The 72089-nt window shown below is 33.9% G+C and overlaps 2 protein-coding genes across 2 annotated transcripts; one reads left to right on the top strand and one right to left on the bottom strand.

Annotated features, from left to right (window-relative positions):
- Nucleotides 1-17189: 17189 nt before the first annotated feature.
- LOC115456416 (chymotrypsin-1) lies at nt 17190-21008 on the top strand. The gene is made up of 5 exons (XM_030185470.1): nt 17190-17252; nt 17879-18062; nt 18437-18704; nt 19593-19724; nt 20727-21008. Exons 1-5 carry the CDS (start codon nt 17195-17197, stop codon nt 20889-20891), a joined length of 807 nt encoding a protein of 268 aa, XP_030041330.1. The 5' UTR covers nt 17190-17194; the 3' UTR covers nt 20892-21008.
- Nucleotides 21009-29679: 8671 nt separating this feature from the next.
- Nucleotides 29680-52006, bottom strand: LOC115456404 (cytochrome b5-related protein). Its single transcript, XM_030185451.2, has 6 exons — nt 51902-52006; nt 44281-44501; nt 37514-37923; nt 33871-34059; nt 33244-33468; nt 29680-30908 (listed from the first exon to the last, which is right to left on the bottom strand). The coding sequence occupies exons 2-6, from the start codon at nt 44494-44496 to the stop codon at nt 30584-30586; spliced, it is 1365 nt and encodes a 454-aa protein (XP_030041311.1). The 5' UTR covers nt 44497-44501; nt 51902-52006; the 3' UTR covers nt 29680-30583.
- Between the last annotated feature and the right edge of the window lie 20083 nt (nt 52007-72089).

Raw genomic sequence — 72089 nt, 5'->3', positions numbered from 1 at the left:
TCGAGCACGCACCCTCGAAACTTGCCACGTTAACCTCTAGTGGATTTTAAATATGGACAAGGGGGTCATGGCCCACGATGTTTTTTTTCTTATAGTGGCTCGGCAAAGTGGCTTCACTGCACCTGATGTTAAGCGAAGTAAAGTCTCTAGAAAGTTAAAATGCCAATGTCTTTACCCCGTTGCCTAGGTTACAAATGAAGGCTTTTCCATGGAATAAAATCTTTGGGCCAGGAAATCTTTATATTGAGTACATATTATATAGTTTATTTAGCTTTTTATAGTTTGTAAATTATTATGGGGGAAGGTGGTTAATACTATGATGCTAACTATATGTCATTTACCTTAAAAATAAAAAAAAATTAACAGTTGTGTTAATAGTATAAAAGAAATGTTACTTTAAGACCCTTTTCGAAGGTCTAGATCCGCTCGACATATTGGCCTTTTATTTAGCTTGGTAGTGGTGCTTGTCCGTCGGAAACTACAGGATATTACTCTTCCGGGCCCCAACTAAGTTGGGTTTTAAGTGAACAGTCCAGAAGGTTTATGAACTAAAACTTTCGTGGAGGTATTGGTATTAATTAACATGTTAATTTATAGACCAGGAAAGTAAAAATACTGCTTAGGGAGCGCCTCTTTTGCTTTTCCGTTTTTAAGTTGACGTAATCAGTATACGAAATTATTATATATGTATATTTACATTATACCAACTTTTTAGGTATTTCAATATTTTGCTGTTCTAAAATTTTATATATAAAATAAACTTGTCTCACTTCGAAGGAAGCGAACCTTGACTGTAATTGACCTTTCACCATGGCTTTTATTTCGTGAACACAATAGAGGAATAACGACCTGACGGAGGTCACAGAGGAACGACACTTAGGACTAAAATCAAAAGCGGAGCGGAGTGGATGACTGAACAAGTGTTATATCCTTGCTATATGAGTTAAAAATATTATGATTCAGATCATATTTAGAAATAATTTATGTAGACAGTAAGGCTTAGTGTAGATGGCATAATAATATACTCTTTGATATGCGTATTTCATATGCATTGGCCTGAATATATTCAGTAAAATAATTAGCTTCAGTATTTTTTGTTTTATGATATCCATATAAATATATTGATTTAAGGCGATACCTCAAGGTCCATTTTCATACATTTTGTTTCACCTTTAATCTGGGTAACTAAACAAGTATTGGCAAGTAAAGAATTTAAATTCACGTATAGTTAGTGATTAGTTCTCGCAGTTGAAAGAAAAATGTAAAAATAATTAATAATCATGGATATTTCTGCCTTTAAAATTTCGTCATATTAAATTTTAAAGGCCGAAATATCCATGATTATTAATTATTTTACGTTTTCTTCAACTGCGAGAACTAATCACTAACTAGACGTGAATTTAAATTCTTTACTTGCCAATACTTGTTTAGTTACCCAGATTAAAGGTGAAACAAAATGTATGAAAATGGACCTTGAGGTATCGCCTTAATTATTCATCGTGTGATTCTTCAGATACACGATGCCTTTTAAATATTCGCGTTTTATTTTATTTATTAAGAATGTTTGTTTTCCCTGTTGAAAATCATAATTCTTATTTTAAAGAACGGTGCTTTGAAATACAATTTCTCTGAAACTGAACACATTAATATGAGATCGCAGATAATTTGTAGTAGTGCAATGTCGTACGATATCGCATTGGGCCCTTAGCGGAAAACTTAATTTGCTTTGCGTCGCCCCGAACAGACGATATCAGTTCTATTTTCAAATATAACTTAGAAAGCTGGTTAATAGTAGTCGCTGTTAGTATCTTGACTACGACTACTAACAAACACATATAAGCCATTATCCCCGTAAGGTTAGGCAGAGATGATACTAAAACACTCACTTTTCGTTGTCTATTCTGGTGCATGATGCCATAGGTCGCCAGCCTATCGTCATATCGGACACAATTTCCATACCTCGGGTTGAGACGGTGAGGCAAAACCCAATATCACTTTGATCGGCCCTGGATATATAATAAACAGAACTTTACTTTGTAAATATGTACATATATATGTATCTTTAGTGAGTACAATAAGTGAATTTCGTGTCTACTTTATAATAATCATGTACTGAGATTAAGTTTTACCTTATAATAACTTCCTAGGTTTATTATAAATGTAATAATATATGACTAATATTAGACCTAATAAATAAATAAAGATGTATAATTACTGTGTTACAAATAGGTGTCGTAACGGGAGAAGGTAGCTACACTTCCTTCGTACGAATTAAGCGGTACTGACCTTCGTGCGCGTTCCGTTATCATTTGCGATTCAAAACGTGTTGATTTGTATGTAGGATCCTACTTTTCTTACTCTAACCAGAAAGTAATTGATTGGAAAAATAAAATGTTTAACACTTATCTCTATCCTTTAGGCCGTGCTTAGTTTTATACTGTTCTTATAGTTACATATTTTAAATTTATTATAAGATTTAATTTTTTTTATACACTTTTAAAAAGTGTGTTGCGTAAATAATAAGATTATTTATATGTAAAGGCATAAAAACATCGAATTACGAGAGCGTACGAAGCTTTTAATTATAAACTTTACTATAAAATCTGTTCTATTTGGAGTTTTGTGTACATTTCAATTTTAGTTAACAATGCAAATTCACCGAATAGACTTTAATAATTGTTTTTATAATTAAAATAATAGATTGACATATTTATAAATGAAATATTTAATTAAAATTTATATTCTGTTTTCAAAGTTTAGTGCCTTATCGATAGGATTGATTATTTACATAATTTATTCATCGCGTACACAAATATGTAATTAGTTTTAGTTAAATAAAATAATTCAATTACTTTAATCTATATACTGTATAATATTGCGTTTTCTAACTTTAATTACATATAGGTAATGTTATTGTTAAATTTAGATTTTATTGAAGGGTAATCCTAAACTTATTTATTATTACCATGTACGTATTACCACGTGGACGCATAAATTCATCATGGCAAGGTATTTATTAAATCAAGGCGCGATTTTTAAATTATCGTTGTATAAAAAACCGCCTCAGAATTCCAAATACGCTCTTATTTCGGGCTACCTACCTACCTCCCAACAACAATTTGTTCCTAACTTAACTTTTTTATATTTAAGCGCTTGCGTTGTGCAATAGTTGTTTTGGCTAATACTAATTAGGTTGGTTTTGCTGTAATGGTATATCCAGGAACGTACGGTAGCAATCCGCGAGTTTGTTTCAAACAACAAATTAGTTAATTTGGAATTGCGATTATGTAACCGGTAGCGATGTAACTTTTAATTATGTTTGTTGGAATGTTTGACGCAATTAAAAACTTCGATTTGTTTTGTAATGTTAACTGCGTTACTTCAATATAAATATTCAATAAGTTAATGAGGCTTAATCGTGTTGACATGTTTAGGTGTTAGTTTGGTAAATATAATATTGCCTAAATATTATGAATTAATCGGTTTTTTAAGAAGTTCATAAATGGTAATTTTGATTTCATATTTATATATAGAAATAGTATTAATATGTTAAGATAATTATAGATCCAAATACGCTATACGTAGACGCGTGGCTTCTTTATACAACTAACTTAGAAATATTGTTTAGTTTTAGAGAATTTAGATTTCTTAGTTTTGAAAGTACCGTCCAAACGAAATACAAAGGCGAAATAAATTAGCGTTACTAAACAAACGGGACAGTGTCATGTAGAAGATACTTATTAATATTGACTGGCTCGGTGGTATAGTTGTAATACGTAAGCGATACGAGTTGGAAGTCCTGGGTTGGAATCTCGGGTTGGGAGAAAAACAATGGTGACTGAGTTTGTCCATCCTAAAAATTACTCAGGCGCAGCTTGCAGTCAGGAAGTTAGCGGCGTGATACGTCCGTGTCTATAAAAACACGTAAAGCCGTTGTTCCCGCTCCTGATCTCTGTCTGATCATGACGGATTGCCGTCTCACTGGACTATGAGAGTGAAGGAACAGAGATCACACCTGTGTATTGCGCACACACTTGCGCACTATAATATTTCCATCTTACCTGGTTGATCTCTGTCAAAAAATGTCACCGTAGCCGAAATTCGGTTCCAAGAAATTCATTCACTTCTTAATAAATCAACGTTTTTAACAAAAACTTGCATTTCAAATATGACTCAGCACTTCAATAAATACAATAGCATTACACAAGTATTAATTAACTGCTTATTTCATGGGAATTTTTGTTGAGGAAACAATATTTTTGCGTGTTTATTTCCTATATTGTTCCTAATGCGATTGTTAATTTTACTTCCTTATACATCTTAGAACAATTTGGCTATTTGTGTTTTAATAAGAATATATCTTCATATAATATTAACATACTTTACAGATTTATTAATCAAAATTTTAAACACAGCATCACTTAAGTGTCTATGAAAGTGAATTGGAAAGATGTCTAATGAAGGCGGTGGTACGTATTTAGGCTTTCCAAGTAGTTTTTTCACATCAAACTTAATCAAAACAAAATGTATTTAATAAAAGAGTTGTACTAACAAAATCTTACTTCCCCCTGAGGCAAGACAAGAATATATCTCTAAAGAAATGATTAAGACTATACAGAAATTATAAAAAAAACTGGATTAACTATATTTGATCATTTTGTCTTCTATACATCACGTATACTGTAAACATAAATAATACAAATTAATCCAATAGAATTTCAGTTACTTTATAACATAACTAAATTGGGTATTATCGCAGGCTCCCAACATAGGAATACGCCAAACTTTTTTATCCATTATGAAAAACCTTCATCCTTTCTGGTCGAAAGTGGGTTATTTATTGTAATGTTTACGAACGTTTGGAGTATTCGAATGCGGGACCGCGGTCAGCCCGGGGACGGTATGATGATGACCCAATTACACGCGCCCTTCGTCGCTCGCAATTTTTTTGCCGCGAAAAATGTCATAAAAACGCTATGGTAAAATCTGTGAGTTTTTCTGAATATGTTTTGTATATTTTTATTTTGGGTTTACTTTATACATACATGGATTGAAAAAGCTCAAATATAACGTATTAGGCATATAGTTTTGATATATACATACAAAGTTTTTATCCCTAAAGGGAGAGGCGGAGATTTAACGAGTGCATCGATATTACGAATTTATATATTCTATTCTATGATGTGATTGAATTACAGATAGAAGGTTAAAAGACATCAGAAAAATCACACATCACATTGCCCAACCCCGAATTCAAATCCGAGACATCAGCACAGTAGTTGTTCCGTGCAAGTAATTCAACTACGCCACCAACTAGGAGAGAGGTATTCCAAACTTGAATGCTCTATCATATTATTATTCTTGTAACATATATGAATTACCAATATATGTCATAATGCCTTTTCTAAAACTAGGACTCAGTGTCTGGAAAAAGTAAAAAGCACCTTAAAGCTGAGAACTTAAAATGGTTTATGATAATATCTATAAAACTTCATCGGTACATCTTCCTTACAAGTAAATTGAAGGTATGAAAGCGCATTAAACTTGCACAATCCTATTATCGCCGTGAATCCCGGGGGCACAATGAGATATGATTAAAGATTTATTTTAACAATGGGATGGCTATAACGGCCAACGAAGGGGATAAATGCAAGAATGGCAATGTATGACGTTAGTCATTTAGGCATTTTTTATATACTTAAAGGCGATATAAGTTGCTCGCCGACATTATTACTAGCAATATCTTTCATAAATTGTTGAATTATAAAACAATAACCAACTTGACTGCGCTGGTCTTTGGGTAATGCTTTTAGGCACTCCAATCCTTACTTTAAAATGAACCATTATTTTAAACCCCTGCTTAAATGTTGCACTGTCTTTTTAAAGAGCTGTCACTTCAATCTAGCTTGACTTCCTCTCTAACTGTTTTGCATCACTAATATTTCAAAGTACTTAGGTACTTAGGTTTTAGGTTGAGATAATAACGTTAGCGTTATTATCTCAACCTAAAACCTAAGCTAAAAAATAACTTTTTAAAATATTCTCTAACAGCATGTACAAATTTGATTATAATTCTAAAGAACCAAAACATAATTTTTTCTGGGGCATAGCGTATATAGCGTATATTCCCCAAAGACCTCAATCACGCTAAATTGAATAAAATTGGACTTTTCTCACAGGTAATTTATTTAACTCCCAGTGATATATTAGTTGGTTTTATTCTACAATCGACCACTTCAAGTAAATAATGATCACAATTTTCATTACAGTTGCTTGCTTATCTGAAACTTAAGTAAGTCATTTTATTTACTGAGTTTTGCTGATAATGGACAAATATAATTTTTGAAGAAGATTAACGACACGACAATATGTTAGCATAGCGTTATAACAAAGAGTTCATATAGAGCGGACATTGGGAAGATGACAACAAAAAATTTTACGGTCATGCAAATGGTACTCAATCTACCGTCATTTAGCAAAACACCAATGTAAAATACTTCATATTTACCGTATTGTGATTTGCTCATTTTCAATGCGTATATTAAAATATTTTCTGTAAAAATGTTATTATCGTATTAATATCTAAGGACGCTGTGACATTTTGTCACATGGATACTTCAAATAAGACGACTTATTACCAATTGGTAATAACTTTTGGACCACAAATTTGGGCCTGACGTCCGATCTTTAATTAACTATACTGTTTAATGTTTGCATAATATTAACTATAATCTGTTAAGTTGTAGCTCCCTGGCCGCCAAGCTTTGTGTAGGCACTGGTTTGGGTTTATGAACATTATACCTAGAGTAATTACTAGGCATTAGGAGAGGACAGACGCCTCTCAGTGCAATACAGAGCTATGTAATTTAAAGTTCTAGGTAAGATTACAACTGTTTTTGGGCCGTTGTGTTGCTCAACAAAAAAGCAATTTCCTCGGTTCGGAAATAAGTTGCATAAAAATTATAAGAATTATTGAATTATATAACACTTTATTGGAGACTACATTCAGTAAAATAAATACAGAAATGATTTGTTTTAAAATAAGTAAGTGCCATAATACGCGGTGTTATCGCCAAAAACAAATTCCAGACATCCAACACTAATTGTTAGAGACTAATTATTATAAACGAAATTATTGATGTCTACTTAGCGGCTTTTCCAAGAATTAGAAAAACACATGGTTACTAACCTACATTTACTCCGGTACATGTAGTTTTGTAATCATAAATCATAAATTTTTGTATGATCATGATGATGTAACCATCTGTTCATGTGGGCTTGATATGTTAAAGTCGGAACTTTAACATATCAAGCCAGGTTTAAACTAACCTGGGACATTGCAAGATTTAGCCAGACTTGCACTTTATAACCGGGAGCATAGAGCTATAATTTAATCAGTTCAAAGGATATGAGTTCAAGATCTTAGCCGGGGAATGTGCTTCATAACCGGAGAATGTTCTTTATTCACTTCAGCGGATGCGAATCTACTCTGTTATAACACAGAACTTTAAGAAATAATGAACAAATATACATCGCACATTTATCCTCACAGGGGTATGCAGAGGCGCAACTAGGGCACCCACTTTTCGCCAAGTGAGTTCCGTCCCATGATGTGATAGGGGGCGAACATATCGCCATATCGGGCACAAATTCCAGACTCCAGGCTGATACCGAGCAGAAAAACTCAAATATCACTGCCCGACCTGGCATTCGAACCTAGGACATCAGAGCGCTGCCATACCGCGCGGTGCGCATGCGATGAGACTATTAAAGAAAGGAAGTTAGGAGGAGAGGACTTATTCTACGATCTGAGTGTTGTGATTGCATTACACAAATCACAGCAAATTCTATCTGGAACCTATTCCACTTATCATCAGATGCATTTGATGACGAACCTAAATAGAAGAAAATCTATCGGTATTTATAGATTTTCTTTCAGACATTGGTCCCATAATGTTGCAATTATTAAGGAATATTATGCTTAGTATGCATACCGTGAAATTCTTTTAGATAACTTTGGGAGGTGATATTTTTATTACCGTTAAAGATGCAATAATTAAAAATAAATACTTGTAAGGCCACGTCTCTGCAAGCCGTGTCAAACGTTTACATATTGGTGCTTATATTTTAATATCCGCGCATATAAAGTAACAATGTTGATGTCCACTTTGGGTTTCCAAAAGGGATAATTGTATATTCCCTCGATTATTATTTCTTATTTCCCTCTACGAGCTCCTTTATCTAGCCAAATTGTGTTCTGAACTCCACGTTTATTAAATCTAAAAGGAATATCATTATTTAAAGATGTATAATGTGTGCTGCTTGCAAGTAAGATGGAGAAAGTGTATGGGTAATGTAGGAACATAGCCGTTTGGTATTGTCAAATATTGATTGTATGTGATTCGCAAAAATCCATGTTTTAACTTTTTTCGGTTCGTTAGTTGATTAGTATATTCGATGCTCTTCGATTCATGCTCACTTATACCGATGTGTTAGTTATTATTTACTTATTGTTATTGATTGATTTGTTTATCCTACTATTCATGACACTACTTTTTTAGCCCTGTAACTGAAAAAAACCGTTGTCGACTGTAAAACCATAGATCAGTTTTCAATTTATAAATCAGTTATGTTTAAAGTTTTATTATTTACTTTGTTCACATATTAAGCATAGCTACTTAGTGTATATAGTTAATTATGCACAACAACCTGCGTTTATTACCAATTATAATAGCAAAGCTGTTGTGTCGTCTCTGTTCAGTATGCGGCCTGAACAAACAATCTAATACCGCAGGCCATAGCGTCTCCATTAGGACAGCTAACCGTGACGTCAAAACCGAGTATTAGATAGTATAGTAGTATATAGTAGGTCTAACTGTGATTATGATTCCGACTTATTAGGTTATGTTATAGAAACCTTACTTATATTATGTCTCACTGGCGCTTGCTCCAGGAAAGTACTTACCGTAAAAGAATTAAACACAATATTGCAATATGTTATCTTTGCTTTGGTTGTAATTTCTTTATCATGTGGATATTGTTTCATTAATTTCATAATGAAATGCCAAGAAATTGTTGATTCCGTTCATCTTCTCGTAAGTACACATAATAATTAATTGCGGTCAGCACTGTTAGACAATTTAATAAAGAACACATTGGTACTTTAAAATTTCCTAATGAACCTAAAATTGTTTTAAACGAATTGGTAAATCTGCATATTATCGCACGTACCTCATTTATCGAAAATGTATGGAATGGATGATCAAGGAAGTTTGCCCGATGGAGGAGTTTAACAATAATATAGTCTTACTAATATTATAATTACGAATATTTGAATGTTGATTAAATATTACGCGAATACCGATTTTGGATGAAATTATGCATATAGAATTTAGAGTAATTCATAGGCGAATTTTTACCAAACAGTGGAACATTCATTGCGGTAAAAGTCGTTCACAAAGGGCAAGCTGTGGGCAATACCAGATTATCAATAAGGATTTCTCAGTCAGTCAAAGGGTAGTTTGTTTATAAATAATATATAAATAATATCAGCCCTGTATTATATACTTGCCCACTGCTGAGCACGGGCCTCCTCTACTACTGAGAGGGATTAGGCCTTAGTCCACCTCGCTGGCCTAGTGCGGATTGGTAGACTTCACACACCTTCGAAATTCCTATAAAGAACTTCTCAGATGTGCAGGTTTCCTCACGATGTTTTCCTTCACCGTTAAAGCGAACGATAAATTCACAAAGAATACACACATGATTTTTTAGAAAAGTCAGAGGTGTGTGCCCTTGGGATTTGAACCTGCGGACATTCGTCTCAGCAGTCCGTTCCACACCCAACTAGGCTATCGCCGCAATTAGTAGTAGTTTGTTTAATAATACTAAATTAATGTATGTTGCCTAAAATTTTAAATAAATAAAGGAAAATATACTATTTTTTTAAACGAACCACGATAAAATAGCTTCTCGTGGCATCTAAAGTGATTTAAAGATTTGAGAATATTTTAAGACATTAGTGTATTTTTCTATCTATTAATTGCCCACAGCAATTGCCCCTCGTCGCTGATAAGTAACGGCACTTTTCTTCCACACATTAATACAGAAAAAACGGTTTTATGTTTCACCTCATAAAGCAGAAAGTTGCCTTTATGGCGGCTGATAACCACTATTTTTATAGTCTGCGTGTTCACGATAAGCCTGTATATCCGTTGTATTTTGACTAGCTTTATAGCGTGTTACGTTCCTTCATTCTATTAAGATAATATTTTGCTACGAATAGTCTGAATAGGTTTCTTCCATCATTATTTTCAGCTCTAGATTAATGCCACAGATTACTTCTTCACCTCCTTTTATTTATTTATTTGAACATCTAACAAAACACATACCATACATTTCTCTTTATTACATGAAACATTAGGTAATTGTTGCAATGCTGTTTTTTTACAATACAAACATATACATATACTTTAGTTCTATGTTAGTCGGTTATTCTTTCCTCAGGTATTTGTAATGGTGTTTAATGGTATTTTCTGCCTACCATCGGAACTGTCTGTATATTTTGTGTTGTACCCAAAACGTCTTTAAATTTTTCGTTTCATTTGTTAGCTCCATAACGTTATTCAACTTGTTTAGCAATTTAGTTTAGCAATATATTAACTGCCCCAAAAATTTAAACGATTTATGTTAATCGGAAAGATTTAAAAACATCTATAGTATGTTTATGTCTGCAAATCCCGATTTCATAATTAATAAAAACAGTCGGCATGTAAAAACATTGCCTGCACGTAATTGAGCTATGATTTACATTGCATCGTGTACATATGCTTGTATAAAATACAATGCACATTTTCCCGTATTATCGTCCATATCATTTAAACATACATAATAATATTTTTTATCTTTACCATATCATTGTTACGGTGCTATTTTTTAACTAAATCCGAAAATATGTAATTAGTAATTTTACATTGATTATAATATGTGGCATGAAGCGGCGATAGCCTAGTTGGGTGGGGAACGGACTGCCAAGACGAATGTCCGCAGCTTCAAATTCCAAGGGCACACACCTCTGACTTTTCTAAAAATCAAGTATGTATTCTTTGTGAATTTATCGTTCGCTTCAACGGTGAAGGATAACATCGTGAGGAAACCTGCACATCTGAGGTTCTCTATAGTAATTTCGAAGGTGTGTGAAGTCTACCAACCCACTCTAGGCCAGCGTGGTGGACTAAGGCCTAATTAATCCCTCTCAGTAGTAGAGGAGGCCCGTGCTCCGCAGTGGGCAAGTATATAATACAGGGCTGATATTATATTATTTATTTATATAATTTATGGAGTTATTTAGAAGTGTTGACCTTATCACAGGCAAGGCAAGCAATTATAAGCCATATCCAGAACATTTTAGGAGCACAGTTCTACTAGTATAACAAAATACGAATAGTAATCTATACATATTATGTATAAAGGTGAAGAGTTTGTTCGTTCGAATGTGTTAATTTCGGGACATACGAAATGGATTTTTTTCCATTAATAAGAAGCTATTTTATGCCTGAGCACTATAATAATATTACTATAATTTTAATCCCGTATTTTTTCTTTACGCAGATGAAGCCGCAGGAAAAAGCTATAATTTAAAATTTACTTTGAATAATAAAAAAGTGACATTATACGGTGTTGCATTAATATAGATTGATTAGGATTTAATTTTATTTATCCATATTCCGTCTTTTTTCTACACTTATTTCAAACTAATTTTACTTTTCATAAAGTATAACTACATCGATCACATCGAACAATTTATCTTGATTGAATAGCCGGTGTCTGATAAACTTTGATCAAGTCGATTCTTGTTCGAACTAAGACACCGCTGCGGTTTTTGGAATTAGAATGTGAATAATTTATTATGTCAATAAGTAGTCTTAAATAATTTAATATTTTTTTTTTATGTGAAATTCGTGTAGTTGCTTGTAAATCTTTACTGCTCTAGTGAAATTATTTTATAGCCCGCGAAAAAAAAAGGTAATAATTACTAACTTAACCTCAAATTACGTGCCGCTTTGAATGTATTCTGTACTGTGTCTTAAATACATAAAAAATAAATTAAATATACTTAAGTATGTTCAGAGTTTTTTTTTTTATTAGTCTTAAGTAATGTTGTGTATATCTTTAACTGGCATGTATGAGTTATTAAGCTAAAGTAACGTCTATAAGACTGTTGGGTATACGAATTGTTTGTTATACGTTTACGTAATGTTCCTAGTTCCTACTTAAATAAATAAAAATAAATTGACGAGTATTCCAGGAAAAGACATTCACGCGGGAATTGCGAGCAAAAACTCGCCTAAAAATTCGCTACATCGACTCCACAGAGCAGTACTGGGAAAAGAACAGGAAGACAGATGTTCATTGTGTGAACATCCTCGTTCAATGCCGCAAGCTGACTTGCCTTGAATACTTTTGCTGGCAAACAGGTAGTAAACTGGAAACTATATAGGCCATTTTTTATGTATACTTTTCATTAATAAAGCAATGACCTGCAAGGCAGCTGGGAGAGACGAGCTCCGTCCTTTCTTGAAGATAACCTTCGATTTTTAAAACGTTTTAACTGAAGGTAATTATCGACCAATATGTCAAAGTTGCAGATTGAGTTACTTACCGTAACTCAATCTGCAACTTTGACATATTGGTAAATGATTCCAATCGCTTGTTTCGAATATTCTATCTCAAAAATGGACCAATCAGAACAAAGTTTTTTGACATATTAACAAATGACGTATTTTGATTGGTTCATTCTCGGAATCAGATTAAAAATTAAAATCGTTTATTGAAAACGGCTGCAAGTGAGCTGGAATCAATTTTGGGTGCGTAACACTAATGCGGCAGTAACTTGACCTGAGACGCGCTGTGCATTCTCATTATCCTACCGTTATTGGGTGAAGGTTCCGTTATAGATTATCTTTATCGACGACACATTTATTTTAAAAGCAATAATGTTCAATGAAATGAAAGGAAAATGAGGAGAGGATGCGATGTTCATTAAAACAGGATTGCTTAGTTATTGGACTATCAGAAGGCTTGGCGATTAGTTCGCGAATTGCAATTCTTTATGATCGTAAATACTCGGACCTACAAATATTGCACACACATTTAATACATATACACTTTGTTCTATAAAGAGTAACCAGCAGTGGCGAAGCATCCATACAACCCAGTCCCTACCGGCTTCTCTTTTAGGTATATTTAAGTTAGTCTTAGTTGTTGTTTTTTTGAATTGGCCGCGATAGGTTAGCTAAGGCAATTTCTGCCTCTGGTTACCTTTTTAAAAATATCACATCTGCCATTGATAACCAGCAATAATTTCGTGACGTTTCTAGTATTTTTATTTATTGAAAGAGATCTTTGCTTTTTCACTACTGTTAAATAAACTTAAAGTTGATCTATATTATATTTGAACTTCACTTCAGTATAATTAGGCCCGGAATGATCATTCTACGGTACTAGTATTAAAAATAGAGGCCGGCCATCTTGTATATTTCTGAATAGAGACCGGCCGGGCCCGGCTTGTATATTTTTTTACAGAAAGACGTATTAGTTTAGAGGATAACGTCAAGTAAATATAAAATTGTATATCGATTCTCAAAGGGATGTTGGCTATTGTTGAACAAAAGTAGGTCACCTGCAAGATACAAACAACGTTCGGCGTAACGTAATACGATAAACTTTAGAATGAAAAATTGTTGAGTTTAAATAAATATACATTCCAGATTACCGTTGACAAATACTATGTGAATTTCTTATCAATAATATTTTATAATAAAAACTAGCTTTTGCTTTGCCTGCGTGAAGAAGTTTTCGGGGATAAAAGTCCCGCTAATGCATTGTAAAAAAAAAATATCTAATGTAATTATATTTATGGCTCACTATTTTGGTCATAATGGCTTCCGCATAAAAGGTAGGTATATGCTGTCGCGGACTTTTATTTAGAACTATTTAGGATAAACAGTTCTGCGGTGCATCATCTTTGTCTAACTCCAAGGGTTTAGGCATCATACGCCAAGATGGCAATTTTTTTTCCGACTTACTTGACATGTATCGTTATATTATGTCCAAATTACGCAAAAATATTATAAATTATAGCATATGTGTCATTCTGATGTATAACCAATATTACTGTGAAATTTCATCCAAATCCGTTCAGTAGTTTTTTCGTGAAAGAGGAACAAACATACATACATCCATTCTCACAAAATGTTGCATTTATAGTATTAGTAGGATTATAAGTCTTTCTATGCTACCAATAATATAAAGGCGCAGGTTTGTAAAGATGTTTGAATGTAAGAACTGAATGCAGAAACCGGTGAATATTGAAATATATATATATGTTTGATTAGAAACACAAAGTTATGCAGGGGTAAACAGGATACATTCCATGATTATCTTGCAAAAGCGCTGTGTCGGCCTTTTATAGGAAAGGATCCGTGAGCATAAACTATTATTAAAATGCTCCATAGAGATAAAGTCGGTTTTGGTCATTACATTAACGTAGTTGAGTTTAGTTACAATATTTTAATAACAAATTTAATCCTTCGCATTTAGAATATCCTTTTTAATCTACACGTCCCATTCATCATCATCAGCCCCAAGATGTCTACTGCGGAACATGAGCCTCCCCCAAAGATTCCCAGATCGGTCTATTGGTAGCGGCACGCATCTAGCAACCTCCTGCGACTTTTATGAGGTCATCTGTCCACCTCGTAGGTGGACGTTCGACGCCGCGCTTGCCAGTTCGTGGCCTCCACTCCAGAACGTTCTTGCCCCATCGGCCATTAGTTCTTCGAGCTATGTGCTCAGCCCACTGCCACTTTAGCTATATGTAGCCCATCGGATTAGCACTTTCTATTATAATATCTTTTATTGTAATGTAAATCCTTACATGTTATATTATTATAGTCCCTTGTCGCGTCTATTTTTGATTTTCTAAAAGCGATAAATTTAAAAACTACTGAGCGACTGAAATTTGGCTTAGGGATAGTTCGAGATACTGGGAAGGAAATAGGCTACTCTTTATCCCAGGAAAATAAATAGCGGGACTTTGGGACTTTAATCCTAGAAAAACTCATTTACACGGGTGAAGCCGCGAGCAAAGACTAGTGTTATAAGGTTAACTTAATGATAAGACTCATCATACTAACCGAAGTGCTATATTTAGCTTCAAATGAAGGTCGACTAACCAGTCTGCTAGTTAATACATGTTATGGAGGAATACTTTCTCTATAATCATGAACATGAATGTCTATGGGACGTAAATAGTAAAATATACTGGTGGATGCATGATTAACATAATATTCATAAATGATTATTAAAGTTATTCTTGTATCATATAAACCTGGTAGTAAAAAAAGCGACGAAAGGCTAGTTGGTTGTGGAACGGACTGCGAGACGAATGTCCGCAGGTTCAAAACCCAAGGGCACACACCTCTGACTTTTCTAAAATGATGTGTGTATTCTTTGTGAATTATCGCTTGCCTTAACGGTGAAGGAAGACATCGTGAAGAAACCTGCACACCTGAAAAGTTCTCTATAGGAATTTCGAAGATGAGTGAAGTCTATTAAGCCGCACTAGGCCAGCGTGGTGGACTAAGGCCTAATCCCTCTCAGTAGTAAAGGAGGCCCGTGCCCAACAGTGGGACAGTAAATAATACAGGGCTGACATTATTTAAACCTAGTTGTAGAAAAATAGCTGTGATAAATAACCTGCAACATCGCGTGAGTATATTGCTATCCCCGGGGAGCTCTACATCTGCTTGGATAAAAACTATCCTATATGTTTGTAGTTTTATAAACTATATGACAGTTTGCAGCTAGCCAGTTGCAATATTAAAAGTGAGCAAATAAATTATAGACCAACGTTTTGTTTTATAGCAAAAGCAATTTTAACTACATAGAGTAGGGTACAGTATTCGGTGTCTCAGTATTTTAAACAAAATTACCAGTTCTAAGTATAATAAAATCACAATAAACGTACTTTAAGAGTATAACTTAAATATTCAGCAATAGCTAATTAAATATTCCAAATTTAAACCATAATATTAAGCCCATTGCAGTAGGCCTTTAGCAAGTCACGGCTTCAAGGTGACAATTTAATGCTCTCAAAGCCTGAAAATTTCCAATTAGTTTCTAAACTAGACTGTAATGATTATTTTATTCCAGTTCAGTCGAATAGAAGGCGCAACAATGTCAATTGTGCACGACACAGGTGCAAATGTGTCAGTATGCCGCGTAAACAACTGGAACGAGCTATTGTTTCGCTAACTCTCTCGCACTTCGTATATTTGTATATACGTGTTATTTATTATATTATTTCGATGTAGTCAGAAATATGAGTTATAGTTTTGGCAATAGACTCATATTTTGATTGAAAAGAGTGATTTAGTAGTTATTGATAAAGTAGATGTATGTATATATGATATTAAACTCTTTTATAATTTAAATACACAATAATTGTTTATTCACATTACGCTTTAGTGAGCTACAGTGAACTATGATATCAGAATATGAGACTAGTTTTATATTTAAAATGGAAAACCAAATTCGATAGAATGTTAAACATATTTTACATATACACAAATATATTGTGTTAATATATTATTACGTAAAGAGAAAACATTGTATCCTTTTTAAGCACATTGCGCGCACGAAGGAGGGTGAGATTTGGCATGATCAAAGTTCATAGAATATGTGTTACAAACATATTAAATTCAACGGTCGGATTGCGGCCACTGGACGATCAATAGTTTCTATTAATTTACTTGGGTTCAGTACGCAAACTTTGACTAAGCCATGCAAGTAAAATACCTAACTACATTATTATTCATAAAATTACCTTGGATAGATACACAAACATCACCTACATCTTAAATAAATAATGTTTTATTCATCATTTTAAATAAGTAAGAATTACAAAATAGCCCTATTAAAATATCAACAGTAAGTACAGGCATAAGCACCGAACTATTCAAATATAATTTTCATAAAAAATAAACATGTAGTTAAAATTAATTATAGAATATAATTAACTTTAATCCACATCGCGTTTATCTTAATTACCAAAATATGATTATTTTAAATAGCGTTTTGATAACAAATTCTATAAATACTAGATTGAAATTATTTTTGGTTAAATTTCAACATGGGTGGATTGCAGTTGTTCTGGGCGTTTTGTTTTATTCATTATATTGATGCTTTATGTAAGTTTATTTTATGAGTCTAAATACTTTCTATTTGTCGCATTTCTTTCCTCCGTATCATAATCGAGATAACTTTAATTTTAATTAATTTTTCGTGCATCTTTTTATTCTTATAACATTTATTACATCTATGATAAGAACTTGTTCAACTTAAAATAATCTTCAGATAGTTTTAAAGAAAACTTCCTTTCAGTTATATCAACCATATATTATACTGTCCTTTGCATTACTATACTGTGGCATTTAGCCCGTAAGGAAGTCCCGCGTATAGAAGGACTCCACTATTGCTAAGTTTAGACTGAGAAGTTCTTCAATTTATTGCGTAAGAATTCCCAGGTGTTTTTACATCAGCGACAATATTCCAATAGATGACACATGAGACTTGTTGCAACTCTATAAACTTGAAATTTTCTGTCTCTTCTTCCCGTGATTATTTACAATGTAAAACTTTACATGGTAAAATAGTTTATGGAAGTCGACTTCAAATTTTCTTGCTAATCTCTAACTCTCTTTGCGCCGTGTCTCAATACTGAGGGTCATGACCTCCCTTCTAATTTTATTCCTTGCTAATCTACCGTCGCTAATAAGTCAATAAAAAGTGCTAAAATATTTTTTTATGTTTTTAGCGGTGCATCACCCAATGGTGGGTGTAGCGGGAGGCCACGAGATTCCCATATCCGATGCACCATTTGTAGCGTCAATCATCAGATATAAAAACAAAACACAACCAAAGACGACGGTCATGATATGCGGCGGCTCAGTTATTCATGAAAGGTTTATTCTTACTGCGGCACATTGTTTCCTAATGTAGTAAGTATAATTGGTAAATATATAACAATGACAACCATAAATAGTTTGGTTGATTAAAGCTAATTCACAGTACTCACACTAATTCATTTCAAACACCATGTTTAAAAAAATTACATAAGATACTATAATTAAAAATCACGATATATTTTTTGATTTTATGGATGTGTGAATAATGCGTCGTCATGGCAACTGAATAGACGATTTTTGACCTTCCCTATAGACTATCAAAGCTGTCCTTCGAATAGAACGCCTGTAATTGCAAAAAGACGGATTCGCCATATAGACAGAATTGGGTTCCCTACCTTAATTATTAATAAACTATACTTTAGACACCCCTTTATCATGCCCACGGTAGAAAAAAACATTTTTTTCAGTGAAAACTTGACAAGTGAAGTGATCAGGGTGGGGTCAGCACAACTCGGCGTTGGTGGAACAACGTATGAAGTAGAGAAAGTCATAATTCATGAAAACTTCAACCCCAATAATAATATGTCCTTGGCTTTCTCACACGACATTGCGTTATTGAAGCTAAAGGAAAATATTGTCTACAATGAAAATGTATCTAAAATAGCCTTGGCTGATAAAGACTTGGAGATTGTACCATACACACTGGCAAATGTTACTGGATGGGGTTTGACTTGGGTAAGTTAACAGCAATATCATTAAACCTACTTTACTAGATTCATGTAATTTGACATACTATAATATAATATCAGCTCTGTATTATCCTTATACTGTCCCACTGTTGGGCACGGGCCTCCTCTACTACTGAGAGGGCCTTAGTCCACCACGCTGGCCTAGTGCGGATTGGTAGACTTCACACACCCTCGAAAGTTCCTATAGAGATTTTCTCAGATATGCAGGTTTCCTCACGATGTTTTTCCTTCACCGTAAAAGCGAGCGATAATTCACAAAAGATACACACATATTTTTTTTAGAAAAGTCAGAGGTGTGTGCCCTTTGGGTTTGAACCTGCGGACATTCGTCTCGTCCGTTCCACAGCCAACTAGGCTATCGCCGCTGTTATTTGACATACTGTATTGAAACCAAATGACGCGGTAACCGCTATGGTAGGTCTTGGGTTCGATCCCTGGATCGATAAAGTGATTTTAGATTTTTCTGCTTATTATCGGCGCAAAGTCTTACCCCTGTATTAACAGACGTTCGTTACCTAAGGTCGGAGCAAAGCTGTGATAACAAGTCTGTTTCTCAGTACTGACGGCATGGCAGCCTTCGCAATGCGTAGACATGGGGCCGTCGTGATTGGCTAATATTGTTGTATCTCAAGCACTGAGAAACATACTTGTTATCACAGATTTGCTCCGTCCTTAGATAAAAAACGTCTATGAATAAGGGGGTATAACTGTGTCAAGTTATTTGTAGTAGCCTCGCCCCTATTACATAGAACCTAACTTAGATCTGCCTATCCCTGAAAAGAGAATATGACGTAAGAAATCGAGGTGCATATCCCGCCTCTAAACGACCTACCGCAGAAAGATTCTTTGCTAATTTAAATTTCTATGTTTAAAGCAATTCGGCAGTATTTCAAAGATACTACGGCAAGCATCAGTAGAGATAAAACCCATAGATGAATGCAAGATGTACCCATGGGCCTGTAAAGATGAGATTTGTATCAAATCTTATAACAAAGGTTCATGTAAAGTGAGTATTTTTATTTTACAATGACTTTCTCTTTATTTTTACCTTTGTCAGTATAGAAGTTCCGTTGAGTGATGTCTGTGGTTACTAAGTTCTTCACATGCCAATGCAAACCGTGGTCTAAGTAAATGCTAAATTTCATCTTAATTTGTCAAACTCTTTCTCTGTTTAAAGTTGGTCCAGAATAAAAGTCCCGCTTTAAATTTTCCGGGATATATATTTTAAGTGAGATTTCTAGCAACACCAATGTGAAAACATAAAATACCATGGAGTAATTTTTTGCGTGATGCGTGTATAGACAGAAAAAACAATCTAAAATTATTGTTTTGGCTTCTGTTGGATAAAAATCCATCATATTAGTCTTTCTTCAATATATTTAATGTACTGACATCAGCCTGTTATATGCGAAGATTAAGATTAACCCTTGACAATTGACAGTCATCGTATTAAACAGCTAATGTAGATAGTATCCATTATATTACCATATATTTGAGAGCATAGATTAGAGCATTAGTTTTATATTTGGTTGGCTTATATTATATGATGAGTGGCATTTACTCTGAAGTTGTTGTAAAACAGGCCCTTAGCATTTATATCATAGTAGTTATATACGATATCCTTGCTAAGGTAGATAGAACTGCAATGCTCATTTATTATGCCAAGCAACTGAATTTATCTTTCAGATGCTGTTTTATAGTGAAAAGTAAAAGTCACAAATGGACAGCTGCAATTAATACTACGCTAAGTCGATTATTGACTAATTTCCGTTAGAATGCAAAATTATTATTTCTTTATCTTTTATAATCTTACAAAATCTCTTTATTTTGCTATAAAATGAAGAATACTTGAATGACACAAAAAGCTCATTCAGAAAACTCTAGTATTATAAAATTTATCTGTTATTTTCAATTTAAACGTCTCTCCTGTGAAGTTGACATTTTCAAGTTAATGTACTGCGTAGTTGCAGCTGTCGAAATATCCTTATAATTTTTTTTTGCTTCTAAGGGCGATAGCGGCGGTCCGTTGACAATGCATGGTGTGCAAGTGGGAATCGTGTCCAATGGATTGGGATGCGGCACCATGCCTACCATACATACCAAAATTTCCTTCCTACGACCCTGGATCGATGAAAATATAAGGAAAAACCTTCAAGATCATAAGCTCACATGAATTTTCTAAAACGTGAAAGCAAAATAACTATAGATTGTATTAGATATCGTTGAATTAAAATTGACGTAATTTTGTGACCATCATTAATTTTTATGACTAATATATTCAAGAATATTATTTCTTGTTTTACTTCGATCTTCGGCTACAAACCTCCGGGATCTACTCATGGACAAATCTTGACACAAGGCGTTACCAAACCTGTAGTAGTATTGGCTGGTAGGTTTTTCTTTAGATAATGTTTTTTTTGTATATTGTCCGTTGGTACATAAATGGATTCAAGTAAACAAATTCAGAATATAATTTCCACGTTTCTTCCAATTCTAAAGACCCAACCTAGCAAAAAATGTACGTCAAATTATAGTTTCGTTAAGTATTTTATCTATTGAAATGTACAGCTCCCGGTAAGCGTATTAAGAACAAATATACGGCAGCATGAATAGTCCCTAAGCCTCCAATTTTAAATCGTGTAAGTATAGAATATTGGTAAGCAAAATGTTCGGAGATCGGAAACGCGGAATCTTTTTCGACGTCTAACGACTGTACATAAATACTTCAATGTTTACTTACTCGATACCAACACTTGAGACAATTCTTTATACTTCATCCTCGGGGTAGCGGTTCCAAGACCTTCTGTCCCAAAGTCCGTATATGTTGCAATTAGATAATAATTATAAAACATTTAAAAGAGCTTGATAAAACATGTTTACCGTTTGAAACTGGTCCCAATTAATAAATAGCTGTTTGATTTAATTTGGTATTGCGATTTACTGGAGCGCTATTGAGTGTGGCAAAACTGGAACAAGGGAAGTGATTATTACGTAGAACGTAATGTTACTATAATTCTATAAGTTGTCCGACCAATTATCAATAGAAAGCGAGTCTTGTTACGTCATAGATTAGTTAAAAATCTCAGTTATTATATTTTGAAATGCATGATATGTGAAATGAAACTAAGTTTGTACCTTTTACTTTGAGCCTAGGTAGAAAAAATCGTACAAATTCGAATTGGACTTATGCGAGCTGGAAAGTAACCGTAGACTCGAGCATTTGTTATACATTTCAACTTGATACCTCTACGCGTTTCTGAGAAAAAGAGTTTTGACAGATCGACGGACAACAAATTGTTCCTATAAAGTTACTTTTTGGGGCAAGGAAACCTAAAAACGAAATATTCCAAACCCTTATACAACTTCGCAGGTAATCAACTATGGACTAAGCATTTTACTTTTAATGAAAGCATTTAAAGGAATTACGTTATTTATTATTCTTGAATAATATAATAGTGGTTATATAAATAATATAACTACGGCATTATCTAATGGCGAAGTAGCGAGTACTACTAATTATTTAATAAATTAAGCTGCCTAACAGATGAGATCTTGATTTCCACCCTAATACAGCAATCACTTTCCGCAATCAAGTTCATGAGGAAAGATACCGGTCGACAATTTTGGACATTCCTTCACTTACCATCAGGTGTAGTAACCTTTGCCTAGCCCTAGAAAAAAAGTTCTTCACTTCGGAAACACGCATGAGCTGCCTAATTAAAAGTGCTCTGAATGCAAATAAGTTTGCTTTCATCACATCATGAGACAGAAATGAGCCTGATAATAGGGTACATTTTGGTTGTGTCGAAATATATGGGTCCAACTGTTTTATACACATCGTTAAAGACTAGTTATAAAACAACGCCTGAAAAAACAATATAGCAAATTTACTTCCAAAAGAATAGTATTTGCTTTTGAAACTGAAAAAGTACCTGAAACCCACAAGATTAGCATGAAAATTAGTTTCACGGTCCGCATAAGTAATTGTCAGATTTTTGCAGCGGCTTTGTGTGGTGCTAATGGAAATTATGCGACGTACTAATGAGCAAAGTAACTTCTCGTTTCAACTGCGACGCGGTAACTTCATTTGGGATAGTCTTTTATACATTGTACATGAGCAGTTAGAGCATAAAGAGCACTTGGAGCCTTAGAATTACTATAGCATAATTATATAATAATATAATTTTATTTTATTGTATTCCCTATTTTGTGCATGTGGAACTAGCCTGTAAGAAATTGTTGCACTTACGTATAAGTCATATTGATTGTTTCCGTTTGAAAATTGTATTGGTGTGCAAACAATTGTTGGCTAGTCAAATGAAATAAATAATAAATAAATAGCGTGGTTTGTAAATAGTAAAATATATTTATTGTTTGTGTAACGAAGTGTATTTTATAAATGATAATTTATGTTCTGGGTCAATACCTAGAATACACCCGTCATGTGGATGTCGATAAGTCGATAATCCCGTCGTAGCGGATTCTAAACTCCAGGAACGGTGCAGCATTCCGGCTTTATTAAATTTGAAATAGGAGACACATGAAAAAGCCATTATTGCGATTCTAAATTCAAATTTAGAATCTATAAAAAAAAAACAATAACTTAATACCTATAAATTAAATGTCGCTTATAGTGAAGCCGTTTTTCAAAAAGTTTATATTGTAAGTGATCGATTGCCTAGTCAATATGTCTGTTTTAGCCTTTATTTCTTTAAAGTTAGTACTTGTTCAACGACTAGCACTTTACACTTTAAAATAATTTAAATGAAACTTATTTGAACGTCGAAACAGGAGACGTTAAATAATATTTCCACTGTTTATCGACTCTTGTAAATTAAATAAAACGTTGATGAAAATTGGCCAAGTAGTTGTAAGTGCACTCTGCGCCTAACGAAGGCACACTCGCATTATTTCGTTGAGCACCTCTTTGCCGCTTGCAGCTGCATTTTATTCAAAACATTTAAGTAAGATGTCGATTTGGAATGAATTGTATAATTTGTTTCGTGACTGAATATTTAGGACCCCATTTGGATGACAAGGGTAGAACGCTTTAGCAAAATATGCTTAGAGAATTTTTATTTTTGAAGTATTTTGATCGGGGTTTTCACATGTCAAGAGCGCGCTTAAGAGCGTGCGAGCGAGAACGGGGTCTAAGAATAAAATTTTGTGTAAAAATTATAATAAATTGAATACGATATAATTTTGTGTGCATCTTTTAAACATCGATTAAGAATCCTAAAGATGTGGCGGATACATTAATTCCCTAGAAAATAATATCTTCACATAAATACGGAGACAATTATAAATATTTTCATCTCATGCCATTTCACTGTCTACTATTTAATTCATGTCAACGTAGGTCACGTAATTACTTCTTGTTTAATTACAAGAGGCTTAATTAAAAATCCCGTGACTTAATAATGAAGGTACTTAAAACACAGCAGGCGTTTAGTTGGGAGCCAGGTACACGCGAAATTGAGGACGAAACAGGTTTAATGGAGCTAGTGAAACTAACTTTCGACGGGTCCTAAGGTGGCCGAGTTGGCACGTTCAATATTCTGCGCTCATTTGACAAAAACTTTTGCACTTAGGGTAAAGCAAGTCAAGGACAGAGATATTGATATAAAGTAGTCTACTGGTGGTAGGTATTTTATATGTGAGAGTCCGCCGGGGTAGGTACTATCGCAATGTCTATTTCTGTCGCCAAGCAGCAGTGTGTAGTTGCTGTTGTGTTCCGGTTTGAAGTACATTGTAGCCACTGTAACTATTGCATATAATAAGACTTAACATCTCATGTCTCAGGATGGCGAGTGAAGTGAAATACCAAACAATACTTTGTAATTCAAGGTGTTGGATGGTGTTTTCTACTGTTTATGGGCGGTCTCACCGCTTGCCGCGTCTCGTAATTCTAAGCAATAAAAAAAATTAGATTTAAGCGACACAATGTTATTGCTTAAATCTAAAGTTAAGGAAGAAGCTAAGGAAGTACTCTTCTGTCGAACTAAAGTGTAAATTAATTTTAATTCGCACTATATTGTTTATTATAACATATAACCAATCCGTTTTTTAAATTAAACCATTTATACTGCACCTTCGCAAACCTCTCTTATTGTTATTCGGCGGTAATATACAATAAGAAAGTAAGGAAGTGTTATAATGTCAATTGCTATGCGATACGTGTCGGATACGTTATTTATAGACGCATTGTGTTTAAAATAAGCCATTTTAGTTCTTCCTCACATACAAGACAGCGTGTGATGGTATTGTAAGAAAATGTTGGATTGTATAGGTAATTTTTTTATATGAGAGTGTAGACATAAAAACGTAATTTTAATGCAAATTATCATAAATTACCAAATCAAACGATACTTATATATTGTTAGCTATAAAACAAATGCAGTGCATTTGTATTTAATCACCTTTGTTGTAGTTAGCACTAAGCAGCATGGAACGAAAAACAAAACAAAAGTTTAATTAAACAAATAACCATCTACTTGAAATTTAAGCTTATTAGACAGCGATTTACAAAATCAATATAAAATTCAATGCAAGAGTAACTCTCTCTCGGCTGAACCACTGAACCGCCACAAATTAAATTTGATATATTCTTGTGAAGAACATAGTCTACTTTGTTTCCAGATGTTTTTTGTTTAGTTTTAATACTTATTATTAATCGTACTTCTTTATAAAGTTAATTTTCTTTGTTTTTCCCCCCTTATACTTCTGTACCTATACATGTCACTCTGTGACAAATATTTTTTTTTCTTTCTTTATTTCTTACTTTTCACCCCAGCAAAGTATATAACGAGTCTTTTATCCCCGAAAAACTTCTTCACATGGGCACAGTCGCGAGCAAAAGCGACAAACATAACGATGAAGAAATAAATTCCCATATGCACACTATAGAATAACATTCGCCATCCTTTTGTTACTAACAGCGTTGATATCACTAAACGGCTGACTCCAGTACTCTTGTTAGATCAGCTCTGATCCTAATTAATCGGTCAAAGGTCTCACACAATGTCTTTATCTCGATCATTGAAGCTTTTCGTTTAATTGAGTTGCTCGTTCGGAAAATACTTAGTTCTTTCCATTGGGAGTTAGAACGCACTTCTCATTATTGAACGTTGTTTTGAAACCAGCATATAAGAGGAGAGGGGAGATGGATAAAAGGTTAGTACCTAAGCAGTGATAAAACAGTTTCTTATTATTATTAGCATTGGGGCAAATTCGTCAATCTGATTTTATGGGCGTCCTATTCGAAGAACAGCTGTGATAGTGTTGTAGGTAAAAGAGTAAAAAAATCCCCTAATTATCTATACGGCTTTCAAAATTGTCTTTTAATTAGAACGCCCGTAATTGCAAAGACGAATTCGCCCCTGTTGACGGAATAGGGCGCTCTGACATTATCGTTAATCTTAAAGGTTTTAGCAATATACACCACTAGGTTTAATTACCAAAACAATAAAAAAGTGTTGTCTGCTGTCGTTACTGAACAGGTATTTCAGAAAAAATTTACGATGTCATAAAATTATCCTTAAAAAGATAATTTATGGTCAAAGGTTACATTGCTTCATAATTTAGATTTTCTATAGTCCTTCTAGTTCATACAATTTGATAGTTTTAATTATGTCTTATTGACATTAATTAAGAATAGTCTCTTACGCATATGTAGTAGTCATTGATGATAGTTAATCTGACTTGTGATCTACATAGTAGTATGTCTTGTATCCAAGAAGCAGTGGTCATACCACGCACGTAATACAGCTACGCCACCAAGGCATAAAATATCATAAATGAATGAATGAATGAATGAATGAATCCCTCCTAGTCGAATTTTGACCACGGCGGCCAATCTTAACGGAGATCAGCCAGGTACGCAGGAGATATTATAGTGCACAAGTGTGTGCGCAATACACAGGTGCACTCTCTGTTCCTTCACTCTCATAGTCTAGTGAGTCGGCAATCCGACATGACCGGAGAGAAATCAGGCGCAAGACCAACGGCTTTACGTGCTTTCCGAGGCACGGGGGAATCACACCGTCCACTTCCTGACTCCGAGCTGCGAATGAGTAATTTTTTTTAAGATGGAAAAACCCAGGCACAATTATTTTGGCCCGACCTGGGATTCGAACCCAGGACCTCAGCGCGGCAGTCGTACTACCGTGTAGACTTACAACTACGCCACCAAACCAGTCAATCGATCATAAATACGTTAGATTTAAAAAGCAAAAAAAAAACACATTTTCTATTCACTAATTTTGTATTCGCAGAAGTCTTTAAAGATAATATACATAATTTATTATAGACATCTATTTTCACAAACCTCTATTTGTTAATAAAGAATTGTCGGGACTCAAATTGAATTTATGTTCGAGTTGTACATCTCGCAATAGAGACGAGTAACTTGTGGTAGCGTCGCTCAAAGCGTGTAGAGTGCGGTTCGCCACAACAGGCAGGTAGCAATGTCTATTGATATGATCAGTACAATTTGAGAGCATATATATTACATCTGTACCATTGACACCATTTGTAACATTTTATTTGAGTCATACATTTGAGACAGAGTTCTGTCTGATATTTTTTCTGGTTTTTATATTTTACTAGCTTCGGCTAGCGGCTCTGAAGAGAGTTGAATCTCAGAAAGTTTTTCCTAATTAAAATCCCCCCTTTATATTTCCCGGAATAAAATTAAGTCTATATTTTAAATTAGACGTCTAGCAATACATCGGTGAAAAATGTATTTAATTTCATACAGTGGTTCTTGCGTGATGCATGTGCAAACATAAAAACAGACAGACAAAACTTCTAAATTTTTGTTTTGGCTTCTGTCGCTCTAATAAAGGCCCCATATCAGATTTTCTTCAATATCTGTAATTTACTGACATCGGCCCCTTACAATTTAATTTTATATTTTTGAATACTATATGTTAGTATTTATAAGAAATCGTAATATTGTAAATATTTTTTAGGTGATACGCGAACAAATTATTAGACTATATTTATTAATGCAATGTCAAAATAACTTTATTTATAAAGCTCACTTTTCTTTGCGATTAAAAATAGGATCATAGTATGTATATGTGTATGTACTCATCATGTCTACTATTTAACTTTAATGTCTGTATGTAATAGACACTCGCGTACGTATTTTGAATGCAATCTAGTTCAGTTAATGGTAAGTTTATCCCATTCTAATTACAATTACAGTAGTGAAGCGAATCCAGGCATGATTATATTTGAGTGAATTTGTCAAACTTATACTCGAGACCAAAATAATGTACATTGATTAACCTCGATGAGTGGCAGACGTCACAGACTTATATATACTAGGCGCTGTCTCCGTCGCAAACGTCAGTGCTGCCAATTTTGTATTTAATGGGTAATTTAGGGATTTTAATTTGGAATTTTTTCTAATGATTTGGCGTGAAATAAAATCAATTTAACAAATTACTACTATCGATTAGTCTAGCATTTGCCAGCGGCTCCGCCCGCGTGGTGTTTTTCTGGGATAAATGTTTGCCCGAGATAAAAAGTAGCCTAAAGCATCTAGGAGTAATGTAGCTTCTTATTAGTAAAATAAAATCAAAATCGCTTAAGTAGTTCCTGAGATTAGCGCGTTCAAACAAACAAACTCTTTAGCTTACTTCTTGTCTATAAGTATAATAATAATAATAATAACATGAACCCTTTATTATATACTGTCCCACTGTTGGGCACGGGCCTCCTCTACTACTGAGAGGGAATAGGCCTTAGTCCACCACGCTGGCTTAGTGCGGGTTGGTAGACTTTACACACCCTCGAAAATTCCTAATACAGAATTTATCAGGTATGCAGGTTTCCTCCCGATGTTTTCCTATAAGTATAGGTTACCAAAAATTACTTATTTATTAAATGTATTTAAAAATGTTTAAAAAAATCTTATACGGTGAGCAGGGTGAGTAATTAATTAAGTCAAAAACTCTGTACTTGAGTGACTTAAAAATCCTCGAGTAACTCGATTCCGAAATTCGTAGTCGAGTCGCATCACTAAATTACAGTGGTAAATAATGCAGCCGGGTTAAGTAACAAAGGCTTTGAGCCACCGTCCACCGACCACTCCTATAGGAGTAGAGTAGGTAACTAACGTGAGCTATTAAGGACATGTGGTATACCACATGTCCTTAATAGCTCACGTTAGTTACCCGTTAATGGCTGAGTTTTGGTTGTCATGGTTATTACTATTATCAAGTTACAGCTGACGATATTACTCACCGTACAGACACAATATTGAAAAGGTGTTATTCATTGGACTAATGTAATATATTTTTATTTGTTTTAAGGACAAACAGTGGTAATTACATTAAATCAATTGAACCTTTGTGAATTATCACTTGCTTTAACGGTGAAGGAAAACATCATAAGGAAACCTGCATACCCGAGAAATTCCCTATAGGAAGTTTTCGAGGGTGTGTGAAGTCTACCAATCCGCACTAGGCCAGCGTGATGAGTTAAGGCCTAATCTCTCTCAGTAGTAGAGGAGGCCTGTGCCCACAATGGGACAGTATATAATACAGGGCTGATATTATTATTATTATAATTCAACCTTAAAAATTACTAACAATATTTTATATGCATTTAGTTGCCACGGCATGGATTGATATGTTGGAAAAAACAATTATAAAATATAAAATAAGTAACGCTAACAATCATAAAACGATAATATAAAAGTAATATATACTTAATTAAGGAACAAAAATTTAACTGTACTTAAAATTAAGTAAAGTTCTTATAACTGTGATTACAAGATAAATACAAAAGTGTAATGAAAAAGTTTTTCCGGGACAAATATTTTATCGGGATAAAAGTAGCCTATAGCACTTAGGAATAATGTAGCTTCCCATTTTTTTATCGATTTATTGGTTCCTGAGATTAGCGCGTTCAAACAAACTCTTCAGCTTTATATATTAGCATAGATTTCATAAGATACAAAATACTTTATTTCAACTAACCACAGCCTTTTAGTAATATAATTGAGCAAACAGTTCTTACAACTTAAATATTAAAATTGCTTATCAATCCACATTACTGGATAACTGTTAGAAAATCTTAAAATTGGAATATGTTATTAATTGCCAATTTAATGATTATTACTAGTTCGACGTCGTATTAGATTTATCATGTAACATGGCGGTTATTGTACCGACTTCCACTGAGACGGCAGAGCACTCAGCAATTTAAAGTGGGGAATTGATATCTCACAACTGAATAGATCTCTAAGATGCTGGTTTAAAGTAATTAGAATCCACTTAATATTGGCCGTAAGTTTCTTTTTATTTATCATTAGCGAAAAACAGAGTACCTACTCTGAATGAATTTCACGTCTGTATATCTAAATAATTAATAATTCTATTGTTGCTTACAAAAATATTTCAATATAAAAATGCAATTAGTTAATAATAGTAAAAATATATTATGTCTTAATTGCAAGTAATTACTGTAGTGTAAAAAATTTACATAAATTTCTTCAGTCTTAATTAAAAACAAGGTCAAAACGGACATAAAATATAATATGTAACAACATTGTTATGATAATTTATTTGCCTTAGTTCAGTGACAGTAAAATAGGTTTGCAAGAGGATTCTACGATCAATTCTTGGACGGGCAAGTTTTTAAACTTTCCAATAGATTTTTAATATTATTATTTTCTTTAGAATGGAATTTAAGTAGAGTAGGACATGGTCAAAATATGGGTGATATTTTTTTATGTATATTCTAAATTGTTATGGCTGTAACAACTTGGATAATAATTTGTTTGAATAAGATTTCCATGTAAGTGTAACCTGTCTGAAATATCTCATTAAAATAAATATTATTAATTTAAAACTATCTCTTATTATTGTTGACTACACAATGATACTCATTAGATTTTTTATTCCTAAAATCATTCGGTCTTTTTCTGATTAATTGTTTACTTTGACTAATGAGCGCTTCATAGAATGTATTCATTTTAAGTTCCGCCTCAAACTTTTCACAGTGCTCCAATAGGGTTGGGTACAAATATTTCAGCTCAGCGTGGTCTAAAGTAGGGAAAAGATGATGCAGGGCGTGGTCACCAAATCGAGTAATCGATTTAAAATGATTGCCCGCGTAATCGATTCTCTCGACGATTGTGTCCAACTGATGCAATCCCCAGTCCAGGTCTTGTTCTCTGTAATTAATACAAGTTTGCATATTTATAAATAATTATTTATTACATTACTACAGCTAAAATAAGAAACCTAACTATTAATCATAGTATGTAGAACCAGTAATATATTACACAACGCCAGTTGGTAATCCGTAATAATAGAAAAGTCTACTTGATTTATGATTTATTAGATTGATCATTTCCCATAAATTGATGAATCCGCGGTGTAGAGTTTAATTTATTCATACCCGGGTAGATATGTAATTACGTAACGTTTCTTGGTTCAATAGAGTTGAGTATAAGACCTATTTTAAATATTACGCTTGACGTACCAATAACTTTCTATGTATAAAGTTAAAGTTATACGAAGTCATATTATTTTATTACGAACGGAATGTGAGGTAATAAATATATTTTTCTACTAAATATAGTAGGAATTACCGTAGGAATGAGAATAATACTGCTTTTACCCACCACTGCCTAATTTAAGGGAGCCTAAAGGCTAAAACTCATCAAGGCGGCGCGACGCGTGTTTTAACATTGCGTTGTCACGTTTTAGCGAGTGTTCATCATTAGCGGTTCACTAAGGTTTCAGAGAAAGTAGGTGAAATAGAAAAACTCACAAATAATGAAGAGTGAATGTTAAATTCGAGCACTTTTTTATACAACTAGCAAGTCGCATGCGTGTTGTCAGACGAAGTGGTATTTTCATTAATAGTACCAACACTATCGAGAATTTTGTATCATAACATTATGCAATATGATTTCTTATGTTTACGCGAATGTTAGTCATTGAAATAAAACTATTTGTCTATGACCCCATCTGTAATCATGAAGGCTGTAAAGTCTTCGAAATGTCAGAAGAAAATAATAATATAAACAACCGAGATAAAATCCGCAAATTAATTTTATTTCAATGTATAACAGTGCATTATGAACTGTATTCGATACTAACATACTTATTAATTTACCAAGTTCCATAAAATAGTAATAATATTGCCTAAAGTGATCTTCACACCAGAATACAATAGTGTTTGCACACAAATATTTATTGGTAAAACTACTCTACTATAAATGTTCCAACTGTGTTTTTAGTTTTAAATTTCTGTATAATTATTTATTTGTGTTAGAATTTTTTTAATCTGTATTTTATGTATTTATAATATTACTTATATTATGTTTGTATTTAATATAGTTATACATTATAGTTACTTTTATGTATGTTTATGTATTATTAAATATCCTTATGCAGGTACCTTATTTATCTCTGCACCACCCTTAGGTTGACTGGGAGAGAATGCCTTTGGCATTAAGTCCGCCGATATACTTATTATGTATATAAAGTGCAAAATAAAATAAATAAATAAATTTTTATTGATTTGTTTTTAATTTTATTCAAATTTATGTTCTACAATTTTGATGGTATATGGTATGTCCTATTAAACTTTGTTTTTGATGTCCACGATACAGGCATAGCCTAGTGTGGACATCGTTGCTAATTGGTATAAGTTGTGTAACTTTTAGGAAAATAAATTTATTTCTTATTTATTTCTTAGTTATTATACCGTCGCAAATCTGCAAGAGAGACCTATTTTCCCGTCTTCATACCCGCTATCGCAACTCCTGTAAGCCAAAATCATCAGTGGCACGAATTTTACTACTCCGAGCGGTGAAGCTTGGCGAGTCTCAGGGAACTCTAATTTTTGCTTTATCCCGTGACGAAATAAATCAAATAGAAAAATAGGTAGTATTGAAAATTATATTAAAAGTGGGATAATATATAAAAAGTAGGACATAATTTTATACTTACTACATATGCTATCTGTATACAAAATTACATTTAAATCCGTTTAGCACAAAATATTTTTGGCATAGTTTACGATTACACTGCGCATATTTAATACATCATTAAGTAAGTAGAGCGGTCTGCAAATTATTTCATAACCGTGATTTTTTACAGCTATTATTTAAACCCCACCTATACAATTGCCAGCAGTATCTTTTTAAATAAATTTACATAACGTATAGTGAATAAACGAATATATTGGATACAAGAGAACAATAAGAACGTGACGTTCTATTTCATTAGTAATTTAAGCGTTTAATGATTGATTATTTTTCATTTTTCGTTTTCACAAAATACTTAGATATACCGTTTAGATCCTAAAACGCTACTACCTAAATTAATTAATACCAAAAGAGGTTTATTCATTCAAAATTAAGTCAAGCTGGTGTAAATGGAATTTCTTTAAGATTAAGGTGGAAGTCATCAGTCGAGTTACAAACATTGTAACCAAAAATAACATTGGTAAATCTCTTCAAGTATAATAAACTATCCAGAATAAAATGTGCTTACCTCGGTATATCACCTTCGAAGAAATTACGATGAGAATGATGGCCTGCTGTCAGACCATATGTAGTGAACACTAATCCAGTAATCAGCAAAGTGACAATCCATAATGCAATCGTCCAGGGTAATGATAGCCCTCCTAGAAGCCACATCCATAACGGTAGGACGAAAGTCAGGACAAGCTGCCATTGATATTTGGCGCCTCCCAAATTAAAGATGCCGGCAATGTGACTAAAAATAAACAAATGCATATTTATTAGCTCTGATTATATATCTCCCTTGAGCAAATGGCCTTGAATATTCGTTCCATACATTTAGGATGCACAAGTTATGGGATGCAAAGATTTATAGATTAGAAAATATTTTTTTTATCTTTTTGAAAATCTTAAACTACCAAAATGTTAGTTATTGCCTAATAGCGTTGGTTGCAATTTAAATTATGCGTACTTTAGGAAGAATTGCACGAAATCAACATTTCTAGAGGTAATTTTATTATAAAATTATTAAAACAATATCCACCCATAAAAATTCTAACAATGAAAGAAATGGTAGCGAAGGCAAAGCCTCTTTCTCAAGTTACTATAAAAAAATAAAAAAAGTAGAGTTTTATATAGTTTTTATAAAATTACTTACTCCTTCAAAGCAACTGTGATGACTGAAAAAGTAAATATCACTGGCCAATAGAAGGCTGCCATTTGAGCCCATATTGGTTTATCACTATATGGTATATATTGAAGAAACGGCTCCAACATAGCGATCTCCATGTCTTGTGCTGTGTTTGTGTGCATGTGGTGTGACATTGAATGTGATATGCGCCATTGTCTGAAATAAAACATTAAAATTACTTCCATTTGATGGTGGTCGGACGTAGCATTGGCTTGACTTTCTCGGGTAGATATGAGAGTCAATGTCTCACTGAGCAGCAAGCAAAAGACCGGGCGAAATGGAAGGATCGCAGTAGGAAGGCGGACCCTAGCACCTAGGCCAGGATAATCACTAAACAGAAGAAGAAGATGGTAGTAGGATTTTTTTATATCCGTCCGAATAGCGACCATCGTACACAAGGTGTTAAAACCCGCCCTAGTGCGTGTGTCTCGTTCCGAGACCAGCCTGTATATATTCGGTTCCAACAGGCCGGCATGATTGTACCGATTGCCGCGGGGTAATCTTCTCTCGTCAGTCGACATTCTATTGGCTCGCACTCCACTTACAGGTACACTTTGCCGTGTATTTGTCTAAATAAAAATACTTTTAGAATATGCTATTTAGCTAAATAGAGGTAATTGATTAAAAGCATTGGCGTGAATGTGTTCCGGTTTACTACGGCCAGATATTTTGTTTATACATGTTTCGTAACGCAATATTAGCAACAAAAAGGAAACAAACAAAAAAATTGGCCTTTTCTTCGTAACCTAATAAACCAAATTATGAAACACCTTGAATGAGCTGTAACGGAACTGCATTATAAAGTTCAATGGCACGTGGTAGTATGTATTCATTTTGGAAATATTTTATAGTATGTACACCATGTACTATGCATATTACTCATTTTTTTTGTTGCCTACAAAGGTGGACGAGTTGAGGGCCCACCTGAAGGTAAATGGCCACCGTCGCCCATGAACGTCGGCAATGCACGGCCACACTACTGCCTACTGTGAAAATATTCGAATGATAAAGTCGCTGTAAAAATATTTATGTATCATATGAGTAGGGTTGATAGGTATATATCGTACCTCGTATTTTCTACGAATGCTACTTAATCATCTCTCGCAGATGTTGATTGCCAATGATAATAATGATGAGGGTTGGCTGATTACTATTGTGTAACAGAAAACTATCGTGAAGTGATAGCTATTCAGTTTTGTATGTTTAATAATTTAAGAAGGCTCAAAACGACGGTTCCTTTCTTAAATTGCTTTTCTGCTGAGTAACAATCATCTAGAATTGTTGGTAGCTATGGGTGATCAATACTATTAAATTAGTCATTACACTTGCTTCTTTAACTTAAATGTTATTAGGTATAGAAAAAACTAAAAAAATGACAATATTTTATTAGTTTTGTTGAAACAAGTTTCAATAGTCATCCCAAATAAAATATTAAAATCATTTTGTGCGTAACTCGTAAATCTATGCTAGAATATTCTAAATATTATCGACGGTGGAAAAGGTCATGCTTTACTTTAGACAACAGAGTACCATTTCAATAAATGAGCTATGTTTAATACAATTTGTCGTGATTTTGTCTATTCAAATAATTATTATAATTTTTTAATGTTCCGTTTAATATCTACTTTGAATTTGTGAACTTATGGGCGGGTTTTAAAACTTCTGAGGAAATGTTACTCTTCACTCTTGAAGGTATAAGCCGACTAAATACAATAAATTTAATAAATGGTTATAAAATCAGAACTATCTATATTAGATGTTTAATATGATAACTGACGAATAAAATATACTCAAAACTGTGAAAGCCTAAGGGCTTACATATTATGTGGCCTTGATTTTTAAGGAGTCAAGGCAACATCACATAGCTGCAAAAACTTTATAATATTCATTATTTTTTAACATGACATAATAAAATGTTTGTATTACCAGAAATAAAAATAGCCTGTAGCACTAAGAGATACTAGAGCTAATGTAGCTCTTATTGGATTATATTTTAAAACCAAATCAGCAATTCCAGAGATTACCTCCCACATAGAATTATAATATCCCAAATCGTATAGGTATAGTTTTTACTTTTCTGTATAGACTTTAAATATGGAGAGTGCGTTGCTAAAGGCTTAGTGCTGAGTGCCGAGATATTAAAGAAATCCGAACTGAAGTAAAATAAATAAAGCGATCATACGATCTAGAAAAGAAAATATCTACTCTAAGGAACTACGGAAAAGAGAAACTATTGCCGCACAGAGTAATTTTGTCTCTTTCTATAAATTGGTCAATTTCTGAGGCCAATCTATTATAATATTCTATGTGTAGTAATAAGGTAGAAAACGACCCTGTGACATTGGAAAGCGATCAAAAGCAAAGAGTCAATGCCATCGAGTGGAATGTTTTATTTATATTTGATATCGTGTTACAATATGCCATGATTCCTCTCCGAGGTAATTCTTGTGCGCTTGGTCTCCACATCAAATGCACGCTCATGCACGGGGGGACATTTGCCGCGGCTCTAGGCACACAATTCAGTGTGTATTGGTTGTCTATAGACATTGAGACCTATGTGAGCTCGCGGACATTTATCTTCTCCCCTTCGCCCATCCTCATAATATCAGCCTTGTATTATATACTTGCCCACTGCCTGAGCACGGGCCTCCGCTACTACTGAAAGGGATTAGGCCTTAGTCCACCACGCTGGCTTAGTGGGGATTGATAGACTTCACACACCTTCGAAATTCCTATAGAGAACTTCTCAGTTGTGCAGGTTTCCTCACGATGTTTTCCTTCACCGTTAAAGCGAACAATAAATTCACAAAGAATACACATTTGATTTTTTAGAAAAGTCAGAGGTGTGTGCCCTTGGGATTTGAACCTGCGGACATTCGTCTTGGCAGTCCGTTCCAAACCCAACTAGGCTATCACCCATCCTAAGAGGGATTCTTTTCCTTCCTCCACACTTCTCTTCTAGAGATGACCGTTGTGAGGGGATATCCCCTCACAACGGTCATCGAGGCCCTTGCCGTCGTTAAGCCGGTGGAATCCAGTATTGCATTCGCAGGTTTCCCCGGTGTTGACTACAGGGCTCGATACACAAAAAAATATGCCATAATTCAATTCGGAGGTGGAGCAAGCATTGCGAGTTTCTATTAAATATTGACCTTTAGTAATGGAATACGTGATGAGTATATTTTTATCTTAGAAGATATTTTTTATTTATACAATACCTACGTAACAATATTGTGAGAAAAAGTTGCTATAATAGCTTGATTCAAGGGCTCGAGAGGTCAACCGATTAAATAGTAAAACAAACCGGTCTTACAAAGGCGATCAAGTTTTAAATATACATAATGTCTACCAAATGAAGATCTTACGTTGATTGACGTTATATTTGGGATGCATTGTACTTCTTCTTCATGCAGTCACTATAAATTTTGAATTAACCACCAGTTGTTGCCCCTCAGGCAATATTTGGGTTCCCTCGGGAAGTATTCACATCTACCTTAGGGAGGATTTGTTAAGACTTAGAAGAAATCAATGATGATGTTTAATGACTGAACCATTAGTCTTATATTACTTGTTGCACTAAAATAGAAGTATATTAAAGTATAATACTTACGAATAAGACATTCCAGACAAGTTGAATAAATACATGCGCCAATTATCAGCCCGATGAAAATAGTTATGAGCGCATGTAGTCAAAGAGCTCAATATGAAACCGTTGAAAATAGTTAAAGCCCCTGCAAAAACAAAATTCTTCGTCCATACCCAACAACAAAGCGGACTCGAAATTAATAGGGTAACCAGCAAAGCGTCTGTCACAAAATCACTTTTCCTTCTCGCATCTGACGGTATTTCTGACATCATGCCGCATATTTTCACCTTCAAACTTTTATAAAAGCCATGCTCTTTAAATGTGAACGGTTGGTTCCTCGGTAACTTTGCTTTTCTTACAAAGTAGTTGGGGAGGAGTGTTTCGGCGATTCCTTTCAAGTGATGTGTTTCGAATTGTTCGGTTATATCGGTGCCCTGGGACAAATATAAGTAATTTTAGTTTTAGCTGTCAAATTTAGCGACAAGGATATCCATTAAGTGCGTACATGAAATCTGTTAGAGTTACTTTTTGTTACTTTTATGAACAATTGTAGGGGTAAAATTTGCTGATATTAGTATATTCATTTTGTAAAGTTAGAAAGATTCGTATAACGGAATGTTGTAGGATTAAATGTGTTACCGACAAAACTCATAATTCCTAAGTGATATTCTATAGAAAATATAACTGTTGTCTAGGAGAGCAATGACCTCTCGATAATTTACAACGAGGCTAGCTCGTATAGAGAATGGGTGCTACTATTTCGTTTCATATAAAAGACCGTACCCAGTGCAATTACTAGTTAATATAATTAATTTTGCAAAGTGATCCACTGCACCTAAAGTTTAGCAGGTATTATTATATTAATAATGATTATCATTCGTTTGTCGACACTATAATGTCGACTTTTTGAAATAAGGCATACAGGCAGAAAGGACCACGCTTACGTGGACCAGTTTACGCTTTGTGCCTTGTGGTCGCGATGTGGGCGGATGAAAATCCTACTACAGGCATTATAAAACTTAAAATCTCATGTCTTGGACTGATGAGCGCATTACTAGTGCAAGTTTTGGGTTTCATTTTTTAACTTATAAAAAACTGATTATAATCAATAGGGTTTAAAAGATGGTTCAATTATATTATAAAGTATGTTTATAATTATATTCTCACGTCTATACATAATCACGCTTTTTATCCCCGCAGGGGTAGGCAGAGGCACAACCGCTGCACTCACTTTCCATCGTGTATACTCCGCTGATAGAGGCCGAGGCTTTCGCCATATCGAGCACATATTCCAGACTACGTCTGATACTGAGTAGAAAAACTCAATATCACTTTGTCTGACCCGATATTGAACCTGCGACCTTAGCACAGCAGTCGTACCCACAACTACGCCACCGAGACAGTCAATACAAATTTGCGACTAAGTTTTTATTCGTTGGAAAATTCCCAAGTTAATGAAATAACAACCCATTGTGTATTTTAAATAGTTGGGTTTATTAAACCTGTTTATTAACGAGCTATAATACCAAACTAGTGAACAACAGTGATATTTGAGTGCGTATCACGTTCTCGGAAAAATATCTGTCTACATTAAATAAATAATTTTTAGACTTATGTTCTTAAACATAAGACGCTAATTAGTTTAATGGCAGATTAGGAATAGGTATTTGTAAGATCTTGTTTCCTTAAAGTTTTTATAGAGCCCCGTACATGAACTCTTATATGCAGTTAAATTTATAAAAACAGTTACATAGAGCCATGCATTTTTTACTATACTATTTAATTTGATGGTTTAAAAATATTCGCTACAACGGGTTGTAGCAATCGTAGTTGCGGCAAAAACTATGACCTTCTATTCAGATCTAATAACTTAAACAAATTTTATACTGTCTAGCTCGTTGGTTATAATTTAGTAATGGATAAGGAGTAGAAATTTTAGCCATTTTTTCTGCTGTAATAAATTGATTTTATTGAATCTGATAGCAAATAGTGTTCCAGGTAAAATGTTAACCAACAACAATGATTCGAGATCATGTTTCTGGATAAATGGGCTATGGAAGTATTCAAGGTGGTTCACCTTTGAATGACGCGACACCCTTGTTTTGAATGACGCGACGAGCTTGCCGTTCGCCTGATGGAAACCGATACGACCGCCCATAAACAATACAAACACCATCTAACAAATGGAATTACAAAGTATTGTTTGGTATTCCACTGCGCTCGTCATTCCGAGACATGGGATGTTAAGTCTCATTATGTCTAGTAGTTACACTGGCTGCAATGTTCTTCAAACCGGAACACATCAGTGACGACACACTGCAGCTTGGCGGCCGAAATAGACATTGCGGTGGTACCTACCCAAGCGGACTCTCACATATGAGAGACCTACCACCACTTACGTGAAAAGAACTGGTTAAGAACTGATTACACTTACCACCTTTTACGTGAAAATAACTGGTTAGATAATACTCCCTACAGAAAGGCGGGCATCATTGGCGAAGGGTTAAATATTCCTAAAGGGAACGCGACACAATATATATACAGATTTGCAAATATGCGATCTACAAAACGTTCTAATAATATTTAGAATCTATATACCTATATAAAAATAAATCTCTATTAATTACGCCTCCCTTAATCACGCCATCACGCGTGAACGGCTGGACCGATTTCTCTGTTTTTTTTTCTTGTTTTTGTTATTGTCAGGTGAAGGTTCTTGTGAAAGAAAAAAATCAAAAAATTGCGCGGTAAATTAGAAAATTTAAGATAACTTAATTTCAGCGACTGACCGTATGCGCGCTGCAAATTCGTAGTTGACAGTACATCGTCTGTCGGGTTAGCTACTTTTCAAATAAATTATGAAAGGGAAGCCGGAAGGAATCGGGTACCTTTCGCCACAGGCGGACTTATAATATATCTAGGAGCCATCTATTCAAAATTTATAATCAATATAGAAAAAATAATTAAACACTTCCACAATATATTATCTTTATTTTTTTGTTTAATTTTTTAACAATGTGGATATTGTTTCATTAATTTTATAATGAATATTGATTTTTCATAGTAATTATTCGTAAAAAATACACATTCTCGCCTGAAACTCATGCGTTGTAATGGCCGTTTGCTCGGTTGGAGGGGGAAGGAGTCCTAAGGCCGCTTACCATTCAATCTCATCTTACTACCAGACTTAATAGTGGTTTGACAGATTCATTTAAATCCTAATAAAAAAAGAACGGCCAAAGTCCTTTTGATGAAGTAATTTGTTTAACTCTATTAAATAATTGAAATTAGTTGTTGACATTACTAATATTGTACTTAATTGGGTATTCCCAAAATATTTGAAGTCACACCTTAAATAATAATATTATCTCCTTAATTATTCATAATTGATTTTAATTTACATACGCAAATGCGTTCGGTTTAAAAAATCAATATTGACCTAACTGCTGTGTTAAAAAAAAAATAAAAGTACCACAGTTTAGTTAACTGTAACAAACTAAGCAATGCTCGCAACTTCGGCCGCGTGAAAAGCCTTTCTGGCTAGATCAGTCCCCAACAACGATAATACTAACGCCATCTATTTAAAAAAATGATTAAAAATATATATTATTTCCCATGAGAGCAAATTACCGGGATAAACGGTAGCCTACGTGTTATCCAGGATCAAGAGCGTCGCCAGCCGATGGCCTAGGGGGCAGGAGAGGGGATGGGAGGCAAGTTGATATGAAGAATGAGAAAAGAATGAATTGTAGGTAACGTCGATAACACATGTGGCTTTCCCCACTACCCATTCCTGCTTTAACAATTACAGAGCAGAACGAAATTAAGCGTACGGAATATTAGGAATCGAATTGGTGAATTCTTTCAAGTTTTAGAACCTCTATCAGCTGCCTCTCCCTGCTCCCACTTGGCGACGCCCTTGTCCAGGATATGGTCTGGCCATGACCATCGTGCCAAATTTAATTCAAATCTGTGATGTTTCTGCGTGTACTTTTAATTAATATAGAACATCCAACTATTCTCACACGCATTTATAATATTAGTTAGAAGTAAGATAAATAGTTTGCATTAGATTTATTTTAAAAAATATTATGTTTTTGTATATGTATTAATATGCAGACGAGTTAATAGGTATGACGTACTTCCATTACTGAAGTTAGTAACTTTTTCCAACTATTAACGTCATCTTAAACATTTGTACCTATAACAGCTCTTAAAAGTGTTATAAATGTTGGTGTTGTTTATGAAACATTATTAATTATTTTCTAGCCATTCGATTATTTTCGTATATATTATTATATATACTAATACTAGATGACCCGGTGAACTTCGTATCACCTTCATTATTATTATTATTTACTGTGACAGTATGGTTAGTTACATTATCTGTCTCTCGCTAGTCGACAGTACGGTTTGCACGTGTGATAGCTCGTCGCAGATTTGATTGACTACGATGATCAAAATTAGATCGTCTTCTCCGTGGCATTTTAAAACAATAACAGTAAATCAAGTTCTCGCGCACTAACAAAATGATTATAGATTTTAATTATAGTCTTGAAATTTATTTTCTCTTTATGTCAACCAACTGATACTTTTACACTTTTTTATTTTAATAAAATAAATCAAGGAGAACGGACCTCATACTATGCAAAGAATTTTTACTATCAAACTATTATCGACATTATCTTCATTGAAATTATGTTCAAAATGAATTAACACAACAATGTTATGCAATTTATAGTTGACAGAAAAAAAATATCTGCACTGCGCTCCGCCATGTATGCGCCGGCCCTTAGTCGCTGCGTGATATCAAATTGCAGTGGGCGGCGACGTTTATTACGTATAATTAACGTCCTATTTTGTACTATGATTTTGATATTAATTAGTAGAAATCAGTGATCACGTATATATGCAGTCTATTTATCACCTCAACGAATGTATGAGGGTGTGGTAGATACTCCTTCAATGTAAAATCACTGAATTAAGACAGATTTTTCATTTCCAGTGGTGTAGGCAGAGGTGCAAATAATGTACCTTCCTTTCGCTATATGTATTACGTTGTATACTGGATAGGGGCGAGTTTATCGCCATATCGGGCTAAAATTCCAGACTTCTTTAACTTTCAGGGAAAACTCACTATTAGTAAATAAAGTAATTGAGAATTAATATTGAGCAGAAAAACCCAATATCACTTGACCCGACCAAGGATTCGAAGACGAAACTTTATAGCAGTATAGTATCTCGCAAGCAATACCACTACGCCACTGAATCGGTTATTCGTAGTATAATATAAAACATGAAGGCATTAAATAATATCACAGTTGTATTAATAATATTGTTCAATTGAATCCCAACTTGCTATAAATGTAGAACTATCTCAAGTGACAGATTGCGAATTTGATACCTATAGCGATACTAGAAGTATTTATGTGTTCTACTGCTACGGGTTTTGAATGTTGTAGAATCGAAAATTTCAAATACGAAATTTAAATTTTTAAATCCAAATTCAAAGTTTATTGCACTCCAAAATCATTTTATACAAAAGTTGTTACGTTTTAATACACGTGTCTTATTCGTGGACCCTGTCGGGCGCGGCAAAATTTCGATAGAGAAACAAACCTATATTATAATTAAATATATATAAATAGGTATATGTTATATGCAAGTATATATTATTTTTTTATGATTATTATTTTTACTTACTTATAGAATTCATTGTAGCTTACGATAACAACGTTACATAATAAAAATCTTAGTAAGATTCATGCTAATTCATTTAATGACCACATTCACTAATTGATATCACATATTTTAATATTTTTTTTTTGTTAAAGGTATGTATATTTTTAATATTTGTTATTTATTTATACCATATTTCATACAAGTAGGTACAATTTATCGTGCGAAATAAAGTGTCGGTCGTTCAAACTTCAAACAGATTTTAAGTCTCTTGTTAATTAAAGTTTAGTCCAAGTCTATGACTTTGATAACTCTTTAATACATCACAGAACTTCATACCTGTCAGGTTGTATTATTAAGATGTCATTCTAGTTACGTAGAACACATAGCAAGGTCGAAGGTGATACGTTTCTTAGAATGGAATCCAAACAATGATTGTTATGTCTACGTGTCTCCGTTTTAATTTCGCTATTATATTTGTTATTTTTTGGTTTGCTTCAATACATGTATTATTTATGAATTATTGAAATGTAAATAGCTATGTACGTATGTAGCAGTATTTAATGATAAAATAAATAATTCACTCGCTTGGCCTCTATCTGCATTTACCGTCCTTTTATGCAAATTGATTAGTAAAAGAAATAAACAACTCTAATGGTAGGACTATTAGGCGCAGTTTTGTGTACGAGACATTTAACACCTTGTATCTATTAGAAATTAAAGTGATAATACGAACAGGAACAGAAAATTTGAGTTTTTTTTACAACATAATAGTATCAGCCCTGTATTATATACTGCTGAGCACGGACCTCCTCTACTACTAGAGGGATTAGGCCTTAGTCCACAAAGTTGGCCTCGTGCGGATTGGTAGATTTTACACACCCTATAGAGAACTTCTCAGATGCAGGTTTTCTCAAAATGTTTTCCTTAACCGTTAAAGCAAGCGATAATTCACAAAGAATACACACATAATTTTAGGAAAGTCAGGGGTGTGTGCCCTTGGGATTTGATCCTGCGGACATTCGTCTCGGCAGTCGGTTCCACAACCAACTAGGCTATCGCCGCTATTGACCTTCTTTTGTGAACTAATATAAGTTGAATATTATTGTTACCTTAGTACATTCAATCCATTGCGATCCTCCAGGATGTGATTTTATAAAATCAGTGAAATTGTAGAGATCATCATGGATTCTCCATAATCCTTCCGCGCCATCTTGCAGCTGCTTCTCATGCAGCCACATTTGTGGTGTTCGCGGTTCATCGATACGGTTGTTTGGATATTTCAGCTTCGGAAAACTAACTTGTCTTCTGTCTGGATCAGGAGCCATTGTATCTACAAGTAAATTATAGATTAGTATTTTTAAACACTAATTAACGAGCGAGCAAATAGCTTGTCTGCCAAGGCGATCCCCCCGAAAAAAAACGCAATAACCGTATTCTTCGAAGATATCTATTCAAAATTGAACATATATTATGTAGATTTTTATTACATTTACGTTAGTTGATTAAACTTTTTTTATAAAGTTCGTCTTCCCGCGCGTTACTCATGAGCCGTAAAACTATGGAACTCTTGCTTGCTATGAGGCCTCAGCACAATAGGGGTAAGGTCGAGATTAAGGTATCGTTTTGTCAATAAACTTATCTACTATCTGATGAATAGAAATAATAACTACAAATTGGGGGCTCGATTTTGCAGGAAATTTAATATAATAAAAGAAAGTTATGGTGATATAATTAAAAATTAGGTACTTTTGCTGTTAAAAAGAAGAGTATAGTGTAACATTGAAGTATCGAACATCGATAACCTAAATCATAATATGTCCAATAATAGTCCATAATATTTAAAAAACCTATTCGGTATATTTGTGTTAACAAAATACATAGTAAAACATTCTACAAAGAGATATTTTACAGATATTGATATTGCAAATATCCTTTAATAGAATTTAGACCTACTTTGTAAACTGCTTTAATCACAAACAATAAAATTATGTATTTTATGTATACTCTTTAATATTGAATTCCCATAATGTGATAATTAGAAGACACCTTATCGCTATGTCGTTCACCTCGGCTATCTACATAAATATTAGATAATTTCTCTGGTTCTAAACAGTTGTGTGAGCATCATTTCATTCCTAGTGGAAGGATATGTTTTGTATTCGCCCGGATAGCGATCACCGTACACAAGGTGTTAAAACCCGCCGTAGTAACCCACATAGGAATGTTACCTTGTGGAATCAGCATGTGTATATCCGGTTCCAACAGGCCGACATAATTGTGTCGACGGGCGAAAGGTAAACAAGAAGGTAACTCTTGGCAATCAGAACTATGTGGATCCCACTCCACTTACCATCAGGTGTAGTGAGGTGACTTTACTGGGCCCATATAGAAATAAATCAATTAGTGTAACTTTATATGGTATAATTAAATAATTATTGTTTGAACAACACCTATCACATTATTTATTGTAATAGTTTAATTAATATGACATATGCACATGAATGATTTTTTTTAATTATTGGTGACAATCAATAATTATTAATAACATATACCGTAGTTCTTGCTAATTCACGATAAAATAAACTGGTGTATAATTTGATTTGCTGTGGATGTTAGAACAAAAAGTTTCGAAATTGGCTTTACATCTTACTCTAACTTACCAAATTTTACGCCTACCAACCTTTACATCTATACATAATAACCTTTTGAGATTATTTGGAATTTATAACTTAACGTATTTGCCAAACAAAACAATTCCATCTAAACAAGTCCAAGACAAATTACTGACGTTAACTATGGCTTGTGGCTACGAAGGTCAGAAAAATTACATTACATCATCTGCATAATTACAAGTTATTTGATCAAGGGTATGAGTTGTAAAGGAATTAAAGCAACTTGCTGTCATAAAAGGAACGGAAATATGGGTTTTATTTATTTAACATTGCTCTCGGCTTCGCCCGCGTGAAGCAGTTTTCCAGGATAACTTTTTCCGACTTACTTGATCTTGATCTTATTCTACTTATTGTTATATTATCATCAAATGACACAAAATCATTATAAATTGTAACCTATGTGTTATTTTGATGCATAACTAATATTACTGTAAAGTTTCATACAAATCCGTTCAGTAGTTTTTTCGTGAAAGAGGAACAAACATACATACAGCCTCACAAACTATCGCATTTAATATTTTAGTAGGATTTATTTGGACCACCAACAGATACGATAGCTATTGTTAACTCACACATATAACGTACGAACAAGAGTTATAAAATTGTTTACCTAATTATAGGCTCTAGTACGTTATAATATTAAAACTAACGAAGTAGACAAATAATATCAAAATTAGACTAACAATTATAATTGTGGCGACAACAAAACCGATTTCGGGTTCAGAGGTTCATGTTATTTCATTCTTTAATTTACGTTTACTTAAATTCGCCCGAACTTGATCAGTGTGGAATTGTTGATATATTATGTGACAACCATGGAATGATTATGTATAATATAATAGCCGGCAAACGTCTAGAACACACTATCACGAGAAGGGGATTTCGTACGCACGTGTCCGGCATTAGCATTGCTTACTTGCATATGACGTTCATCGTACTTTATTTCCCGCGAAAAAAAGAATAACCTCTTTCCCACGTTTAGTTAAGTTTTTAACTACAATTACATTTATCAAAGGCTGTTTTAAAAACATACGAGCAGTATTGCTTGTACGTTTTATATCAAGGAATTAGGATTGAGAAATGATATTAATAAAATAAAAACATGTACTAGTTTATTTAATTAACTAAATCCATTCTATCCTTTTTCGTTTAACTTTGCTAATCAATGTTGCGACATTGATTATTGCGAAATTCGTTTATTTGCAACCACTTTGAATTTAATACTCTAACATTTGCAACTACTTTCTCAACCATATAATTTAAACTTAATATGTAAATTTATGATCCTCGATACAAATATTCTAGACGTATTGCAACCGAGGGTTACTAAAAACAATTCCTAAGTTGTTATAAATCTTTCATAACCATTATTTATACATCGAATGGTCTACTTACTCGCAGTAGATATGCATTATAGAACTGTTCAGTCTGTTATAGTAAGATTACGAAACTCTTTTGCAAAATAAGTTGAAATATATTCAAAATTGGAATTTGAGGCAGTATGTCTATCGCCCTATCTTCTAAGCGATGGAAAACATCTCCGTAAACCGAGCACGCTGTTACTGAATATACATAACTCGCTTGAAGGTGAAGATTTACTCAGGTCTGAAAACTCTTTTGCAAAAATAACCAAAATACAATCACGCCTTTATCCCCGAATAGATAGGTAGAGGTGTTGCCAGGGCATTAACTTTTTACTATGTGTGTTCCGTCCCATGATATGATAGGGAAGACCGTAATACTATATCGGGCACACATTCCAGTCCAGGGGCCTTATTCTCTATCCCGCACGTTATTTTGACAGTGTGTAACAAGCACGTAACACAACGCATCATGTTTAGGACTATAAAACTTTGGATTACAGAATACCATTCCACGCACATTTCTCGAAGATAACATGACACAGCCGCGTTACGCGTTTACACTATCATACAGAATAAGGGCCCAGGCTGATACCGAGTAGTAAAGCCAGTATCAATTGGCCCGAGCCAGGATCCTTTGCAAAATCTATTTCATATTATGTTTGTCGCCATGACTAAGTTCATAAGTATTGTTTATTCACTTTAACTGATTTTAATAGGTTTTACTATACTCATAGTTCAGACATTGACTCGTTGTAAATAATATACAGCAAATACAATATAAGGTTTTACGTTTTGTTTGTATTCATATATTTAAAAAAACTCATTTGGAATAGCCTTCAGATCATTATCATAATGTACATTGTAGCTAATTTTAATAAATTATATTAGGAAGCGGATAATAGACTGCTTCCTAATCAAGTAATATTTAGTGTCTGATAGAACCAGTTTCTATAAAAATAGTGTAGTTATAAGTCATTGCTTAATATTTAACTAGGCGAAGGCTAGTAAATCATAAGTACACACATTACTGTCATAATCATAAAAGTATATAAGCTAATCTGTATAGATTAGCTTATATACTTTTATGATTATTCATTGGTATCAATGAAAGGTGGAATTTTTCTCTGCGTGTTTGAACGTGTCTTTGGAACTATTACTCTGATTGTAAAAATTCTTAAATAGGAAGCTAAATTTTACTTTATTGCTATATGTAGGCAACTTCTTTCTTGAAATCAAACATTAGCGTAAGCAAAGTAGTTAGGAAAAGCAAAATGATTCATATTTATCGTTTTGATTGATTGATTTATTTTGATTGGTTAAGAAAAATATTTTTATATGTTTTATTATTTATTTATCACTTTGTCAGAATACAATCAAAATCTTTAACTACTGATCTTTTTTTCATAAGGCTCGTAGGTTTGCGTTACTGATCGTAAAAAATGAGCAAAACAAGTTTTTATCAAAAACATTTAAAAGGCGAATAAAGTCCATACCAATACTAATGAAAAATTCATGACCACAGGTTATGTAGCTTAACAGCACTTGTAAATTGAAATTAAACTAATTTTCCGCATTCTATCGCGGTTTTTTGTTTTTTATTTTTCTCCCGACGTTTCGAAGACTGAAACACTGAACACTCTGAAGGAGGCGCCAATCATTATCTGCGACTAGACAAGCCACAAATCCTCGCTAAAGAATACCGATTCCTGCCCAGGATGATTCGCGAGGCTATTGAAATAAAAAAACATCCTAATTTCAATAGGGAAGATGGTTTGAAGCTTGCACAAGCCCGGAATCCAGTTCTACATTTAATTAAATCGGAACCCAAAAGACCGGCTGCCAGACTTCAAGACACTGTGAGCTCATTCTGCGTAGATCGGAGCACCAACAGCTAAAATTTTTAAAAAGTTGTATAATTGTAAAATGTAGGTAGATATTGTAACTTTGACTTTGCGGATGAACAACACCTCAGTCCTCCACGTGACCATGAAGGCTGCAAAGTCTTCGAAACGTCGGGAGAAAAATAAAAAACAAAAAACCGCGATACAATCCGGAAAATTAGTTTAATTTCAATGTCTAACATTCGCGTAAATATAAGAAATCATTAGCACTTGTAAAGCTTAATTTAAAATTTGATATCCCAAATCCTCAAAAAAACTTTTGGACGTACAATTCCGCGTAAAATAAAAGGTTTTTATAGATATGTGTGCATGTAATATTATATTTAATATATTCATGATAGCACTAGGGTTTACTCGTTTCTTCAGCTAGAAACTTTCTGATATTTTCCAAAACCAAAAATTATATTTTTTGCTTATTTTTATACGATAAAATGCAGCCTATGTTAGTTGAGGACGTGGTGTGTGCCAAATGACATCCAAATCTGTTCGCGAGTTTCTGTATTCACTTCCAAGCGCTTATTTCCAGAGTTAGATGTAAAACATGGAATATAGATACCTAATTATACTGGTGGTAGGTCCCTCATATGTGAGAGTCCGCCTGGGTAGGTACCACCGTAATGTCTATTTCTGCCGCCAAGCAGTCTGTAGTCACTGTTGTGTTCCGGTTTAAAGAATATTCTAGCCAGTGTAACTACTGGATATAATAAGACTTAATAGCCCATGTTTCAGGATGGCGAGCGCAGTGGAATATCAAACAATAATTTGTAATTCAAGGTGTTTCTACTGTTACTATTTTCGATTACCATCAGGCGAATAACAAGCTCGTCCCGTCATTCAAGCAATAAAAAAAATCATTAGTCTGATATCTGAATTAACATTTCTTGCATATATTTACTGTACATTACGATTCATTAGCAAACTATAATTAGCTTATTACACATAAACACTTTCAAAACTATTTCTCTGTCAATTAATAATACAAAAGAAAAAAAAAAGTGTATGTGTTTTGATTTTATGTTTCGGCGATTTTATGGTGCGGCGTAAAGTATTAGTAGAGAAACAAATGGAACTCAACAATCCATTTCTTTAATTTCAGATGAATTGATTCTTAATACCAAATCTTGTCAATTGTAAATATGTATGTAGAAGAAATGAAACTAACGAGTTTCAGGGGCCGTAGCCAAGATTTTTTGTTAGCGTTAACGATTGTAGCCAATCGTAAACGCTAAAAATTAGGGGATAACATCCTTTTAATTAGTTTATATCTAGGATATGTCATTCCCATACAACGTTAGGGTTAACGATTATAGAAATCATCTTGGCCGCGCCCCCTTGTGTCGACTGATATATTATATTACTAACAATACTTTTATTGTAGATAATGCGACGTATGCAATCTTGTATCACACACAATGTAACGTTTTTATTTATTAGATCACTTATTCTTGTTCGACAAACTAAACCTATCATATTTTCTTGTTAATAAAACGTGCAAAAGCGTGATTAAGTTATATCGACGATAATCCACGTAAAACTATGATGATGTTGATTTTGCATGTCGCGCGTTTAGCTGTGACAATATTTTGACTTAGCCTGACTCGAATTAAGACTCATAATTATTATTCCTATTAAATATCACATAATTACACTTGTCTACGTTCACGAATGAAACCAGTGACCTATCTTATTACCCGTTATTAAATCTGAACATAATAATCTATCCGAATACATCTTAATAATTTTTTATGTTTACGCGAATGTGAGATATTGAAATAAATTTATTTATTTAAAACTTTTTTGTACACCAAAAATGTAAAAAGAAAAACAAAAAGAAGACAAATTTGCATACAGACGGTGGAAAAGAATACATTGGTGGTACAAATGGCGGTCTTATCGCTCGAGGCGATCTCTACCAGACAACCATTGGATGGAGATGATAAAAATAGTCGAAAGGGCAGTTTAGGGCGTACGTAAAAAGATAAAAAAAAATATAATAATAATAAGTAGCAATAATAAAATATGAAAAATTAGATGCGATAAAACTATTGTTTTATTGATTTTATCGCGATTTTTTATACTATTATTTCTTCTGACGCTTCGAAGACTTTGCGGCCTTCATGCTCATGGAGGGGGGGGGGGGGGGGGTCTTTAACATAAAAAAATAATATAAAAGCCCGCGAGAAATTCCGAAAAATAGTTTTATTCCAACGATTACATCTTGATAGTATGTACATTCAAGCTATAATTTTTAGTAAGTTAGTATCAGTTGGATAGAAATAAGTGATACAATATACGTAACAATCAATGTACGCCTAAGTCATTTTAATTGTAAATCAACTAACATACATTATAGAATTCAACGAAAATTGTTATCTAATAATCTGTATATAAATTGTTTGTTATAATTAAAGGTGCAAAATATTATCAAATTTAATATACTTATCTTAATACTCACATATATCTGTGATTATAATTTGTTGTTGGATATCTTAAAATATTTGATTGTCATGGCCGAGGTCAACGTACAATTCACTGTTCAAAACAATCATCATTGGAACGAGGTCTGTGTTTCCTTAATTTTAATTGAGCGAAACAAAAATCAAAGTTATTTGATTTTGTTTTAAAGTATTAATTGATCTGTCTTCATTTTTTAATAAAATAGTTTCACTGGATTCCGTTGACCTCTAATTAAGAGTTTAATTATAAACAATAGTTCTAATGACATAGTTCTATACTACACAACAGATGATTACGTTGATAATAGAAGTTCCAGCAGTAAAAGAAATTACATACCTCTTGTAACTATATCTTCAGTAAGTAAACAACCACCAAACAACACTAATTAATGTGGCCGTGCATCGCCCACCGCTGTACAAGTCTGACTGACGACTGACAAGGCTGCGCATGCGACTCATTTTAAATTGTGTTGTAGATTATAATTCGAGAATCAAAATAGACGTTGCCCTATGTTTTTGTTTTGGTCTGTTAAATGTAATATAAGTTTTATCAAAAAATCAACCTAAATTTATAATTATTGCATGAAAATTAGCGTATAACCTTAAACCTGGATAATAAATTGTGACCTAGCATTTGTAGGGTTGAAATATCGAGTAGGTATGAACCTTGAAATTAAAAATCAAGGTATTTTATTATTATGTTCAATGTACTAAAAAAATAAAGATTTAATTATATGTAGAGATCCTACATAACATGTTGTTTCTATTGCAAAAATGTATAGTTACAAAATACATGCTTAGTTTTTTTTTTTATATTTTTAAATATCTAAATGACAGCCTCAGTGATATAATTGCGCGGTTGCGTGTGCATTACGACAGCACTATGAGGACCCGGGTTTGAATCCCGGCTCGGGATTAGTGATACTGGTTTTTCCTGCTCAGTATCAGCCTGGAGTCCGGAGTTTCGAGGTAAACTCAGCCCCTATCACATCATGGAACGAAACGCATTTGCCGAAAAGTATGCGTCCTGGTTGGTTTGCCCACTCCTTCGGGATAACAGCTTGATGTATGTGTGCGTGTGTTTGTTAATGTTTAAATTCAAGCTCTCTTCAAGCTAAGGATAAATACATTCTATTAGTAGGTGTAGTAATTAAAAAAAGTTTAAAGTATTAGCCCGCTATGATTACTTCATACCAACTTAGCTAGTTTGGTTAAATTTGTATGCATATAAATAATATGTGCAATTCTACATTTGCATAATTACTCCATGCTTATTTATGATACTGGATTACTTTTAAACTCCTGTGACTGAAGTATTTATTTAAAAATCATATTACAAGCGCTGAAAAAATGTAAGCTGATTGTCTTAGCATTACTGGATTTTAGTAATGCCTTCAGCTTCCTGCCTGCCCGTCGATTTTGATGTATTACTTGGTGTTCTGTGTTCTCTTCATATACTTCCAACGGGAATCGATTGGTTTCGAAGTTACCTGTATGGGCTCTGGTAACACATATAATAATAATAATAATAAGCCCGCAGGGGCGGCTTTGTGGCGAGCCGACGGTGAGTGGCGACACCGCGTTCCCTGATTCCGTAGGGGCTAAATGAGACCCCCTGACCCTTGGCTTGCCTTAACTGGCCGGCTAGGGGTGGAAGTCGCAAGAGCTAAGAACCTCAGCTCCAGGGTGGAAGTGCTCAATCTGCGTAATAGCGAGGAAACCCGCTCCGGGACGCGATAGCGACCCGCGATGGTGAAATCGGTGCACACCTCTCGACACCCTTAAGTCACCCACACCGGTGTTGCGTCCTTGGCTTACGCCACTTATGGGATGCCCATCTAGTGGGGGGCAAGTCACCGTCTGCCTTGAATACATAAGATTGAGACATTTTACTTGGCAGGCGTCCCGTTGTCTCAATCAATAGCCCAGCAACCAATCCAGCTAGATCCCATCCATAGACCCAATATAATTCCCATCTTTTCTGCAATAGTCCCTGCACCTTGCAAGCGCTGTCTTTGGCTGTATTTCCTCCATAAGTACAGACAGAGAGAGTACTCGCAAGGTGTATAAACCCCTAACTAGAGTAATGTATCTTAAAGGGGCCTCTACGTGTTGGATCCGTGTCCCCACGCAAGCCTTCCAAAAGGACCGGCCTTTATGCCGTGATTTCCCGCAGGAAAGATACAACATAATAATAATATCAGCCCTGTATTATATACTTGCCCACTGCTGAGCACGGGCCTCCTGTACTACTGAGAGGGTTTAGGCCTTAGTCCACCACGCTGGCCTAGTGCGGATTGGTAGACTACACACACCTCCGAAATTCCTATAGAGAACTTCTCAGATGTGCAGGTTTCCTCACGATGTTTTCCTTCACCGTTAAAGCGAACGATAAATTCACAATGAATACACACATGATTTTAGAAAAGTCAGAGGTGTGTGCCCTTGGGATTTGAACCTGCGGACATTCGTCTCGGCAGTCCGTTCCACACCCAACTAGGCTATCGCCGCTTTCTGTCTGGTAACACATATATCCTGAGGATTTTTTTTCTCCTGCTGTTTTCTGTCTGCTACCTCGTACCTCAGGCGGCATGCTATCTCCTCTTTGTTGTTTTTTTGATTCCTGATTATTTTCGCTCCTCGTGTTACCTCAACGTTGATGATCTTCAAATTTATAATCGGGCACCCTTTGACAATTTGGTCGAGCCCATTACAATAATCAACTAGATATCCAACATAACTGTGTTTGGAGCAAAGCCTATGGATTAAAGGTTAATCCATCCAAAATACAAGTCATTATTCTTGGCAACTCCAGGATGATATCAAAACTAGATTGGGACCAGCTACCATCTGTCGCCCGAAATTGTTTCACCATCCATACTGTGATACTGTGAAAAACTTAAGTTCACATCCAGACAAGTCTCTCATCTGAGATCCGCAGCTTCGAGAACTTAGTCGAAAACTGTTTGCCTCGGCATGATACTTGCGGATATTATATATTTTTCTTTCTGTTACCACGAAGATCTAACTTGCACAAACACTCTTCCCCCCATCCTTAACTATACCGATATCAGCTCACTATCACTAAAGACCAACTTAGCAAACTTGAACGTCTTCAAAATTTCTGCCTCAGATTCATATTTACTTTACGTTAAATACACGTCCGATTTTCGTGCTAAGCTCAAGTGGTTACCCAATATCCATACGGCTTCGGCGGAATGGTCACTTTCTTATTTCTTTCTTTTGTATAATTAATTTATTTTTGGGAAGTGTATATATAGACAAGTAACAAATACAAATAATGATTTGTTTAATCCTCTCACCCCATATTTTAAAGATCGATTCTTATTTCTTCATTATTCACATCCCCAGGTTATAGATGAACCGGAATTTGAAAATGTCCGTACACTCCACCACTTTTCTGGCCAAATCGTTCAAGGTCGAAGTTGTTCAACTGCAGAACACACTCCCAGTAATGGTGAGCCGAGGGAAAGCATTGAATCATTCAAAAAACTTGTCCAAGAACACTACTTTTCTCACAGACACATTGATATAATTTATCCTTGACATCTATTGGTAATTTATTATAAGTATATATAGATTATAGATATTGATTGCCCTCCTTTCTCATATTCTTATATCCACCCCTTGGTTGTCTAAAAATTATTGCCTAGAGCGATAAGAAGCCTATTTGTAGTTTTTATTTTTAACTAGCTTCCGCCCGCAGCTTCGCCCGCGTGGATTTCGGGTTTCAAAAATGGAGAAGGTGCTCAATTTGTCGGGATGTTTTTTAATTTATGGTGGTATGCAGGTGGTCCGATTGTCCGGTCAGGGTCTGATGATGGGATCCTGGTGAAATCGAAGGAACTTTTAACCATTAAGGTTGCACACGAAATGACGGAAGCTTAAAAATGGAGTAACTTCTCCCGTTTTCCCAACATTTTCCATCACTGCTATGCTCCTATTAATTGTAGCGTGATGAAAAGTATACTATAACCAGCTCAGGAGTATGAAAAATAATTGTACCAAGTTAAGTTAAAATCCGTCGAGTAGTTTTTGTTTCTATAACGGTTATACAGACAGACAGACAAAAATTTTACTAATTGCATTTTTGGCATCAGTATCGATCCCTAATCACCCCCAGTTATTTTGGAAATATATTTCATGTACAGAATTGACCTCTCTACAGATTTATTATAAGTATAGATATGCAAAAGTAGCTCAAAAATTGTCCATAACGAAAACATGCATTTTAAAGTAAAACAAAAGAAATAATATCGCGAAGCCAACCAAATAACTAATGATATATTAAATTTTGTGACTGTTCAATTTAGTCGGGTCCGCGATATCACTTTTGTTGAGTTTCAGAACGCGACATTACATTATTATATTCTATGCTCCAACGCACACTGCTTTGATGTTAGGAACACACCTACATTGCTCAGACAACAGTGAACTTTATACAATAGCAATAAAGCTCAAATTGACTCTACGTATTAGTTAGAAAACGTTTGTATGGGAAATAGAAAAATGCTGTTTTGAGGATTTTCCCGGCAATTATTCGAATTTTTCTCACCTTTTAAACCTTCCCTAGACCTCCACGAATAATTCAAGACCAAGATAAGATAAATCCGTTCAGCCGTTCTCGAGTTTTAGCGAGACTAACGAACAGCAATTCATTTTTATATATATAGATTTAAATTGTGTTACTTGAGTGCCAAAAAACCGTAAATAAAAAAATCTAAGTATGCAACATGTATGCTACGTTATTATTTAAATAATAAACTAAAATAAATGTTGATTATTTAAATTTGCTTAACATGATGAATATTTTATATGGTACTTAAGATAATTGCGATAATTGCTTTACAATATAACTTACTAGATATTGCTCGCGGATTCGCTTGGCTGACTTATCAGTCATAATATACTTATCCTTTCCACTCCAAAAGTCTCTAACCACTATAGCGGCCTGCGCATCATGAACGACTCCAGTGCCATCTATTTAAAAATCAGAAGAAAAAAAACACTACTTTCAATGATACCCACGAATAAGAGATATTCCCAGAATGGGCATTATAATCATTTTTAGTAATGTCGTTAAGAGCAGACTAGCCAACTATTTTTAAATATCTAATAATACTTCGTGGTAATTATGACAACGTTATTTTAAAATTCAAATAAATGCCTTACGATTGTTTGGTTTAATTAGGCGTTATTAATTAAGATAGCATGATCATATTTATTAAGATTTCTAGAGATTCGTAAATAAGGTTTTTTCTTTATATTTATTTATATTATATTTAAAAAGAATCTGTTATTCAGTTCGACAATATATCAATGTAGAGTGTGATCTCACCATCTAATCAACGTAAATAGTTTGATAATACTCTCTGCACCTTATTTATTCATAAGACATATGACAAGAAATGTATGACAACAATATTGTTGTTTCATGCGACAAAGACATTGATTCCACTTGCTTAATCTCAAACACACGTCTAATTCACTAGTATTTAATCGCTGTCTAGTAAGATTCATACCGTGTTAATATTATATACATCGCTGTTTCGTTCATTCGAACCATAATTTGTCAATGTCAGCTTTAATTGACAAATTATGGTTCGAATATCAAAGGAGGAATAACACTTGATATTGGTTCGAATAGAGTATGAGATATGGAACGTATGTCTCTCCCTTGGTGGTGTAGTTATATTACAACTTGTAGTACGACTGAGGTTTGGGGTTCGATTTCCGGCCGGGCAAAGTAATATTCGCCTCTTTTTACGTCAGGGGTAGAAAAAGAAAATACCTAAGTCAATTATAATTGGAAAATATGAGAGATTACTACCAACTAACAGTATATATTAAAATATAAAATAACGCCTAAGTATTATAAACACAGAATCTAATGAAACCTTTAGACGGATCGAGAAGAAGTTGCTCGTGTTACACGATATGAAACAATCGATAGTAAATATTGACACGGAAACTTCATATGCTATAATTATAAGAATTATTCTTATATTATCATCATTATTTATAACTACATTTATTATAAATGAACGTAATAAAGAAGCACTTGAGTGTCTAGTTTTGTAACTAAATGACTAATATGTAACATATTAGATTATCAGTTCTTTATTATATACTGTTCCACTGCTGGGCACGGGCTTCCCGTACTACTGAGATGGATTAGGCTTTAGTCCACCGCGCCGGCCAAGTGCGGATTGGGAGACTTCACATATCTTCAGAACCTGAGATGCAACTGGTACGCTCACTTACTGCCGTGTGTATTCCGTCTCACTATGTGATAAGGGTGAGGTTACCGCCATATTGGGCATAAATAAACAAACCTAAAATCACTGCCCCACCCGGGATGGAACCCGAGACCGCAGCATTACAGTCGTACCGTAATATAAGAACGTATTACGAGCAGATTATGTCATTACTAAATCAAAATTATCAGTCAAGTTAATTAATTTTCATTTTGATTATCGATCGGAAGGGTAAATACAATAATCAAGTAATAAAAATATATTGTTTATTTCGTAATATTATTTTAAACGAATGATTGAATAAAACTTATTTATTTTATTTTAATTTATTTCGAAAACTACAGAAAAAACACAACGTTTATAATTTAAAAACAACTCGACACATTATCCACAACAGTTTCCACAGATTACAATATCCTGTAATAAAGAAAGAAACCGTTTTGCTGAAGACATTCTATAAGTTGAGTTAAGTTGGGGATTTAGGATGCAAATTACAATCCTCTTGCCTAGAATCATTGCCTATAATCCTTTAGTCAGCAGAAATTGCAGCTTTGTTGCATTAAAATTCAAGTAAGGTGCAGAGTTGGTTTATTCAACCTTTATCAGCAATAAAGAAAAATTAGATGAATATTGGTCAGTATATAACTGTTTTCTTTTGATACCCTGGAATGATAAGATAATTTCAACCCCAGGTAATATTAATTATCCTCTTTTAAATTCCTATTTTATGCTTTAATATCGACAGCTCATAGATAACAGCGATGAATGTGGGATGCTTCTAAGAAAGAGATCAATCCAGAAATCTTTCAGGGAGACCTTAATTAGTCACCGACTCCAAAATTGGTAACCAGAATATATGTAATGTTAAATATTTTTTTGGTCTTTAGTGATTTTTGTAGGCGGTATAAATTTTTGTTTAAAAGTTTTATAGGTAAGAAATCACATTGCCCATTTCCTAGTTTGTTGACCTTTTAAAGCATGTGCTTTAGCTAGAGACACTCTAAATTTAAACAAAAAATATGCTCTTATTTTACTTATTCCCAGTTACATATTTTTTAACTCTGTGTATTTCATAAATTTTACAATTAAATATTATTTTTTCTGACTTTTACTCATTAAACGTCTACATTAAATTATAAATAATAATCTCTATAATATATATATATCAATTTTAGAAAAGACGCATTTAATTACAAAGTTACTAACAACAAACTTGTAAGCCATCAAAAGAATTAATGTACATTGCCGACAACTTTTTACGGACTCCAAACGCTTGAGGCAAAAGTAACAGCTTCATACGGCCTCAGTGTTATTTATTTCCTCTTGGTATCATCGGAATTTTTATAAAATATTTTGCGGTGTTCGCAATTTCCCGATAGCGGATATGTTTTAATAAGAGATTATCTCTATTGATTTTTCGTCCCTTATTTGCAATTTGGAGATAGTGTAAATAATATTAATACGTACAATATTTTATAAAATGAATACGGCTTATAGACGGGAAGAGTATAAATTATCGTTTAAGTTCTGGTTAATTATAATACGTAGCTTAATTTATCAAATCAAAAAATATTTAGAATGAACATTTAACTAAAAATAAAATTTGTAACGACAGCAAAAGAAATCCACACAACCTTTTCTATTTTATATTAAGCCAAACTGTTTTCATCAACCCTTTTTCCTACTTGTCCATATTGGGTTATAAAGTACCCTCCTAAATAGGACTTGCCTCGCAACACTTTAGCATTACCCCGTTTGATCCCCAATATTGGGAATTGCATTCAATAAACAGAAAGCTTCTCCCATTCGGTACGAATTCGCACTATATTTAGAGCAATTTGCTGAATCCCTGTTCCACGGTATCTTGATGAAGTCTACGTACAATTGAGATTTACACCGCGTCACCTTATTGAATTTGTTCTGTATTCCAGTTACGTTTGTATACAAAGTGAACAGTACAGAACTGAATACTGTCGTCAGAATAAAGCTTAAATTAATAATGCACTTAGCTGTAGTATTGTGGCACGCGCAGTGGAGACACAATACAGTACAACGTCTGAAAATAATGTCTTTTGCAGAAACACAATGTATTATTACGTGCTTAAGGAAATATTGTGCTAAGAAAATAAACACGATTTGCATTGAATGCCGCTTTTTAAATAATATAATATTTTTAATGGATAGTACAGCTTTGGTCCAGCGTATATGGATTACTAGCTAGGAGATCTACCATTTTATACTTCTTCAATCTTATTGTATTAGAACCATATTAAATTTCTCTGGACAGTATAACCTTCAAATTTAATTTCAAATAAATGACAGTAAATCTTACACCAATTTTTAGCCAACCTAAAAGTAAATTTAAGGCCTTATTTATTCGCATCCGTTATAATAATACTGACATTTATAATTTAACTTAGTAATGTCTTAATTATAACTAAGTAATCTATATACTATGTCAAACAACACCGAAGATTATAAAGCATTGCTACGACACTAAACAAGATGCATGTCCAAGAAAAAAAAAGTTTCTGTATTACTTCTCCGCGTGTGTGCTGTCGCCTTCAACGTTTCAGCTCGAGACGGCAATTCATTTGTGAGCCCTATGTGAAATGTTGGAGACCTACATGAAACGTTGATACAGCGGCATTTCACTACGCCTGTAGCATTTGTGTTCGCAAACATTGGATCAAATCAATTTGTGAAGTTTTTTTATTTTATTCGACTACTGCACATGTAACTATCTGCACTTTATTTGAATGTAGTTTTTTTATGAATGTTTTGTAAAAAGTAAAGTATAGTTTTGTAAAAAAAATATTTTAACGCGCTAAATTGTTTACTTATTATTTATCTGTAATTAGTGTCAATGAGGAAATCCCCAAATATTTTATGTTTATCTCTCCCCCCTCCTCACACTGGACCGAATTTAGAGTTGAGCTATCAAAGCCGTAAAAATGAACCAGCGATATTATTTTCTCTTCAACCGTAAACAAGAGGAGTAAATGATTACTTGCCATAAAATTTCAAATATTAATATTACCTTTAGCCCTTATTATTATGAATATTAAGGAATATCCATTTTTCGACCTCTAAGAGCTGAAAGGCTGGAGATACTTACAACAGCGTGATTATTATTTATTGTATAAATAAGAAATTAAAATATTAGTTTCTTAATCCATTACAGATAACAGCGCAAAAATATATCTCCAATAATAAATGCGCTTATTCATATTTGTAAATATTTAATCTTCAATCCAATCGGGCTGCGAGATCGATGAATCAGAATGAAAGCTTTCTTAATGCTTTTGGTCTGGTATCAGTATTGCAAGCGTAAATGCTGCATTAATGGAAATAGTTTCTCGTCCAGATTGGCTCAGCTTAATACAGTTTTTTCTAACAATGTAGAGTTAAGATTCAGCTTTTTTTAAATTGCTTTTAGTTGAAATTGCTGTGAAATCAATTGCAATAAATGTTTTATCTGCTATAAGATGCTATAATAGCTATAATAGTTCAGCTAGTAATGTAATAGCATTGATAAAGAGATTTCGATTATACACACTGATCGTAGATCTATCATATGTGATAATCCGCCTGGGTAGGTACCACCACAATTTCTTACGCTAAGCAGCAGTGTGTAGTCACTGTTGTGTTTCAGTTTGTGGAACATTGTAGCCAGTGTAACTACTGGACATAATAAGACTTAACATCTCATGTTTCATGATGGCGAGCGCTATGGAATACCAAACAATACCTTATAATTCAAGGTGTTGGATGGTGTCTACTGTTTAAAGGTATCGCTTACCATAAGGCAAATGGCAAGCACGTCTCGTCCTTCAAAGAAATAATAAAAAAGGAACAATTTTGTAGTGGCTAAAAGGGGTTCCTTACATGAGTCAAAACATTTAAGTGTAACTACAATAAAATTGATTAAAGTAAACAATAAATTCGCAAAGACTCCGAAGCCAGTTAGTTCAAATTAAAAGAGATAAAAACCAAAAAATGGAGAAGATGTTTGTCAGTATTATTTCGGGTTTTATATATCTCTACGAATTTGTATAGTAAACACAACTAGCTTCGGGTTACGTAAAAAGAAACGAACATAATGGCTGTAGTGCTAGGAACTAGAAATAAAGGACAAAGAGCAAGTAAAGTGAAAATGTGTGATTCGAATTCTTCGATATTACATTGGTACAGCACAGATTGTGCATTTTGTATTTTATGTTGCAAGTTTTTTATTTGTACCGCTATCTGTTCTACCGAGAATTCTACGAAATATGTCATTTTCCATTGTTTTTTCTTTATTCTTGAACTCGGAAAGGCATATTGTGTATACGCATGGTACTAGAAATAGATTTTTTTTAAAAATTCGTCACATTTTTTATGTATTAATTGATGATATACATTATAATCAATTTTGTACACACACACACTCACGCCCAATTTCACGCCTTTTATTCCCGAAAGGATAGATTTCGGCTTACCCCTTCACCGTCTTCAGTCGCAATTGGTGCACCCACTTTTCTCGGTGCGTATTCCGTCCCATTATGCGACAAGGGGCGAGCCTATTGGCATACCAAGTGCAAACTTCTGACTCTGGACTGATACAGAGAAACACAATATCACCTTGATCTTCCCGGGTATCGAACCCGAGACCTTAGTACTGCAATTGTAACGTAATACTACACAACCGACGCAGTTAATAAATTTCGTACGTTAAAAAAAAAAGTATGTATATAGTTATGAGGATAGTAGGTAAAGATCTGAGGTTTAAATTCAACAATTTCGAATATATGTTGTTCGTTCGTTGATCGTTACGATAGTAAAAACGATGTTACTGAGAGTAGGATTCGACACGACAAATATCACAATATATCGAATATCGTCCTCCATTGAATATGATTTATTGATCTGTACTTAAAATCACGTAAAGGACACATAATTTTCAACACTCGTAGGCCATGAATTGTCTTACTACAATCACATATTTTCTCATTTTAATAATTAATCGCGAAATAAAACAATCATCATCATCATCATCATTATCATTATCATCATCAGTTGCAGGATTTCTAGTGCTGAACATGAGCCTTCCCTAAATATTTCCGGATCGACCTATATAAAATAATGCGAAATATAAATTATTAAAACAAAATTATTTCAGAGCAATTCATTATGTTAACCATTACCTAAATGTTTTTATCAATACTTACTTTAATAACATTCAAAACGAACAATGCGTTTTCTTAAAAAATTCTAGGATCTATATAATTGGTAAATTTTGTGAATATATAATATGATTGTCATCTAGTTGTTAATTTCCAAACACATTTTTACATAACGCTTTGTTCGTAATATTTGTAAGCGCTTAAATATATTTAAATTCTAACTAAACAAAGCTATGAATAAACGTATGATTTTTCATGAAAATTCATAAAATGAATTGGCAGGTGCATTAAACATATTTATTAAATTCTGAATTACGACTATGGAGCTTGAAGCAAAAAAGTTTAATATCTCGGGTTTCCAGAAACGAAATGTGGGATTTAATTTCGGTAAAGGGAACCTCTGCTAACGCCTTTACAAAATTATAGTTTGAGATTTAAAATTTTATCTTATTCGTATGTTTTACCAATATTTATTAAGGTACACATTTAGTTCTATGCCCTATTTGATTTTGCCCTTAGGTAAGTAGACAATAGTCTGACATTTTAGTCAAATTCACCATAGTTTTATAAGCTACGTGGTAATCTATTCTAACAATAACACCTATTAAAAAGTGTCGCTGTCCGTCAACATATTGAAAACATACTTTGGAGGCCGTTATGTTCTAAAAATACTCATAAGTACCGTAAGTTGCACTTTAAAGCCTATTTTTATATATTGTTTTACTTTGTTGATTTATTAATTAGAAAACCAACAGCCAACATACATCTTTATAAATTACAAAATAAGCTAAACAAATGGCCATTTACGGGTTTTCAAGAGTACCAACGTAGACGTACTTTACAGAATAAATCAACTCAACTCAATTGTCAATATATCGAGCAATGTTTACCAAGAGTCCATGCTGAGTCTTAATGCAAAGAGCACTGAAAATATCATAAAAGAAAGCAATTTTTCACTTAAGCGGCGGCGTCGTAAATCCACCGGAGTTAGTGGAAATTAAGTGCACTTTTGTTGTTCGCGTCTCGGCTTCCGAAATTGAAAAAAGGTGTAAATTTTCAGTCTACCTGGAAATTCCGTGGCGTTAATGCCTGTTAGAAATTTAATAGCAATATCCGTACTAATGATTTTGCTATGTGTGGACGATGATTTTTAGAATGTTTTACATTTTGTTTTTATACGGAAAGGTGTATTGTGTTTAAAATTGTTTTGTATGTCCAGTATTAAGAATATTTGGATCGAGAATACAAATGTTAAGGCTTACTTTGCCATTTAAAAGATAATTTCCAGGAAACTTAATTAAAGTGCAAAGTTTCGGTCTTATGACATTTTTCCTCTTGCAAATTACAAGGACTGCTGCTACAAAAAGAAAACTTTCTTGTTTGGAACTGTGTAGGTTTCAAAGTTGGTTCTAAAAAAGAAAATTAAATTTATCCACAAACTAAAGATCTTATAGAATAATATTAGCTTAGTGTTGCATTAAAAGTTTGTTTGAGTATTCATTTTACGTCCATTTAAATTTAAAAAGTCGGATTATGGGTATCACAAAGCTATTGTAAATTTGAAATTGAAAATGAGTAGAGATTTGTTGAGACAGTTTCTACATCGGGACTTCGCGGTAATGAGTAAATTACAATCTCTTACTCTTCTTTATTAAAATATTTATTTTATTTTTCATATTTTAGCCGCTGATATTTGGTGTGAAAACATTTTATTGCCTAGAATAGATGATTGTATGTGGGTACAGTATTTATTGAAACATAATATTTTAGCATAAATTCATAATGAATATTGCATTCATATTATCGTTATTTTATTTTTTACCAATAAGACGAAATTTTAATATTATTACGAACGTATTTATGTTGTATAGAAAGGTACGGATATTTAGTCCATTAGTCGGCTCCCTCAAAGTGACGATACTTATATTTATAACGATCTGCAATTCAAATTTTGGGGAAAGTTGCCGTCGCGGTCCTGTTTTTGCATTATGTTACTTAGGGTTTCGAGAATGTTCCCGAATTTTCATACGTAAACACGAGTGTAGTCAAGTTTGGAGATAAGAGGCAAGAACTTACGTCCTTTTGGTTTTAGAGGTCCAGACGTAAGTTTTTCACTTAAGTAATGATTTCTTATGTTTACGCGAATGTTAGACATTAAAATTAAATTGATGGAGACTGACTGAAGGCTGCAAAGTCTTCGAAACGTCAGGAGAAAACTAAAACATAAAAACCGCGATAAAGTCCGAAAAAAAATATTTAATTTCACTTAAGGTCTAAAATTGAACAATTTAATGTGCATAATATAATTTAAGATTGGAATTATAGGCGTGTTTTATATTAGCATATTTTTTTATCTTATTTGTCTTATGGGCTGTATCATAATGTTGGAGTAAAGCTGTTTGTCGAATATAAACAGGCTAATCCTGTAACGCGACACACTAACGTGGGCCACTATGGCGGGTTTAACTGCTTGTGTGCGGTGGTCGCTATCCGGGCGGATATAAAATATACCCTACCACTATCAAATCATTTTATTCTGAAGAAGCCCACTTAATTTTGGAAAAGATGATTCACGCGTACGGAGCCGCGAAAAACAAATTGTGACGCAATAAGAAAATGTACTTGCGCGGAATTACAGACAAAAATATAAATGATAATAGGTATGACTTGTGATAAAAAAAATCCACATATCATTGCTCGTTCTAGAATAAAAATTCTGTCTCTCGTATATGTTGCAAGTTATCTAACTAATCTTATCTTATGTCCTTCTTATCTTACTTATAATTTAAAAGCGAATGTTTGTAAATATGTTTGTATGATTGTTAGAATTAAACTTAAAAGTAACTGTACGGATTTGAATGAAATTTGGCACAAAAATAGACCATATCGTGGATTGACATCTAGGCTACTTTTTACCACAACAAGAAAAAAGTTATTTGCATGAACGAAATTTTATCTCAAAGAATCTAAATGTTGTATCTAAATGTTATGTACGTCATGTTATCTTGTAGGTTTAGTATAAGATAATATTGATATCTTTATTAACAGTGCAGTCAATTTATCAATGCATTTTACTGTCGCAATTAAATTTAAAGAGGATGAGCGATAACGGTGATTACATGGTCTAAGGAGTGCTCGGTATAGCGATAGGTTGAACCTGCATTGTATTACAGATAGGATTTAAACTTGTATGTAAGGATGTAAATGCGTGTTATAAAAATATAATATTATCCGCCTTGAAGTCCAAGTCAAATAGACTGGCGAAAACGAGACATGATAACCCCTCGGCAGTCGACACAGTTGTGCCGGCCTGTTGAAACCGAATATACACCGCCTGATCCCGGAACGCGACACACTTAAGTGTGCCACTATACCGGGCTTTAACGCTTGTATACATAGGTCGTTATCCTGGCGGATATAAAATATATCCTACCATCAGCTTAAAATCTTATGTCTCAGTTGACGAGTGCAGTGAAGCGCCACGCAGTACACTTTAGTTCAAAGATCGGTATAGTGTTGCTACTGTTTATGGGCGGTCGTATCGCTTACCTTCAGGCGAGCGGCATGCTCGTCTTTCAGCTGCAATAAAAAGGTTATTTTCCCTCCCAGAAAAGTACGCACTGTGACTTCTCCCGGAAAATGTTTTTGCACGCATTTCGCGAACACTTAGTAATAAAATAAACTTTATAACATCTAAACACTTATAAAGTGTTATGCACCATAAAATACGTATTGGAAAATTTACGGCGATCTCCGATGGCCTCATTTTTATATTTCATTCCACGCTCCAAAGCAAACGTTAATTGATCTTTAACGGTTCAAGGAATGGGACGTTATTGACTTTCAGTACAAAACACACGCAGTAAATCGTAAGGGTTGGAAATACCTGATACGGACAGATCAGGTAAAAAAAATAGTGCAAGCATACTTGTACTGTCTTATAAAATGTTGCCAATTCATGCCCAGCTAGCATGTCACCTGTATGCTTTATCAGTTGCCTTTACAAATAGTTATGCCAGGTGTGTTTAGTCGAGTGTAACGGATTAAGCGATAATTACGAGTAAAGATAATTTTGATATTATCATTCTGCATTGCAGGATTATTAAATTGCAATTTTTGTCATATATCTATACGAAGCATATTTGCATTACGGAATAATTACGTTATAGACACGTATAACACGTCATAAAAATATGAATGAAGATCGAAAAATCATTTTTTGTAGTATTGGTTGTAAAAGGAAGGAACGTACGAAAGCCCATTAATTAATAAAAAGATACCGTAGATGTGCTCAAAACAAATATAATTTTGCTGTTAACACAAGTAACATTTTCGCCAAGCAAAACCCTTTGACCAATGAAATGAACGCATTTAAATCACTTTCATGTCTGTCCAATTCATTATACGAAAAACGAATTCAATTTCGTTACTTTACAAATATAATTTTCATTTTAATTTATTTATAATTCTTTATTGTACATGTACTTAAAACACACAGTATATTCACTAACAATCTTTTTTAATAAACGATCTCAATCTCAATCTTCAATCCGATTCTGAGAATAAACCAACCAAAATAAATTATTTGTAAGCTTGACAAAAATCTTTGTTCTGATTGGTTCATTACTACGATTGATTGAAAAATCGATTGGAAACGTTTATTAAAAATGATTGTTAGAAATAAAGTACAATTAATTGGTGGTTATATTACTCACGGAAATTTCTTACAGGGAAAGGAAATGAAAGGGCAGTTCAGGTGTACACTATACAAGCCAGATAATATAATATGGCAAATAGAAAGTCACATTCTAATCTATGCTCCCAAAATAATGGCAATATAATGAGTACTATCTCCATTAGGTGTTGAATACGATAATTGTCTAATATATTTGAAACTTGTAAAACAGTTTCAGGTTGAAGAAAAAGTGAAAAGCACAGCGCAATGCACCACGCATTGTTTTGTTATTCAAGTTCAAGTGTCATTACTACCGATAAGTCATGTCGCCTACCACCAAGTAAACAGTTTATTTCTTCCATAAATCATTTTTATAAAAAATCGTTTTCAAATTTCAGACTATTTTTCGTGCCAACCCTCGCTAGCTGCTTACGGGTTTTTAGCTTCACTGAACGATAACTCAAGTTCGCTAAGCTCCTTACTCCTGACCTAGCTGACGTGTTTAGCCCCGATGTAGTTTTTAGTAATCCTATTGAGGGCGTCGTTCACCCGTATCATTGGAAAATAAAGTAAAAGTTTCTAGTGATTCACTATTGCCTGCTTCGGTGACGTAGCAATTTTGCTTGCGCTGTACGACACCACTCTGAGGTCCAGTGTTCGAGTCTCGGATATAGTGATATTTGGATTTTTCTACTCAGTATCAGGCTGGGGTCTGGAATTTATACACGACATGGCCAAAGGCTCGCCTCCTATCACATCGCGCTTGGGTTTTTGGGTAGAGATCTAAGTAATTAAGGGGCCAAGAATGTAAGAGACCTCTTCATTTTTTTTTCAATATTTTTATCTACATTAAATAAGAATACAAATTCCACGACTCTAGTTGTTATTTTTATAATTATATAGATATTTTTTGTACCATTTCTAGTTTTAGGTTAACGTATTCTATTTTAATTATAAACTTGGCATATTTTAATCTTTAACATTTTTTAAACCATTTCCTTTTTAATAATATTCCAAATTTTAAGCGTAATAAATATTGTAAAGCGCCATAAAGAGTCGCTGAATATTGAGAGCGGGTCAAGTGGTCACGTTCGGAGCCAGTACGCACACTCGTTAGTCTGTCATTCTTGTGTACTCTTACAAGAACACGTTAACTAACAGACAAAATATTGAACGTTGTTTATAAATTTTGTGAAATTTTGTAAAATTTTTGGACCGTTGTCTATATATGCTAAAATAGGACAAAAAAGTCGGCGGTGGTTTTCAGCGCGGTTGTAAAAATGACTAGTAGGCTCGACAGTTCGACTTATAGTGATGACTACCGAAGGGTAATCACCTCTCGTCTGTCGACATGCTATTCGACACCACGCCACTTGCCATCCTGTGCGGCTCGCTTCGCCGTGCGTGTATAAAAAAAAATCTCATAATGACCAACAATTACACTGTCCTTGAAACCGGAACACACCAATACATGCACACTCATACTAATTTGTAGTAGAAAAAGATATTGTCGTCATATATAAACATCTCGTCAGTCGATATTCTACTGGATTCCACTCCACTTACCATCAGGTGCAGTGATGTCGTATGAAAAGGTCCCCTATATTATTACAAAAGAAAAAACAATATAGTGGATACATAATATTCTCTCTCGTGACCTCGATAAGTATTTAAGGATGAGTAAGGTCCAAGAAACTATTAAGACAGTTGTGCAATAAGCCTATTACAATATCTCAGAATACCTACATGATAAAAATTCTCGCAATTTAGTATTTTCGTAAGATTTATCTGTGGAATCACGTCATTCGATCCAGTACATGTTTTCATTTATTCGTACCTAATAATAGAATTAATTGTATGCGGCTTGACATACTCGCTAACTATCTGAGCTTGCAGCGGCGTCGTGTACCGGGTTGGCCATTTCCAACCGAAATTGAACAGGCCGAGGGCTGGCAAATGCGTCTCACTCGTGAACGTGAGCTGTTTGTGTGGACAGGTATGCTCTTTTCGCTTAGTATGTCTAAGTGCTAATAGCAATTAACATATTGATGATATTTTCGATCATTAATTATTTCATGGTACTTGAGAGGGTAGTGCACTCGAGTCGAATTTCTATTCGATCTTTCTAGCTCCTAGCTCCCAAAGATGTTCTAATATGTGTACGACTTTGGAGTCCAATATTTTCTACAATAATATTTCTATGGATTAATATTAAAATTTATAGAAAGTTTGTGTTGTGCCAGGTTACAGAAACCTGGCGAGACATGGGAAATGTTAAAACTGTCATATCAATATAAATACAATAAAGAAATCTATTGTACTATCTCTGTATACTATATTATAATCATATTGATGTAAATTGGAAACTAATCCTCGAGGAGAAATTCATGGTAACGTTATCAAGATCAATAACGTTCTAGGAAAATTATAGGTTATATGATTGAAGTAATTGGTTGGATGATTAGATTATAGATCATAGAAAATGTATTTAATATTACATGGATATAAATTAAAAATCAATAAAAATATTATTATTAAACAGCTCTAATAAAGTTGTACGATACCGACTGCTTCCAATACGCCGGTCGGCAATTTCGAGGATACCTCTGTTTAGCAGTAGATCCTATAAGCAATAATAATACTTAGTCCACCCCACTGACCTAGTGCGGATTGGCAAACTTCACATACCTTAAAATTTCTTATGAAAACCTTCGCATGAATGCAGATTCCCTCACAATGTTTTTCCTCACCGTAAAAGCAAACGATAATCCACAAAGAAATTAGACAATAAAGGTAAGCAATTCAATAGACATAATAAATTTTCATTAGCCCGCACGCATTGTCGGCGGCAGATTTTCAGCGACCTCATATCCGCGATATAATTGATACGACAGAACAGTAATAACCTATTATTAACATGATATACTACCGAACATTACATTAATCGAGCGCTATTGTGTCAGACTCCGACATTCATTACGAGTGACGGTATTTCTTATTTTTACAAAATCTAATTAAAGGTCCACAAAAGCGGTATCAGATGACTCTTGCGTAAAGTAATTGTTTTTCTTTGTTACATTTCGGGTGTTAAAATAGCGACTTGATATATGAGATATTCGCGTTTGTTTGAAGCTGCATTGCGTGTGACGTATACGATAAAAGCTTGTTGAGAGAGGGGACGAAGGGATCAAAAGTTGATAAATTGCTTTCGTATATTGATACAATGTGGTATGCAGATGTGAAACAGTGTTTTGGAGTAAACAAGGATAATTTGAACCATAACGACATATTGTTTGGTATTGATAAGACGACTGCTATTGACAGTAAATATAATAAAATTTAATCCAAATATACAGGCGATTAACGTTCCACCACGATTCTTAGATTTATTCTGACCTATATTACAGAATGTATACTGAACCCTGCGTCGTAGTCCATTAAACAAACCTCTGTTGCGAGTTGTGCATTGTTTGGATGTTCGCTCCAGTCGGGTAGAAGTATGATATCGTGAACTCTCCAGCTTACGAATAGAAAAATAACTGTCCGAACTATTGGAGGATTAACAATGAAAAAATAATTGAATATAATTGTGATGTTATTATAATTATTATCCAATATGCAGGCAGTTAATCTCGACTTTATCTTGTCATCAGAGACAGAATAAATCTCCTCCTGGCGATATAAATTAACGAATTAACTGGTTTCGTCGAACGTATTTAGTACACTTAGTGTAGCGAGGCAGTTGCAATAACAAATTTTCATCACATTCGAACATAAACATAAAATTTGAATACGTTTGCTACAACAAAAGCAAATAGGTTTTTATCATAGCATTTGTTCGAAACATATGAATAATTACCAGGGAGTCTATTTCCAATCGAATTAGTTTTATAAATACACTTTGACGAAGCTAATAACATTTTTGCTGGCAGCGAACTTTAAAACATTGTTCAGAATTAACCGCCAAATTGTGTAAAAGGGCGTCCAAATTTATGTACAGCGGTTGTACAGTTGGTCAAATTTTCACTGTCATTGGCCAAACTAGTGGACTTTGAGTTAACTGGATTATCCGGCGGACGTTGACGAACGGTTCGTGTCCAGTTGTATCTTCCGTGAATTATTGTCGGGTTGGCGTTCCTTACGGATAGGATTGCATTGAATTTGTAATGAGTTTCAAATAAACATGTTCTTTGAAATTTTACTTTGTTGTAAAATGATTACCTGTAAGGTATTCAAACATTGATCAAAGATTTTTTTACTGTTCTGGTGTATGTTGCCCTGTATAAAGGTAATTTTGACGTTTACTAAGCATGCGGTTTATTCTTCTTTTAATAGTAAAGTAAAATTAAGACTAACGGCTGTTTTTAAAGGACGATCTCTATTTTTATTTTCGTTCGGATTCCGAGA

Source organism: Manduca sexta, chromosome 20 (assembly GCF_014839805.1).
Source record: "Manduca sexta isolate Smith_Timp_Sample1 chromosome 20, JHU_Msex_v1.0, whole genome shotgun sequence".
Classification (NCBI taxonomy): Eukaryota; Metazoa; Arthropoda; class Insecta; order Lepidoptera; family Sphingidae; genus Manduca; species Manduca sexta.
Note: the sequence above shows the minus strand (reverse complement) of the source record. Positions and strands in the feature narration are given on the sequence as shown.

Bases quoted from the DNA above. Each gene is read 5' to 3' on its own strand.
- LOC115456416 (XM_030185470.1), top strand. From the start codon at position 17,195: ATGGGTGGATTGCAGTTGTTCTGGGCGTTTTGTTTTATTCATTATATT. The intron at 17,253-17,878 runs GTAAGTTTATTT...TTATGTTTTTAG, and splicing joins TCATTATATTGATGCTTTAT to CGGTGCATCACCCAATGGTG. The intron at 19,725-20,726 runs GTGAGTATTTTT...TTTGCTTCTAAG, and splicing joins ATAACAAAGGTTCATGTAAA to GGCGATAGCGGCGGTCCGTT.
- LOC115456404 (XM_030185451.2), bottom strand. From the start codon at position 44,496: ATGGCTCCTGATCCAGACAGAAGACAAGTTAGTTTTCCGAAGCTGAAA. The intron at 37,924-44,280 runs GTAACAATAATA...TATTTGTCCCAG, and splicing joins AATGGATTGAATGTACTAAG to GGCACCGATATAACCGAACA. The intron at 30,909-33,243 runs GTAAGCACATTT...TATTAATTACAG, and splicing joins TTCGAAGGTGATATACCGAG to AGAACAAGACCTGGACTGGG.